Below are 72,089 nucleotides of genomic sequence, written 5' to 3'. Positions count from 1 at the left end.
GGTTGTGTAAATGACTTTATAACAAAGTTTAAAGGGCTGTGAACCTCTCATCAATAAAACTTTCATTGACACTAAATACAATGATCTTATAGGGCACAAACAGATTGGTTTATATTGCAGTTATCTGTTTCATAGTGTGACATCCCAAAATGAACTGTAAAAATTGTCTTTTGATGCTATAGTGCATTGGAAGTTGTGAAAATATGGCAGCATTTAAGGGCAGGAAGGGAAAAATGAATCCTGAAGGTCCTGCAGAGTTTCATTTGAAAAGTGAAAGGAAAGGTACTTTGTCAGTCTCTCTAGTCAAGCAAGAAGATGAAGATTCAGTTGGCTCTAGTGATATAGAAAATCCATTATCAGAGTCTCAAATTAGACATGGAGAAGAGGACTTTGTGGGCTGCAATGATGAAATTGACAATCCACTATCACCCTCTAAAATTAAGCATGAAGATGATGACATGGTTGATCATAGTGAAGCCACTAATGATATGTCTGTGCCTTTTAACCCAATTGTGATATTCAAAACGGAGCCAGAAATATACGAGGACAGTGAAGAACCAGAAATAAATAATGATAGTGATGAAGAAGTAAAATATTCAAGCATCTTGGACTCGGCAGATAGTGACATTCCAAGGAACCATGTGGAAATGCATCCTAATGAGGAGCAGTTAATGAGTGATGTCTGTGGAATATTGAATGATCAAGAAAGTCATCTTAAAAAAGGCATGAAAATTTGTAGTGGAAAGAAGCCTTTTGTGTGTGTGAATTGTGGAAAACAGTTTCGTATGAAGTCCCAACTCAAAATCCACATGCAAAGTCATTCCGGAGAGAAACCATTCAAGTGTAGTGACTGTGGGAAAGCATTTACTTGGAAGAAAGGTTTGATTAGGCATATAAGTAGTCATACAGGCGAGAAGCCTTACGTATGCAAAGAATGTGGGAAAGCGTACGCCAAGAAATGCAGCCTCCTGTCTCATCTGAATCTTCACTCTGGAGAGAAGCCATTTAAATGTAGTGAGTGTGGGAAAGCATATATAAATAAAAGTCATCTGACAAGTCACATGAAGGTTCACACAGGAGAAAACATGTGTCGAGAGTGTGGGAAATCTTTCTCCCACACAAATGAGCTCAAAAGGCACATGAACTGTCACACTGGAGAGAAGCCTTTCACTTGCACAGTCTGCGGGAAGGGATTTTCCGAGAACAGCTCTCTCAAGAAGCACATGAGGATGCATACCGGAGAGAAGCCTTTTCGTTGCATGCAATGTGGGAAGGCTTTTTCTCAGAGTAGTCACCTCTCGGTTCACATGAACAGCCATACAGGGGAGAAGCCATTTAAATGTGGTGAATGTGGGAAAGCATATTCTATTAAAAACAATTATATAAATCACATGATCATTCACACTGGCGAGGAGCCGTTTAGATGTGGTGAGTGTGGGAAAGCCTTTTTCCCCAGGAGCAAACTCATGAGGCATATGAGAACTCACACTGGAGAGAAACCGTACAAGTGCAATAAGTGTGAAAAAGGTTACGCTGACAAACGTGACCTCGTGAGACACATGGCCAGTCACACTGGAGAGTGATTTTTTAGTAGCATTGATTGAGGAAATGTTTTCTGAGAAAAGTGCTTTTACAATTAATGTCAGTAATGATGTTATGGAAAACCTATTTAGATGCAGTGAATTCAGAATTGACTATTCCCATGAAAAGTCAGTTCATAAGGCACACTGGAGAAAAATTTATTCAGTGAATATGGAGAAACATATTCATTTTAACCCTTTAATGCCGATTGGACGTATTAAACATAGATATAAATTGTCTGTTGGGTGCCGATTGGATGTATGGTATGTCGATATAAAAAGTTTTTTTGAAAATTCGCGGAAAAATAGTTATAGGCCTACTAGGCGAAAACTTTTGAATCACGCGCCTTGGGGGATGCTGGGAGCTCACGGATCAAGCCGTTGTTTTGTTTACAATTGTTATGCAGGTGTGCAAGTGCGAATTTCTTTCTTATCTCACTAAAAAGTATCAGCGACACATCTCAGAAATTATTTTGTCACTTTGACATAATTTTTGCACCATTTTAAATTAGCCGTTACATGGAGTATTATATATGAAAATGTGCGCAATTTCATGTAAAATACAACTAAAACAACTCATGGTTGTAGCTTTTAACAGTTTCGAAATATTTTCATATATATAACGATAAGTGCCAAAATTTCAACCTTCGGTCAACTTTGACTCTACCGAAATGGTCGAAAAACGCAATTATAAGCTAAAATTCTTATATTCTAGTAATATTCAATCATTTACCTTCATTTTGCAACAAATTGGAAGTCTCTAGCACAATATTTCGATTTATGGTGAATTTATGAAATAAACTTTTTCCTTACGTCCGCGCGGTAACTTCAGAAAAAATAGCATTTGTCCGATTGTCGTAATGTTTGCACCATTTTGCACCATTTGTAAAATACAAATAAAAACAACCCATGGTTGTAGCTTTTATCAGTTTTGAAATATTTTCATATAAACAACGATAAGTGCCAAAATATCAACCTTTGGTCAACTTTGACTCGACCAAAATGGTAAAAAAACGCAATTGTAAGCTAAAACTCTTACATTCTAGTAATATTCAATCATTTAATTTTATTTTGCAACAAATTGGAAGCCTCTAGCACAATATTTCGATTTATGGTGAATTTATGAAAAAAAAAATCATTTTCCTTATGTCCGCGCGGTAACTCTTCCGAAAAAAATCAGAAATTTTTTCGTCCGATTATCGTAATGTTTGCACCATTTTAAATTAGCCGTTACATAAAGTTTTATATATGAAAATGTGCGCAATTTCATTTAAAATACAACAATAAACAACCCATGGCTGTAGCTTTTATTAGTTTTGAAATATTTTCATATAAATAACGATAAGTGCCAAAATTTCAACCTTCGGTCAACTTTGACTCGACCGAAATGGTCGAAAAACGCAATTGTAAGCTAAAACTATTACATTCTAGTAATATTCAATCATTTACCTTTACTTTTCAACAAATTGGAAATCTCTAACACAATATTTTGATTTATGGTGAATTTATGAAATAAACTTTTTCCTAACGTCCGTGCGGTAACTCTTCCAAAAAAATCATAAATTTTTTCGTCCGATTTTCGTAATGTTTGCACCATTTTAAATTAGCCGTTACATAAAGTTTTATATATGAAAATGTGCGCAATTTCATGTAGAATACAACAATAAAAAATTGAAGGGTGTAGCTTTTCTCATTTTTGAAATATTTGCATATAAATCTTGATAAATAAAAAAAAACCACGTTTGGTCAACTTTGACTCTACCGAAATGGTCAAAAAACGTAATTGTAAACTAAAACTCTCACAGTCTAGTAATACTCAGTCATTTATCTTCATTTTGAAACAAATCCAAAGTCTCTAACACTATTTAGATTTATGGTGAATTTTTGAAAAAAACTTTTTCCTTCCCTCTGCTCGCGGATTCTCCGCCGCAAATCTCCGAAATGCGTACGTCGCATTCTCGTAATATTTGCTCCATTTCATATTAGGCGTTTCATAGAGTTTTATATATGAAAATATGCGTAATTTCATGTAGAATACAACAAAAAATAATTGAAGGTTGTAGCTTTTCTCATTTTTGAAATATTTGTATATAAAGAATATATATAAAAAAATTCGACATTCGGTCAACTTTTTAACTCGTCCAAAATAGTCGAAAACTGCAATTGTAAGCTAAAACTCTTATAGTAATATTCAATCATTTATCTTAATTTTGAAACAAATTGGAAGTCTCTAGAACAATATTTAGATTATGGTGAATTTTTGAAAAAACTTTTTTTTACGTCCGCACGTTACGAATTCATGCATCATTTTGTGATAATATTTTTTCTGTGTTGCTTTTATCGTTTTACAATGTATTATATACCAAAATGATCGCAATCTAGTGTACAATACAACGAAAAAAATTAACTCTTCAGCTTTGACCGTTTTGCTCACAGCGTGATTTGAATACAATTACGTATATATGAAATTTTGTTTTCGCGCTATCATATATCGCATTATTTATATATGATAATGATATTTTTTTTTCATTTCTGATGGTTGCATACTAAACTTCACGCAATAACAAAAAAAGGAGCCAAAAATGAACTCTTAATCTTAAAAACTAAGTGTGCTGTGATTTTTAGAAAAAAAAAAAATTTTCGCTTCGGCGCTCACTCCCAGACCCTGCCGGCATACGGGAGACAATTTTTATTATACCCCTTCAGCGTTAAAGGTAAATCTAACAAGGCCCAATAACCACACTGCATTGGAGGCACAGAAAATGAAGGAAAGTTTATGTGCAGGAAAATGAATTGTAAAGCAGATGAGATTAGAAACACTTTTATCTGCCCTTTCTAAATAAATTTTGTTTTTTGCAGTCTGTACCAAAATTTACACAAAATATAAACCATGCACGTATATGAAATTGTTTTCTTTAACAAGATAACCGATGGAGCTGATAGGGAATTATGTACAACCTTGGTTTGGACATTTCTGCAAATCATTTTGAAGGTGATAAATATAAAGGAATTGTGAATTAGCAAGAATAAGGCTAAATTCGGTAGCATTTTTTAAAAGAATGATTCTTAAAAAAGTTGGAACTCACTCAGAACAGAATTTGTCTTTGTAAGAAACACTTGAAAAGCCAGTATTACCTATGAAAATAATTTGATTGAATAGCTATGAATCAAGTTGAAGTGTTAAACATAAGCACCTCAAAGGACAAGACTTGAGAACAGAAGCCAGTGAAACCTGTTTTGTGCTCATTGTAGAAGAAAAAAATATTTTGTGAAAAGACAGGATCACAGGAAAGTGTTTTATTTCTAGATGAAAATTCAGTATTGCATACCAAAACCTAATTAAGAATTGTTTCTATGCGTTATACAAACCCTTGGTCTTATACATTAGGAATGACTTTAAGCAAAGGCTGGAAATCGGCTGTTGAACTTTCAAAACAAGGTGGTTAGACAGTTAACTACTGTCCAGAGGTCGGGATTCCCACCACAACTGGACATAACATTCTAGTTTTGCTTTTGGCTGCCTTTGATTGAGGACATGTCTCCACCTTTCTGCCCAACTACTGTTGAACTTTTTTCACTGATACCTGTGGGATTGGTCCTGTATTGTTGTGATTTATGCTTGATTGTGTATTTGTGATATACAGTACAATTGGAAATCATGCAAACACACGAATCTGTTAAGCCAATTAAGCCCTCCTCCTCCCAGCATGTATATCGTGAGTGGGGGCCAAGAAATGTGGTAATTTCTGCTCATTCCCCAATGTGGATCCTCACGCCCTTTGTGCTAGATCCTGGGGAGTGAGTGTACTAGATCCATGACGTACACTACTGAGTGTTGCTCCTGGTCGTCTGAGCAGTGAGAGAATTTTGAGGGGAGGAGGAAGTATTGGGGGAAGGCTACTGGGGCTTCGTCTGGGGGTAACACAGCTCTAATGAAGCCTGTAGTGGCTGACCCTATGTCATCTGTCCTTCCTCCCAGCAATCTTCCTCTTTTTGCTGTTTCTCCTTCAGGGGAAATCTCTCCCTCTGGATCTTCACTGGGTGAAGGAGGAGGACCTCTCTCCAGGGGCTTCTTCTTGCTCTGAGGGGGATATTTTTCCCTTAGATCAAGGAGGGACTCCTCTTACTAACCCAACTTTCATTTCCTCAGGTGTGGCAGGGTCGCAGTCTGGGGACTTGCAGCAGGCTTGGTTGGCACTAGGCCTCTCTGGCACTCCCTCATTGCAAGGCCTTGTGTCACACTTTCCTAGTGCGCCTGTAACTCATGCAGCAGTGGCGGTGACATCCACAACAGTGACCACTCATAGATTTGCATCGGTCCCTACAATGGTGTTTGCTCATCACCCAATGAACGTGACCCTGGCAGTGGTGATGGGCACTCAACCCCATATGCCTAAGACCCAACATTCAGTGCCACCTCCACCTGGGTTTGGTGTGATGACACCCACTGCCATGTGTGTTCCTACTGTACCTCAGGTCCTCCCACCCAGGGTTTCCTTCAGGTGGCTGGGGCTCCTGTAGAGCTTCCTTCTCTAGTGGGAGGAGCTCCTGCACTGGTTCCTGTTCCTGCTCCTGTAGCCCCTTGGATGGGGGATCTCATCACCATCCTGAGGAAACTGGCAAAGAAGAAGCGAGCATGTAAGGTGCCGTCTTCATCACCAACTCCAGCTTCGTCATTGTCTTCTGCTGCGTACTCGTCCTTCTAAGGCTCACCTGCCGAAGAAGAAGGTCGTCTCTCCGCTCCCTAAGAAGTCTCATCATGCGACTTCTGGGACTTCTAAGGGGCTGCCTCCTCCCACTGGGGAGGCAGTTGGGCCTTTCATTGGTTCTCCTGTTCCTTCAGAAAAGGGAACCGTTACGCTGACTATAGGGCCTAGTGTAATGGGAGCCACAGGAGTGCAAACCACAGTTTGCACATGTTGTTATTCCTAAAAGTTCAGCCTCTAAGTCTGACACTGCGTCGGACGCTCGTTCACGAGCTTACGCTAATGGTCACAAATCTTTAGATTCGGGTGCAGTCAGAGTTGTTGTCATTGAGTATTCTCACCATCACGATTCAGGCACAGGACAGAAGAAAGGGGTGAGCCATGCAGGTGTCTCGCCCCTTCTTGGCGATGCTTCTTCTAGCAATCGCTCATGTTCCGAGAGTGACATGACAGTCTTGTCAGTGTCTCTGGAGGAACGTGCCCTGGATAGACATGAGGGTCCTTTGTCTCATGATGCAGACACCCCAAAGATACAGAGGACTTTTGCAGACGTCATTGCGCTGATTCGTCAGCACAGTACCTCAGGGAAGGGACCATGGCTTCATATAATCAAGAAGCAATGACAGCAGCCGCCAATCATGATGTTCATCACTTGTATGAAAGACCCTTCAAAGCCTTCCAAGTCCCCAGAAGTAGTGCCTCTGGAATTGCCTGAGAAATGCCTCTTGAATTGCCTGAGTTAGCGCCTCCTGAAGAGCCACTTGAAGAAGGTGAAGAGGCACTCTCAGAGATGTAACTCCTTTACTTTACTGTGCTGTCATATCCTCATCATCATTCACTGGACTGCACAGCAAATTCATCATCATCTTTAATCAACATTCATCACTGATGAGTACCCTATTTACATATGTTGTACTATTATGTATAAAATCTTGTTTAATGTTCATACTTATTTCTGGTACGCATCCCCATGAATACAGGTGTTCACTATATATATATATATATAGATATATATATATATATATATATATATATATATATATATATAATATATATATACACACAGTAATCCCTCACCTATCGCTATTAATGGGGACCAGAACCGACCGCGATAAGTGAAAAACAGCGAAGTAGGGTCCCCCCTATTTTTTAAATGCATAGTACGTCTACGTAAATTTTTTTTTGTACATGTATACATGTATATGTAAATAATAACTGTATATTCTTATAACAAGATACATAACTCACCTCTATCAATGATGATGATCTTGATAAATGACGATGAAACACCTGTGCAGTATGATGGAGGTGAAGATGAAGATGATTTATACTGCACAGGTTAATGAGAGCTTTACTGCTCCTCAGGTGACGCCTCATTGTCAGTTGTTAGAGGCGGGGGATTGACGGCAGCTTCCGATAGAGCTGGAGAAACAGTAGGAGGCAACGTAGTGTCTCGGTAGGAAGCCGGAGAGGCAGCAGGAGGAGTAGTATCCGACACTTCTGCAGGAGGTTTTCGGCACACCAGGAACATTGTGATGGGAAGTTGTTGACATTTTTTCATCTGAGCAAAGATGCCCTTGTACAACGCCATAACACCGTCAATACGGTTACTGAATTCAATGGCTCTGACCATGTTGTCATCGATTTCTTGCGCCCTTTGTTGCATAGCCTGTGCCATGTTGCAGAGCTCTTGCAGATTTTCCAATGTAAGGCCACGTTGCTCAGGTTCGTCGTCGTCGTCGGCTGCCTCTTCTTCTTCCTCACTTGCCGATCTTGTCATTTCGACGAGGTCCTCGTCGGTTAGGGGCTCTGAGTGGCAGTCGATCAGTGAGTTGACGTCTTCTGCTGTCATGTCGGAGAAACCTTCTCTGGCTACCAACCGCGCCAGCCTCACAGCCTTATCTACGGCGGAGTGATGAACTTCCTCTGGCGTAAATCCTTCATAGTCATGAACGACGTCTGGCCACAATTTTCTCCAACTTGCATTCAGTGTTTGCTGTTTCATCTCCTTAAGAGCGTTCTGAATGTTGGCCAGGCACGTCGCAATGTTGTACTCCCGCCAACATTTCTTGAGGCTGAAGTCATCGTCGCCTTCGTCGATGGAGGAGATGAGGCCCTCCATCGTGGACCTCGTGTAGAGGGCCTTGAAGGCCCGAATAACCCCCTGATCCATTGGTTGGATGAGGGAAGTGGTGTTGGGGGGCAGGAACTCCACTTGAACCCTGTCATAATGCAGGTCCGTTGCATGTCCTCCTGCACAGTCCATCAAGAGGAGGACCTTAAAGGGCAGCCCATTTTCCGCGAGGTATAACTTCACCTGCGGGATAAAGCAGTTCACGAACCAGTCGAGTGTGAAGGCTTTAGTTATCCATGCCTTCTTATTACTCATCCAGTAGACGGGCAGCAAGGCTTTGTTTTTGTTTTTCAAAGCACGAGGATTCAGTGACTTTTAAATTAAGCCGGGCTTGAGCATGAAGCCCGTAGCATTCCCGCACATGAGCAGAGTGACTATCTTTGTGGACCTTGAACCCTGGCTTCTTCACTTCGTCCTTGTAAAGGAACGTCCGGGACGGCATTCTCTTCCAAAAGAGGCCAGTTTCATCCATATTAAACACCTGCTCCGGGATATAGCCGCCCTCTTTAATTAATTTCGGGAACTTGTCCTCGACGTAATGAAGAGTTGCCTCTTGGTCTGCCGAGGCGGCCTCCCCATACAACGGAACGCTGCGAATTTCTCGAACCAGCCCTTGCTGGCAACAAAACCACGTTTTTCTCGTGGGGCAGGATCATCTTCATCGTCGTCATCACCATCATCGTCATCTTCGTTTGATCCCCCTTCAGGAACGAGGCTATCATAAAGGGTTTTGGCTTTTGTGCGAATCATGTTGGTATCGAGACTAACCTTCTTTTCCTGACGGTCCGTTATCCACACTGATAATGCATTCTCCATTTGCACAATCTTCTTATTACGAGGAGTCACAACACGCTTAGTGTCCTTGGAGAACATTATTGAGGCAGTTTTATGGATTTTTAATTCGTCTTTTTTCATGTAGCAAACCGTTGACTCATTCAGTCCGTACGTGCGGGCAACAGACGCATAGCTACTGCCTGCCTTAAGCATGTCCAATAATTTCACTTTCTCGTTCACCGTCATCATTTTTCTCTTCTTCTTGGGTTCACCAAGGGATGTAGAGGGTGTAGGACGTTTAGGAGCCATTTTCAAGGGCGTCACAAGCACTAATTTGCACAAAAAAACAGCTAAAACTTTCACGCGGCAAGAGTAGCGACACAAGCATGAGAGAACAATGAATGTGGTCTTCCTTCGCTGGGCGCTCAGCAGGGTGGGATGCTGGATGCTGGCTAATGCGTCTCGGCCAATCAGCTTGCGAGATTCAGGAGCCGAGATGGCCAGTGAATCAGAGAGGTGGATTTTGAGTTACGCACCATTTCCGTGTTGATACCTGATGTTCTAATGTACTCTCTCTGCCTTCTGCTAGCGCCCGCGCCATTTTTTCCTCAATTTTGAATTTTTGATATTTTTGAAAAATGCGCAATGCACTGAGGGCGCGAAGTAGCGAGGGATTGCTGTCTATAAAATCCCCTTGTAGCCTTAAGTAAAGTGTCCAGAATACTGGACACTTAATAAACAATCCTCTCAGCTGAAAAATTCAGTATTTATGGCATAGAAATATCCCATCTTCTATGAGAGATGATGCACTCCACACCATAGAAGATTTAAGACATTCACCTCTGAAAACATGGCGTCAGCAAGCCGCCGAGTGACCAGAAGTTCTGTTTCTTGGAAACATCTGAAGTTATGGGTAAATTCCATGACCCATCGCATCCTTTTTATTACAACAGCTGACTAAAAATGTCAGTGAAGATCCCTCACACATTAGTGAGTATGACCAGGCCCATAATGTATTTTTAATAGGTGTTAAAAGGAGACAGCTCTAGTTGGAGTTGGAGTGTCAAGTATTCTTGACAGTGGGCTTCAATTAATTGGAAATTGATTTATATTTAAATGAATTGTAAACTGCTTCATCATACAAGCTTTACTTTGAACTTTGAACCTAATAAATACCTTTAGAAATTCTTCTGCTTTATATTATTAGTGATGAAATGATCATACTATCACATTTAATCTGTGAATTGTAATTTGAAGAAATGCCTTGCTGGGAAGAGTGCAGAATTTTGGACACTGGGCCTCAGTAATACTGCCATTTTCCCTCTTATTGGTTGATGTTGGAAACTCATTGCAATCAAGATTTTACTATTTTTGCTCAACTTAAAATAGTTTAAATGACTCAATTGGAAGTTTTATCAATAATTACATTAACATCATCTACGTAACAAGAGTGGATGTGTTAAATTGTTCTGCTACAGACCTAAAAATTTCATTTATGACTTAGTTTTATTTTACCTAAATGTAAGTGTAAGCCTCAATAGCTGTTGAGTTCCTGAAGTCTTAATGTAAAGACAGTGTTTGGCATTTAACAGAGAGAGAGAGAGAGAGAGAGAGAGAGAGAGAGAGAGAGAGAGAGAGAGAGAGAGAGAGAGAGAGAGACTGTAATAAATGATTCTGATGGTGAATAAGAGAATTAAAGGTAAATTTGAACTTTAACAAAGGAGCTATTTAAATTCTTCCCAATTCTCTCTCTCTCTCTCTCTCTCAGATGTTGAATTATTGAAGTCTTAACGAAAAAACATTATTTGACATTAAACAGAAAGATAGAAAGGTGGGGGTGGGAAGAATATAAATATCTTCAATTCTCTTACTCACCATCAGAATAATTTTTTACATATCTCTCCCTCTCTGTTAAATGCCAAACAATATCTTTACATTAAGGCTTCAGTTACTCAACAGCTCTGAGAGAGAGAGAGAGAGAGAGAATTGAAGAGCTCCTTTGTTAAAGACCAAATTTACCTTTAATTCTCTGATTCACCATCGGAATCCTTGTTACATACGTACATACATACACACATACATACACACACACATATATATACATATATATATCTACAGGTACTATCCGACTTCCAACCTACTCGACATACGACCACTCGTACTTACAACCTTACTTCAGACAGTTGACCATTGAGTTACTTGGCACTGTGCCATCTCATGAGAACTCTCATCACTCAGGCATGAGAACTCTCATCACTCAGGCAGCATCAGTTTGAGTTACCCTGCCCTATCTGCAGCATCATTTGGTATTAACTGTACTGTAGACTGAATTGCAAACCAATTTACGTAAGAATCGACTTCTGACATGCATGCAAGAACCTAACCCCATTTACCTAACTCAATGCCTGATTGTACGTAATATATACTATTACATAAATGATTAAAATGTATTAGTAGAAGTACATTATGGTAAAAAGATTGAAATAATGATTGTACATTACATTACAGTACTAAGTAGGCACTTATATAGCAAAGGTTTGATAGTATACCCTGCCCAGTATGTTGGCCACTTTCTAAGGTTCGACTTACATCCATTCCGACTTACAACCAGTGGGTCGGAACCAAACTTGGTTGTAAGTAGGATAGTACCTGTATCTACAAATGTCCTTTAATATCTAATTCGCTCTACCTCGGAATTAATATATTTTCATATATGTTTAACCGAGGGGCAATTTATTATCTGAGGTAGAGCGAATTAGATATTAAAGGACATTTGTAGTTAGATATATGTATATGAATCACGGTAATGTGATAGACTTATATATATATAATAATATATTATCTAATATATATATATATATATATTATTAATATTATATATAGATATATATATTATATATACATATATGTATGTATGTATCTGTTACATACCGAATAATATCTTTACATCAAGGCTTCAATAACTCTACAGCTATTGAGGCTTACACTTACAATTAATTACAGGCAGCCCCTGGTTAACGGCAGGGGTTCTGTTCCTATGGGGGGGCGGGGGGGCTCGACGCTAAGCGAAATTCTCCTCTAACCGAAATTCAAAAGTCTATGAGCGTCACAATCCCCCTTACCGTGCCCTAGACTTGTTGACTATGCCTTAAGCTGGTATCACACTAGTCATTTCTTGCTCGTGGTTTTGGCCAGCATCCAGCCGATGCTCACGAGCAAAAGTGTTGTATCGTCACACTAGGAACTCGTGGTTTCGAGGAGCCGTAGGAAAAAGTAAACAAAACTGATCAGCTGATATCATCATGGCGCCCAGAAATTGTCGGACTGTTGCAAGATGCGCTGCAGTGGTTTATTTCTCGGAAACTTACGTGAATGCAAGAGTAACAAAAAACGTTTGTGGGTTCAAGAGTGGCTCAGGAGAGTACGTCCTATCAGCAGCAGCCATCTTGTTTGTTTACACTATGCTGTGGCTCGCGGCTCGTGCTGGCTGCTTCCCGTCCTGCTGGGAAGCTAGAATCTCGAGCTAAAAGCTCCCGGTTTTTCATTCTCGGCAGCAACGGCTCGCTGCTCGAGAAAAAAATGCCTAGTGTGAGGCCAGCTTTAGAGTCAAGTGTCACGGCCAGATATAATAAGTAATAACTCTTTAAAGAAAATATGGAATTTCACTTGCCTAATCATTTACAATATGGTCTGCCTGGTAGTTTTAATGTCAGAGTCAGTGAGCTTGTTGATAAATTTGGCCGAGAGAGAGAGAGTGTCTCCTTTTTCAGACTGCTAATATTTCCTCCATCTCTTTATTTATCATATCTTCTAGTTGAATCAGCTAAAAGAGCAAATGAGAATGATTAAAGTATTGCTAGTACTGTTATAGTCGTTGCTTAACGCTGCACCCATATCTAACTGAACGATAACAGTTGGTTTGCTACAACAAACGAACTAAATCCGATAACAACGTTTTTGCTTGCATTCAGCCATCGTACGACAGTAACAAATTACTGCAGTTTAATGATGTTAAGTAGAATAATGATAATAATAATAAAACCTGTTTATGCTAAATAGAAACAAGAAAATCAAGTTAAGTATGGCGAAATAACCCTGCCTCTGCCCTCGGCTGATTTTTCCAAAGCAAAACATGGATCACTTTGTTTGTATTTGTAATATGAGACTACATACACTTTTATTGGATACAGCGAAGTAAAGCGTAACTTTTTAAAAGAGCCATGGAAGAGATGCATATTCGTTGTGTTTGTATTTTAGGAGGGTCCAGGATCCATACAGAGCTCTCTGTATGGATCCTGGGAGGGTCTCTCGGTGCTTCGGCAAGTTCCGAAATACGTATACTGATAACCAGACAACAGTGCCATCTATTAACACAAAATAACCAAGTCTAGATCACATGTTTACATCAATTTTCAACTTAAATCTCTTCATATAAAGGAAAATACCTTTTCAAATACGAATAGAGTTTCTAAAGATTAATTTACGCTAAACAGAGGTAAGAAACTCGCTCTGAATTGAGTTAAATACGGCGAAATAATCTTACTTCCGCCCTCAGCTGATTTTTCCAAACCAAAACATGATCGGTTTGTTTGTATTTTATAACACAAGTGTAAAACCCATTTATGAATATATTTAACAAGCGCCGTAAAAATGAAACTTCCCTAACCGCTGGCTGACTGTAAATCAAAACTTGGTCATAAATAAAATCATTAGGTCTCTAATTGAGGATTTTAGCATTCGCGCTCTTGCTATGCAGCTGTATTATTTTTCATGTGAATGATTTCAGTATAAAAAATTGAACACTCCAAGTTTTATTTACACAAGAATTTGTTTTAGAAAAAACTAGTTTACTTTCTTAGTCAAAATTGAATTATTTGTAATGATTTATTCCACGATCGTAAATCCAGTACATTCATCTTAAACAAATTTACAGTAGATAAACAGCAACATCTCAGTATATGAAATTTTTCCCCTCAAAATTTCAAGGGTTTGAGACGCCACATTTTATTAGTGAAATCTTTCATGATATCTCATGTTAGTGATTTCTCGGTTTCTTTATCATTCAGAGGAATAAACTATGCCATGTATATTTCGATAATCTTGACATTCTGCGCATTGAAGCCTAATGTCAAGAAATCTGGACACGATAAAAGGCTTCATAAACCGGGAACGGGTTACATTTGAAACTTCCAATAAGTTGCATTATTATCATTATTATTGTAAAATTAGTTTAACCAGACCACAGCTGATTTTCAGCTCTCCTATGGCTGGCCCGAAGGATTAGATAAAATGCCAGGTCTAGCTAGCTCTTAGGCCAGAGCTGGGACCAAATTGGTCATTCAGGATAAATAAATAAATTGCACCAAGGCAAATGCTTTCATACTACAACACACACACAATAAATACATTTACTCATGTTCCCTTACATACGTAATAAAACGGTATATTAAAATTCAGAATTAGTTTTAACTTTTTGAAATTTTGTTTTAAAATTCACTAAAAACACTTTTATATTTTATCAATTAAATTGTAGTTCCTCAGAAAAGTAAAAATCGGAACTACCGAAAATGTAAAAGATTCTGACAAAATTTCTTTTATGGTCTAATTTCCAAAAAGTTACAGTCTCTGCTGGTCATACTTTGGACACTCGCACAAGACATGTCTGACTGTTACCAACTTCTTGTGTTATATGGTGGGATGTCTTAATGATACAGCCAATAAAATAACATTATTTTATTGTGTAACACTCTTGTTGAGGTAGGCACGAGTCAGTCCGTGATGTAAACAACATGGGAATACCAACAATGGTTTCGTACATCAAAACAAAGTCATCATATTGAAACACCCCCCTTTTCATAAAAAGAAAATTATGTACAGTACAATTTTCTTGTGTGACACAACTGACTCATTTTGGGAAAACATGCCATCACAATCTGAAACAAACTTGACTGTATAACATACCGCACAGCTGGATATACTGCATCATGAAAAAACATTTATGCGTGAACATTTTATCTGCAGTACTTCTAATTTAACTCAAATGTCTTCTCGGTAGCGTATGGGCTTGACAATGTTTCGTTTGAGTCTTTCACTTGGGACAGAGGCTATGGGGTGCCTAACAGGTAATGATGGCATCACTGGTTGTACTGCAGGTAGATGATGTATAATATTCTTCTGCTCATCAAAACTGACAGATTTAGGACGTGCCTTGTTGTTATCTTGCACAGTTGCATCACTATCAGTGTCTTCAGCTGGAAAAACTCTGAATGTAAATTGTTTTACAGCATTCCTTGAAAGTTCCTTCAAAAACTTTCGGTTTCTTCTTATTTCACTACCATTTGGCGTTATTAACGTATATGACCGGGGATCTGGATTTTTTAACTTTATTGTAGCAGGAAACCAATTCTTGCCATCTTGCACAAGAACCTTCACGCCAGGTAACAACTCACTCAGCTCTGAACGTGAATGAAGATCATAATTGCTTTTGGAATTGTTACTGGTCTCCTGTAGCTTGCAGTGCTGATCCATGAGATCAGGGGTTGGCTCCACTTTAACAGGAAGGCTATTCGATATCTTCCTCCTGAATAAGAGTTCTGCAGGACTCTTCATTCCATTAGAAAGAGGGCATGCTCTGTATGCTAGTAGGGCTTTGTGGGTATTAGAGCCAGACATTTTGGCTTTTCTCAATATATTTTTCACTACACCTACCATCTTCTCAATAAATCCATTTGATTGAGCATACCTTGGGCTACTGGTGATATGGACAATATCCCATTCTTCAACAAATCTCTTGAATTCAGCAGATGAATATTGGGGTCCATTGTCGGAGTACAGGATCTGGCTTGGGCCATGGATACTGAAAAGTTCTTCCAGAAAATTTATGACGGCTTTTGACGTGGTATCTCGGCCTAGCTGCTTAATAAAAGCCATTTTACTGAAATTGTCAGCTACAATTATAAAATTCTGGCTATCCTATTCAAAAAGATTTGTGAAGATAAATTGCCATGGAAGACTGGGGGTTGAATGTTTCAGCATAGGTTCATTTGGGTATTTTCTGGGGATTTAACAGGCATTCCCAGCAATCACCTATGTGTTCAGCAATATCCTTAAACATGCCATTCCAATACAGGCATTCCTTGCTCTGGCCTGGCTTGTAGAGATTCCTTAATGTCCTTCGTGTATTCTCTTCAAATATTCAGTCTTCATTGATGGAGGGACTAATAGATGTTCTTCAAAGAATATAACACCATCTTCAACAGACAAGAAATCCTTCGCCGAAAAATATTGGCGAATCGCCTTTGGCAGACTATTGGCTGACTCAGGCCAACCGCTTGTCACTTGCCCTCGGAGTATGGAGAGCTCATAGTCTTGGTCTGTAGCTTGTTTGACTTTTTCAAACTGTCTTTGCGAGATCTGTATGAGATGAAAAGCTTGTTCCAGCTGGACTTCTGCTCCAGGCGATGGCTGGACTCTTGATAAATAATCTGCAAAAAGAGTCTTTTCCTGGTTTGTACTTAATAGTGACATCATATGACTGAATGCGGAGTAACATGCGTTGGAGTCTTGGGGGAGCCTGGCTGAGTTGCTTGAGATGAATGCTTTCCAGCGGTTTGTGATCACTAATCACAGTAACAGCTTTACCATATACAAAACAATGAAAATGTTCAAATGCAAAAACAACACTAAGCATCTCCCTCTCAATATTAGCATAATGTGATTCCGCTGGTGTGAGGGACTTTGAGGCAAAAGCAACTGGCCTCCCATCTTGCATCAGAGCAGCTCCCAGCCCATGCTGTGAGACATCTACTTCAAGAGTAACAGGACTTGTATCAAAATAATGTAGTCTCATATCTGAATGAATTGCTTTCTTGAGATGATCAAATGATCTCTGATGGTCAATGGTCCACTCATATGGGACTTCCTTCTTGAGTAATTGCCTTAAAACCTTAGTTTTCTCTGCCATCATGGGTACAAAAGGGCCAATTACTCCCACTCCTACTTTTCCAAGAATCTTATCCATCCGACACTGGAAAATATCTTGTGAAACACTAAGTCCAAAAGGCAGGCGGAGGAAATGATACTTCCCAGCAGGACTCTGGAAAGTGCAAAGTTTACTGCTCTCTTCATCAATCTTAATTGACCGATAGCCATTTTTGGCATCCAACTTTGAATAAAGGACACTTCCTCACATCTTGTGTGCTATCTCATCTAAAGTGGGTATCTTATGATAAGTCCTCTTTAATGCAACATTCAGGTGCTTAGGATCAAGACATACCCGCAATTCACCCGAAGTCTTCCTCGTAAAGGCTAATGCATGTATCCACTCAGACGTCTCATCCTCTGGGCACTTCTTCACAACACCCATATTTTCCAACTCTTGTATTTTTGCAATTATCTCATCTCTTAACTGAATTGGGTACTTTCTAGGCGGAACAACTACAGGGCAAGAATGGGGTTTTAACTCAATATGGTACGTATTCACCTTTCATCTCCCCAATATCTCCAAAGCATTTTGGGTACAAATTGCACATTGCTTGTACATCAGGTATAGGAGTAGGCCTCGAATTTTCATGTTCCTCCTTGACACTCGATATATTCTTGCTTTCCTTTATAGCAATAATTCCTAGTCTCTCACAGGCATCACATGACAGAATTGCTGGTCCATTGGTATCACAGGCATAAAAAAGTAAATCGACAACTGGGGACTTATCCAGACTTGATGGTATTTCCATAGTTCCATATGTATGAATGTTTGTATCATTCACAGCTGTAAATTTAGCCAAAGTTGGCTTTAGTAACCCCGTAAAATTTCCATTAGCGTTTGGGTACATCTGTCCGAGACATCTTATAGGTAATATGTTACCGTTGGATCCAGTATCGGCCTTGACCTTGAGTGTCACTTTCCTTAAAATGTTATGGGGTTTGATATCCAGTTTAGGCCATAATTACTTGTCGTTGCCCTTTTGAATTAGTAATGGCAGCTACATTTACTTCTGACAAGTCTATAGATCCACAATTCAATGGCGTGTCATCAAAATCGATTTCTTTATCTTCTTCAGTCACTTGGTTGCTGTGGACTTGGGTTTTTCCACATGTCTCTCTGGTCTTTTCCTTGGACCTGGCCCTTGACATGCTTCGTCGTCGGGACAGTGAAAAACTTTTTATATTTTGACAGACACCCTCAAGTGATTCATTCAACTGCATTTCCGGCACTTCTTCCCATAGGCAGGGTGATGGAATCCACAATACCTGCAGCTCTTCTGGTGCACTGGATGGCTTCGTTCTCTTTTGACAGCATTCACGGAAGTGCTTTTCTCAAATGAGGAAGTATTTGAAAGTGTTGCTTGGAAATTCTGTGCTGTCTCAATAGCATCATTAAGGGTTAAGGCATTCCCCTTAGAGATCATCTTTCTTCGTGCTTCTGACCACTTGATTCCCTTTATCAGTTGGAAAGTTATCTGTTCATCCTTAGTACTTACATGAAAACTACAGCTACGTATTGGCCTTTGCCTTTAACCTGCAAACATAATCTTCAACTGATTCTGACTCGCCTTGAGACATCAAAGCCAGCTATAACCTCATCACCCATTTATTCTGTGTGCCTACCAGATGATCAGCAAACTTCCTAAAAATAACATCTGGATCTTTCTTTTGAGTATCAGTCAACTGCCAAGAATCCCATAACTGCTTTCCTTGTGACCCAGCAGAAAGCTTTATATAGTGCCATTGGTTTTCAGCTTCAACCTTATTGATAAGGCATTTCCACACTGGTAGTCATAATTGCTAATGCACACTTATTCAGAAAACAATTTCAGCAAATTTTCATAATCTCAACTTATATCCTATTCTCCAGAAGAACCTAAGTTCATTGCTCTACAACTCCTAAAACTCTGAGCAGAGATACATAAACCTTGCTATCATACATACATTAATATATTGACACAATGCGAATTATTTTGTTGTAGGCATCAACACAACTAAGAATAAATCTTCACAGGACAGCAGCAATAAGGGCAATACCAGCTTACATCAATTATCTTCAAGATAAAAAGCAGACTGAGTAACAGCAGACCTCTAAACAGGTTAGGCTAGTTAACTTATGGTACTGTATGTCAGTATCATTCAAGAACCACAAAAAATATACTAAATCACGTAGGTTAGGCTAAGGCACCTATGGCAGTATCATTCAGACCATAAAAAGGATATCAATCACATCTCTTTAATTACTAAACATGGGCATAAATTATTACTCAATAAACACAGTAACTGTTGTCCATTAATTACGAAGGCTACGTAAAAACTTCATCCTGCCCTGGCAGTACAGCAATGCTAGCACACATCGGTAGTCATCGTACATCAGCTTCTTAATAAACGTCTCGGGTAATCATCGTGCATCGGCAACTCAAAACGGCGGCATGTGGCGGCATCTTTGCCGATTGCATAGGCTACTCTTAATGTCTATGATCACTGCACAATATGTTGCAAACTTGAATGATCATACCTAGATCCAAGTTATATGCTCTTGATGATCGCAATCCTTCACATTTATATGTCGAAAATGTTGATCATCAGAAGGTCTCTCACTCTCTACTACTGGCCAAAACAACTTGGAGACGACGCTGTCGGCTTTAATACATCAATTTTAGCCACTTGTCTTCAAAATCTGGTGCCAATTCTTACTGTATACATTCTTGAAGCTTGCCTCTGCTGCCACCATGTTATATGGTGGGATGTCTTAATGATACAGCCAATAAAATAACATTATTTTATTGTGTAACACTCTTGCTGAGAAGGCACGAGTCAGTCAGTGATGTAAACAACATGGGAATACCAACAATGGTTTCGTACATCAAAACAAAGTCATCATATTGAAACACCTTGCACTCTGAACACTCTGGAGCAGAGTCGTGTGGGCTGCTCATTAAGTGTCCATGTGTCAGACGGGTATGGCCTAAACGGAGACGTGTCAGAATTACTTGTTCATGTCTCTCTCGGATATGAACTCCACTTACCAACATCAGGTTTTATTTGCTTTAATTTGTTATTTTCTGACTCTTCATTCCAAACATGTTGCCATTCACACTTGATCTTGTCATTTGACTTGCTTCTTTGGCTGCTTTGTCAGCCTCTTCATTTCCTTTGATCCCTACCCAACATATTTCTACTTTTTTCCAAATAATATCTAATTTATGAAGTGATCATTTAATTTGTTGTACAATATTATTTTTTGGTTTGTAACTCTGGATGGCTTCTATGGCACTTCTTGAGTCACTAAAAATCACAAAATTATTGAGTGATGTATCATTAATTATTTTTATGGCTGAGGCTATTGCGCAAAGCTCTGCTGTGAATATTGAAGCTGTATTAGGAAGAGAGAATTGATTTGATTTGTCCTGGGACACTGCAGCATATCCCACTCCATGTTCCGATTTAGATCCATCTGTGAATATTGCATAATGTGGACCTTTTCGGTTCATATGTTCTATTGTATATTGTCTATGGTGTGATGGCGTATTTAAGTATTTTTTGATAAATATTTTAATTGTGTGCAAGTTTTCATTTTATTCATTGTCCAAGGCGGAGGTAATTTTGCTACTGGAGGAATTTGTATATTCACATTTAGTGACTCAAACAGTTTTCTAGGTCTAATTGGAAAAGGGGGTGGATGATTGTTTATAAATATATCTCCGAGTTCAAATATTTTTTTTGTTGGAGAATCGCTTGTCCTAATTCTCAGAGCACTCTTCATTATTACAAGCTCTCATGGAGAGAGAAGTAGTTCACCATATTCAACCTGTAAGGAAGAGGTCGGTGATGATTTAAAGGCTCCTGAACATATTCTAAGGCCCTCATTATGAAATAGGTCCAACGTTTCAGTGCTGCGTCTGACGCCGAGCCATATACTTCGCTACTGTAATCAATTATAGACAGTCGGCTCCCCAAGTAGTGTTTGATAATTTTCCAATTAGATTTAATGCTTTTTTACATTTTGATTTCAAGTATGTTATGTGGGGTTTCCAGTTTAAGTGAGTATCAAACACTAAACCTAAAAACTTTGCAGTTTGTCTAATTGGTATACGTACTATGATTTCTGATTTTTAAATCTATTACTTCATCGTTCATCCACCTTTTATCTTTATAAAACACTACTGCTTGAGTCTTATGTATGGATAACTTAAATCCTACAGATGAGGTCCATTAATTTATTTTCATCATACTTTTATTAATGATGCGTTCTGCATGTTTAATACGAGATGCTAAATATTATATGGCAAAATCATCCATGTAAAGGTTGCTTTTAATTCCAGCAGGTAGATTTTTATTAATATCATTAATTGCCAGGGTAAACAGTGTGCCACTAAGGACGCTTCCCTGTGGAACACCATTTTCAAGTGGAAATGTTCTCGACAATACATCATCGATTCTCACTTGAAAACTACGATTTGTTAAAAAGTTTTGGATGTGCCTAGGTAAATGTCCACGGATGTTGTTATTTTGTAAAGTTTTTAATATAGGGTACCTCCAGGCAGTATCATAAGCCTTTTCGATGTCAAAAAAAGACTGCTACAGTTATTTGCTTTCGCTCAAATCCTCTTCGTATATGGTCTTCGAGGTTAGAGAGAGAATCTAACGTAGATCTGTTGCACTGTGACCCGAATTGAGTGGGAATCAAGATTTTATTTTCTCAAATGTGCCATGTTAATCGAGCATTTACCATTTTTTCTAGTAATATGCATAAGCAACTTGTTAGAGAAATTGGTCTGTAGTTATTTGCATCACTTGGATCTCCTCCAGGTTTGGGGATAGGAATTATTATTGCTTTACGCCAGAGCTGCTAAGTGGCAGATCATCTCAAAACAAATATTGTCACCTCCAGGAGCAGATTTATTGCTGTTAGTGAGAGGATATTCGAACTCTTCCATAGTAAACTTTCTATTATAATATGTCTTCTATTGTTTCGAAATTTATTGTTATTAGTTCTATATTATTTTTCTTTGTGCGAAAGTGATCATCTAAATTTCTGTCACTACTTACATTACCTAAGTTTTCTTCTATTACGTTACTTATTTCTTTTGGATCGAGTGTTCTTTTTCAGTCTTTTAATATGGCATGCCTGGGTGGTTTCACATGGGCACCATTTATTTTTCTAAATTTGTCCCATATTTTTTGTATGGGAGTATTATTAGAGAGATCTGATACATATTTCCTCCATGAAATTATTCTTCCTTGAATTACTTCCTTTCGAAATTTTGCAGATATTTTGTTGTATATAGGCTTTAATGCCTCAATTTCTAGTAACAATATAGTCATTTTTTGTAAAGTACCTTCTAATATTGGTAATGTTTTATTTATTTTACTGAACTTTCTTTTCAAATTATCCAATCGTCTCCCTATTGAGTGTTTTATATTTATTAAATCTGTTAGCTTTTCGGACCACCATGGAACTTTGTGTTTTGTTGGATGGGGTTTTGAGTTTGGTATTGCTTTATCAGCAACATTTTTGATGAAATTAACAAGAAACTTATTAGTTTCATTATGGTCTTTTAGATATTCAAATGGTGGTATACTTCTAGTATGCACTTCATATTGCTCCCAGTCTGCTTTATAATTGTTATAGTGAGGAACGTGTTTTGCTGGATAATTTTTAAAAAGGAAATTAATATTGGGAAATGATCACTGGTGTACAAGGCATCAATTCTATTCCAATCTAATTTGTCAACTATACTTGTTGAACATAGAGTTAAGTCTACTGAGGAAAATGTTCTATGTGTTTTTGAATAATATGTGCTAACTTCATCATCATTTATACAACACATGTCATATGAATCTATAAGTTCTTCTACTTTACTTCCTGCTCTATTTGAGTTTGAACAGTTACAGTCCCATATTGGGTTGTGAGCATTAAAATCCCCTACTATTAATACAGGTTCTTTGGCATTTTTAAGTAATTCTCCAAGTTTATCAATATTGTAATTTTTATTTGGTTGGTTGTATAAATTATAAATGATATTTGGAGGTCAGCAATGTTCACAGGTACTTTGTCATAACATACTTTGTTATGTACATATATGGCTGTACCTAAATTTCCTTCTTCTTCCTGTGATGTTGATAATAAGGTATATTTACCTATTGTTGATATTGTATTATTGACATGTTGTACATGTAATATCATTGGTTCACATTCCTTTAATAACCTTTGTACTTCTCCCAGGTGTAATCTGGTCTGTAGACCATTTACATTCCATTGTATAATATAACTATTGAAAATATTATGTTGTATCGGTCGTGTTTTGTTTTCTTTTTTTATATTATTATCTACTTGAATTTTTCTAAAATTCTATTTACCACATTCAGTTGTTTATCTTTATAATTTTCATGGGTGTTTAAATCGGTGGACTCTTTCTTTCTATATTTCATAAAATTTCTTATAATGTTTGTTAAGCAATCTTTTGTTATATTTTTGTTATTATTGCACAATGCAATGAAGCAATCATTGCAGCCACATGTATTGTCATGTATATCTACTGCTTTATTTGCTCTTATTGTACCGATTTTTGGTGATGGAGTAATCTCATCACCCTTGGCATAGTCACCATCTTCTATGGTATGATTCTCCTCCACTTCTTTGGTGTTTTGCATCTCTGCATCTATAGGTCTTATTATTATTTTAGGAGATAAAGGTATGTTCTTATTTTGTTTTTGTTCTTTCTTCATATCTTTGGTTTGACTGATGTTTCTCTAATTATAGTTGGTTTCTTTGTTTTTGGTAGTGTTCTCTCTAAAGGTCTTTTTTTTTCTTTAATTTTCGGTACATCACAACTTCCTTCTTCCACCTCTGTGGTAGTATCTTCTTGCGCTTCTATATGCATTAACACTTCAAATGAATTCGATAGATTATCATCCAATTCATTTGCACCTGTTTCCCGATTCTTTATTATCTTAGTTTTTCCCTGTATATTACTAACTTCTTCAGACCTACTTTACTGCATCTTGTTACTTCTATCTGTATGTTTTTTTGTTTCATTACTGGTTCCTGTTATAGAAGAATATGTACGTTTCTTGGCAGGATCCTGAATTCCTCTCACTTTCAATTCTAATTTAGCCTCATTTATAGACATGCCTGTTCTTTCTTTCAACATTTTCAATTCAGTGTTGTATATGTAATACATGCATTCTTTGGATCTTGCATGATGATTCTGCTCACAGTACAAACTTAGGTTCACCGCACTTCCATTTGGCGGTGTGTTCTGTAGATCCGCAGTAAGCGCACACCGGACCTTTCCTACAATTTCTCTTTGTGTGTCCATACTTACTGCAATTTTGACACTGAAGTGGTTTTGCAATACTGCAATTTTGACACTGAAGTGGCTTTGGAATATAGGGTCTTAACTCTCTATTTTGGCCTAGAATTTATATTTTTTGAGGTAGATCTGAACCCTCAAATTTTATTTTTGCTACTTTTACTACTTGTTTACTGCCCCTCTTACTTGTCATGTCATACACCACGCAATCCTCAACCTTGGGGTATCTCTTTTTGAGAGAGTCTAAGAGTATTTTCTCATTAATTGGTTCGTTGTTGTTATCAGGAAGTACAATGGTACCCTGAATGCTGTTCATATTATCATGCTTCTCCATTTTAACATTAATGGAATCTATAATTTTTAAAGACAAATAGTCTTCTGACTGGCTTTTTGTTGTGGCTTCTATAAGCCAAGTCTTCTCTCTTATTTTTCTGAACGACATCTCTACTGTTGGATGTCTATTTAGTATAAAATTTTATAATTTCAAGACTGAAATATTTTGTTCTGCTTCCATAGTTAGAAACCTTGACCAACTTCCACTCCCAAAGAGGGAGTCAAAGTGAGTCAAGGTTGGGTCATGACGGTACTGAGGTTTCCTAGGTTTAGTATATGGTATTAATGTTTTAATACCACCCTGGTCTTTGTGATCTGAGCTTCCGTTAGAATGGTCCAAATCCTTGCCAGAAGTCGTGGGGATATTTTTAAAATTTTCCATATACTAAAATTGTATATGTATGTATGAATAAACAGTGGTACCTCGAGATACAAAATTAATCTGTTCCAAGGCGGCCTTCGTATCATGAGTTTTTCGTATCTTGAACCACATTTTTCATGTAAAATGGCTAATCCGTTCCAAGCCCTCCAAAAACACCACAGTAAATTTCATAATAAAGCTAAATTGACCTATAAACAATGAAACCCTACAACAATTTGGACCATTCAATACCTAACTTAATACATGCTGCTAATATGTACTACATAGTACAGTGGTACCTCGAGATAAGAGTTTAATTCGTTCCAGAACCGAGCTCGTAAGTCAATCAGCTCGTATCTCAAACTAATTTCTCCCATTTAAAATAACGGAATTCAATTTAATCCGTTATGGATCTATGAAAAATCCCCAAACCATTGTAAATTATGAATAAAGATATGTTTTTAAATAACAAATAAACATGTATAATTAACAAATACATAACAAAATATGAAATAAAGAAATAAAAGTTATTTAGCATAATAGTCTTACTTTGGAGACAGACGAGTGCGGCTAACGAAGGTGAACGGCGAGGAGGAGGGAGGGGAGAAGGGATGTAGGCACTCTAGACACGTACGTAAACGGCACTTCTTTTAGAACTCAAAACTATTTTCGTAACTTTAAAACTAAAACTACACTTTCCTTATTTAAAATGAAAGAAAAAACTTAAAACAATGCACTTAACTTTAAACTTAAACTAAGCTTAACATTTACGTAAATTTAATTATCACTTGTTTTTGCCTTCTTGGCTGCACTTTCTGTACTTTCACTCGCAGCTCTTTTCAATAAAAATGTATCCAAAGAACTTTGCTTTTGCCTGCCTTTCAAAATGCTTCGAAAATGTGACAAACAAGTGTCATTAAAAAGCGCTGAAGCACGACCAGTTGCCACTTTTTCTGGGTGTTTCTTTTCAATGAAATTTGACAGCTTTTCCCACATTGCCAGCATGTCTTTAATTTCACCTGTAGAAATCACTTCCTCCAGCTCTTCCTCTTCCTCACTCGTGTTAATCTCTTCCAGAACCTTCGTTTGTTGCATCATCTGCAGCTCCTTCAACTCCTCAGTTGAGAGTTCCTCCTTCGACGAGTTCGTTGACGTCACCCTCATCTACCTCCAGACCCATCGACTTCCGAGAGATACAATCTCCTCCAACTCTTCTTGCTCGGTCTCGGGCTCAAACCCTTTGAAATCTCTTTCTGCAACAGCATCAGGCCATAACTTTTTCCATGCAGAGTTCAACGTTCGTCTTGTTACCCCTTGCCATGCCAAGTCAATGATACGTAGACAGATCACGATGTAGTAGTGATCTTTCCAAAACTCTCGAAGGGTTAGATTTGTGTTTTCCGTCACTTCAAAGCAGCGGCGGAACAAGTGCTTCGTGTACAGCTTTTTGAAGTTGGAAATGACCTGCTGATCCATCGGCTGTAGGATTGAAGTCGTATTGGGTGGGAGGTAGAGAACTTTGATAAACTGGAACTCCTCCAGAATATCATCTTCAAGACCAGGTGGGTGGGCTGGAGCATTATCAAGGATGAGCAATGCTTTCATCGTGAGTTTATTTTCTTGCAGATACGTCTTAACTGCAGGGCCAAAGACGAGATTTACCCAGTCAGTAAAAAACTGCCGCGTAACCCATGCCCTAGCATTGGCGCGCCACATAACGTGCAATTTTTCTTTCAGTATCTTGTGCGTCTTGAAAGCTCGAGGATTTTCCGAATGATAAACTAGCAGTGGCTTCACTTTACAATCACCGCTAGCATTTGCACATAATGCAAGGGTCAGACGGTCCTTCATGGGTTTATGGCCAGGCATCATCATCTCCTCAGCTGTGATGTAAGTCCTCCGTGGCATTTTCTTCCAAAATAGGCCCGTTTCATCGCAGTTGAACACCTGTTGCGGGATGTAGCCTTCCCTCGCAACAAGCGCAGCAAACTTTTGGATGTACGTATCGGCTGCTTTCATGTCTGCACTCGCAGCTTCGCCATGCCTCACCACTGAATGAATGCCAGTTCTCTTCTTAAAGTTATCAAACCAGCCATGGCTTGCCTTAAATGCTTCTTCTGATGCCTCTTTAGAAGTTGATGCTTCTTTCTTCACTAAGTCGGCATAAATACTCCGTGCCTTCTCGCATATTACCGTCTCCGTCACTGTATCTCCTGCCAAATCCTTCTCTTTCACCCACACGAGCAGAAGCTTCTCCATTTCCTCGTGGATATTTGTCCTTAACCCTTAAACGCCAACTGGACGTATTTTATGTCGACATTTTTTGTCTCTCGGGTGCCGACTGGACGTATTTTACGTCGACATACAAAAGTTTTTTTAAAAATTTGCGGAAAAATACTTTTAGGCCTACCAGCCAAAAACTCTTGAATCACGCGCCTTGGGGGATGCTGGGAGTTCACGGATCAAGGTGTTGTTTTGTTTACAATCGTTACGCAGGCGCGCAAGCGCGAATTTCTTTCTTGCTGCACTAAAAAGTTTCTGTGACACATCTCGGAAATTATTTCGTCGCTGACATAATTTTTGTACCATTTTAAATTAGCCGTTACATGGAGTATTATATATGAAAATGTGCGCATTTTTATGTAGAATACAACAATAAAATACTCATGGTTGTAGCTTTTATCAGTTTTGAGATATTTTCATATAAATAACGATAAGTGCCAAAATTTCAACCTTAGGTCAAGACTTTGACTCTACGAAATTGGTCGAAAAACCAGCAATTTGTCTATAGCTAAAACTCTTATATTCTAGTAATATTCAATCATTTACCTTAATTTTGCACCTAATTGGAAGTCTCTAGCACTATTTCGATTTATGGTGAATTTATGAAAAATCTTTTTCCTTACATCCACGCGGTAACTCTTCTGAAAAAAATCATACATGCGATTGTGGTAATGTTTGCACCATTTTAAAATTAGCCGTTATATAAAGTTTTATATATGGAAATGTGTGCAATTTCATGCACAATACAACTAAAAACAACCCATGGTTGTAGCTTTTATCAATTTTGAAATATTTTCATATAAAAAATGATAAGTGACAAATTTTCAACCTTCGGTCAACTTTGACTCTACCGAAATGGTCGAAAAACGCAATTGTAAGCTAAAACTCTTACAGTCTAGTAATATTCAGTCATTTATCTTCATCTTGAAACAAATTCGAAGTCTGTAGCACAATATTTAGATTTATGGTGAATTTTAAAAAAAACTTTCCATCCCTCCGTGTGCGGATTCTCCGCCACAAATCTCCGAAATGTGTACATCCCTTTCTCGGAATATTTACTCCATTTCGTATTAGGCATTTCATAGAATTTTATATATGAAAATGTGCGCAATTTCATGTAGAATAAAACTAAAAATATTTGAAGGTTGTAGCATTTCTTATTTCCGAAATAATTGCATATAAAAAAATATATATATATAAAAATTCGACATTCGGTCAACTTTAACTCGTCAGATATGGTCAAAAACTGCAATTGTAAGCTAACACTCTTACAGTATAGTAATATTCAATCATTTGTCTTCATTTTGAAAGAAATTGGAAGTCTCTAGGACAATATTTAGATTTATGGTGAATTTTTGAAAGAAATATTTGTTTACGTCCACGCGTTACAAATTCATGCATTATTTTGTGATAATATTTTCTCTGTGTTGCTTTTATCGTTTTACAATGTGTTATATACCAAACTGATCGCAACTTAGTGTACATTACAACGAAGAAAAAAAATAACTTGTTACCTTTAACAGTTTTGCGCACAGCGCGATTTGAATACAATTATATATGAAATTTCGTTTTTGCGCTATCATATATCGCATTATTTATATATGATAATGATAATTTTTGTCATTTCTGAAGGTTGCATACTAAACTTCAGCCAATGACAAAAAAAGGAGCCAAAAATGAACTCTTATTCTTGAAAAATAAGCGCACTGTGATTTTTTGAAAAAATATTTTTTTCCGCTTCTGCTCTCACTCTGAAACACCTCCGGCACACGGGAGACAATTTTTTTTTACCGCTTCGGCGTTTAAGGGTTAATTGGGTAAGAATTGTGGTTCCTTTTGCTGGTTTAGCTTTCTTGATAGCATCCTTCTGCTTCAATATCGTACAAATTGTCGATGTACTACGGTCATAGATCTTTGCGAGTTCAATCACTTGTGCGCCACGCTCATGTTTTTCTATTATTTCTTGCTTTAGTTCTATCGACATCATCCTCTTCTTCCTGTCACCATTGTCCTTAGCACTCACTTTCTTCGGCCCCATGATAACACACAAAAAAGTTCAGTAATCATGCAAAAATCAAGCAAAGAAGAGTACAGCGCACAAGATACACTTTGATTCAAGCGGGTAACACATGCGAGTGAGCGAGAGATGCTCTCGGATGATGCTCGACCCTGCGCGCCAACTAGCGGGACGCTCCGGAAACACGGCTCGTATCTCGGATTTGGGCTCGTATCTTGAACGAAAATGTGGCCCGAGCTCCGGCTCGTATCTCAAAAAACTCGTATGTTAGGCTGCTCGTATCTCGAGGTACCACTGTACCTGTAAATAAAGTATTAGTGTACATGGTATACAAGAAATACTGTACGTACGTAGGTACGTATGTAGTAAAATGTGGAAGCTTACCTTTCGAGTGAGGCTATCTCTGAAAGTGGCGACAGAGGAGTAGGACAAACAGCATTAACAAAACTGTAACACTTACCTTTACAAAAAAACTTAAATTTAATTTTTTTTTTCTTTTCTTTAATTTTGACATTTTTTTTTTTTTACTATTTTATACTTTTTTTAAACAAAATTTTAACTTCTTCACCACTTTCAACTTTCCGTTTTTTCGTAGTATCACTTGGTTCTTCAGTTTTGCTTACTCCTACTAAAGTCCTCTTTAAAAAATAACTATCCAAGGAAGATTGCTTATATCTGCTTTTGACAATGTTCCTCAAACGACTCAAGCAAACGTCATCGAACTGTGCAAGCATACGACCTGTGTAAGCCTTTTCGGGGTGTCTCTTCTCTACAAATGATTGTACCTTATGAAAAGCAGCTAGAGCATCCTTAATTTCTGCCGTTGTCATAGAGTCGTTGTCCTCCTCCTCACCGCTGCTAGAGAACTCCTCTTGAACGACATTGTGTTGCATGGCCTCCAACTCCTTCAGGTCATCCGTCGTAAGCTCCTCTTGGTGCTCCTCGAGAAGGTTATTGATGTCGTCCTCGTCGACGACCAGCCCCATGGACTTGCCGAGTGCAATGATCTTGTCAAGATCTGGTTGCGAAACAGTTTCAGGATCGTCAACTGTTGCTGAATCTGCAGCACCAGCTTTGCCCACGTTGAATCCATCGAAGTCTCGGGTGGAAACGGCATCAGGCCAGAATTTCCTCCACAAGGAATTCAAGGTTCGCCTCGAAACCTCCTGCCAAGCTTGGTCGATGAGTCGGATGCACATCACAACGTCAAAACGCTCCTTCTAAAATTCACGCAAGGTGAGGTTTGTGGCATCGATGATGTCAAAACATCTCTTGAAAAGATGTTTAGTATACAGCTTCTTGAAGTTCGATATGACTTGTTGGTCCATGGGCTGGAGGAGAGGGGTGGTGTTAGGTGGAAGATAAAGAACCTTGATAAACGAATACTCCACTAGGATATCTTCCTCGAGGCCAGGAGGGTGAGCAGGGGCATTGTCCAACACCAGCAGACATTTCAGAGGGAGGTGCTTCTCTTCCAAGAATTTCTTCACTGTCGGGCCGAAACACAGATTTACCCACTCAGTGAACAAAAGTCTCGTTACTCAGGCTTTCGCATTAGCCCTCCACATCACTGGAAGCTTCTCCTTCAACACTTGTGGGCCTTGAAGGCTCGAGGAGTCTCTGAATGATACACAAGTAGGGGGTTCACCTTGCAATCCCCACTGGCGTTGGAACAAAGTGCGAGCATAAGCCTGTCTTTCATAGGCTTATACCCGGGTAGCTTCTTCTCTTCCTGCGTGATGTACGTCCGACGAGGCATTTTTTTCCAAAAAAGGCCAGTCTCATCAGTTGAAAACCTGCTGAGAACTGTAGCCTTCCTTGGTCATCATAGCCCTCCACATCACTGGAAGCTTCTCCTTCAGCACTTTGTGGGCCTTGAAGGCTCGAGGAGTCTCGGAATGATACACCAGTAGGGGCTTCACCTTGCAATCCCCACTGGCGTTGGAACAAAGTGCGAGCATAAGCCTGTCTTTCATAGGCTTATGCCCGGGTAGCTTCTTCATAGTTGAAAACCTGCTGAGAACTGTAGCCTTCCTTGGTCATCATCTCGTCGAAAGTTTTCTTAAATGCTTCGGCCACTTTCGTGTCCGAGCTGGCAGCCTCCCCATGACGCACTACCGAATGGATGCCAGTCCGTTTACGGAATTTCTCGAACCAGCCATGCAAAGCCTTGAACTCTGGGGTTGGCGTTGAAGTCCCTTCCCCTCCGTCGTCTTCCACCTGCGCAATCAAATTGCCAAAAATGGCGCTGGCCTTGTGGGCGATTGCTGTCTCCATTACCGTATCGCCAGCGATTTCTTTGTCTTTTATCCAGACGAGGAGCAGCCGTTCCATCTCGTCGTGCACGTGGGTCCTCTTGCTGGACAAAATAGTGATGCCCTTCGACAGTGTAGCTGCTTTGATGGCATCCTTCTGTTTAAGGATGGTGCCTATTGTCGACGGATTATGGCCATATTCCTTTGCGATCACACTCAATCGCATACCAGCTTTGTACTTCTTGATGATCTCCATCTTTGTCTCCAAAGAGAGCATGCGCTTCTTTCCGTGAATTTCAACTTTCTTGGGACCCATGACTACTATATACTGTACGTAATTTACGTGTAAGTTACACAATAAAGTTTTCGCACAACACGATAATAGTACTGCAACGAAATCACTAACGAATTTACGTTGCTAAACGAAATCGTTGGACCAAACGAATGCCGCGTGCGTACGATAAAGATGTTGGTACGAAGAGGCCGAGATAGGTATGCCACCACGTACGTATAAGATGCATGATGAGAGGGATGCTGTCCAATAGGAAAGAAGGATCTCATGGTGGTGACTAGCATCAGGAACCAATGGTAGAGCAGGAGGATGGTGGCGAGTCTACTAGTACTAAGATGGCGGCGTGCGGCGCGAGTTTCAAAATTGTTATCCGGGCGAATCTCGGACTTTCAGAAACCTTTTGTATCTTGAAAACTTTTCATATGTAGAGCCGTTAAATTTTTCGCATTGGCTTTCGTATCTCGAGGTACCACTGTATATGTGTGTGTGTGTGTGTGTGTGTGTGTGTGTGTGTGTGTGTGTGTGTGTGTGTGTATGTGATATATATATATATATATATATATATATATATCTATATATATCATATTTATATATTATATATTATAATATATAATTATTATAATATAATTATATATAGAGGGAGAGGAGATAGAGAGAGTAGAGAGCGAGAGAGAGAGAGAGAGAGGAGAGAGATGCAAACAAAGCTGAACACAGTTACTGATTTGTCAAAAACAAAATTACATTTTTTAAAAGTTTTTTACGATAATAGGCAATGTAGTAAACTAAATGCTCGAAGTATGGTACAATGGTCCCCTGTATTTGCAAAGGATGCATATCAGACCCCCACGAATTGTTAGAACCCGTGAATGGTTGAAACTCCTATAAAACCCTTGATACAGCCTATTTTGTTGCTTAAAACTCAAGAAAAACCCACTAAAAATGCTTAAACCTGTTTTTTTAATAACTTTATCACAAAAATTGCAATTTATGGTGAAATTGATATAAAAAAAGGGAATTTGTGGATATTTCTCATAAAAAAAATACCACGGATAAGCGATTTTCCCATGAATAATAAGGGGAAATGATCCAAAGAAAAATCTGCGAATATGTGAGTCCGCGAATCCAGAGAACCCGAATACAGGGGATTCACTGTATGCCATAATTTAATGATCTGCTTAGACAAGGCATAATCCACTTGCATTCAGTTTATATGGACTCAGTCCCTCTATCTTGTAAAGTTGGTAGGCAATAATTTAAGTGGCAACAAACCTTCAACCCTGTCTCAAAGCTCCTTTCCCACCTCCATTTACCTCTCTCGTCAGGGCTACCAACACATCCTGCCACAAACTCTTCTTGCTCGGGAAACTGGACCCGGTGGAACTGTCTGGAACTGTAGCTACCATCAATTTGTTAAAGTGTAATGACTTTTTTTTTTATTTAATTTGCTATAAAAAATAGGGGTGCCTTTCAGGTCCGAGTGTCTTCTACAGTGAAAAATATGGTAGTCTCTCTAGTCTTGAAACCTGATGAATATTTGGTCATCTAGTCTGATGATAAAAAAGCATTAAAAAATACGTCTAAATATTAAAAAGTTGTGAAACATAGCAAGAAAAAAAAAATTCAAAAACATTTATGTATTAATGACCTCAACTCCTTTATTTTTCTTTATTCTGACATCTGGTGCCTCTATATAAACTTCATTATGATAAACCTAACTAAAGGGTGTTATTCATACAATCCTTGCTCTTTCTATTTATCAGGCTAGAGCTGATACCTATGTAATTTTCATATACAATATACAATTTTGCAGTGGACTGGATTACTAATGAATGTTCCATTACAGTTGACCCCCATTCGCACACTCTGGATTCGCGACTCCAGATTCGTGGACTCACGTATCTGCAGATTTCTCTATGGACCTTATATATATCCATTATTTGTAAGAAATTTGCGTATTTGCAGTATTTTTCTATGATAAATATCCACAAATTGCCGAATGTTCATATCAATTTAATGATTATATGCACTTTTGGGATAAAACTATTAAAAAACCATGTATAAGCATTTATAGTGGGTTTTTATTGAGTTTGAACAATAAAGGTGTTTTAAGAGTTTTTATAGGGCTTTTAAGTATTTGCAGGGGGTTCTGGTACGCATCTCCGCGAATAATAGAGTACTTACCTCAACCCATGCATATGGTCAATGCTTCCTTGCTCATTATTTGTCCAATTTTCTTTAATGATGAGAAATATCTAAAATTTGTAATTTATTGTCTCTTCCAATCTGTTTACTGAGAAGCACTGTAAATCTTTAGCAACAAAAACATAACCTGATACATTTTAAAGGAACAATGATATAAATAAACAAGGAACAATTATAAAAGCAATTTACTTGAACGTCTGAATTACAATATCTAAACATGATGTATTCAATGAACAAATATCTGTCTTATTTAAAAGTACATAATATGCAAAACATTTAATGTTCCAAAATCAAAACAAGATGGCTTAAAACTATGTACACCAGAATCTGGACACAACTTTGTGAGAGAAAGTCTTGAATCTCAAAACACTTCAGTTTCATTTGTTCACTGTCACCCTACCCAAGTATGTACAGTACTATAACCTTTTTACACCTAGTTTCACATTTCATAAATGAAAACATTAACTTCTTAGTGCCATTTATGAATACCCAAAGGGAATAGTGATCTTGCTTCCTGGCAAAAACTTGCCATAACCTTTATGACTCTTAAGCTTTCCTCTTACACTGACCTGATAGAAAGTGAGGGTTTGGCCGACACAGGACAAATTCAAAATCATAATTCATACTAAGCACAAACTAAGTTTACTTGAGCTGTACACTTACTAGTAAAGGAAGACACCTGAAGTTGAAAGAGCTTCCCAACTGCTATAACACCAAGTTGAAAACGTACACTATCTATACAATTTAGAATAATTCCAAAATGACATTTTTATAACAAAATAAGATTTTATGTATATGTACTTACCAAGTACTTAGTAGCTATGGCTTCTATCTGCAGGTAGCTGGAATTTTTGAAATTCGCAGTAGCGCTATATTTGTTTTGGCTAGTTGACACCCCGCCTACTACCGGGGGAGAGAGGATCCAACTTGGCACGAACTTCAGTTGTTTATGTATGGAACTTACCAAGTAGTTACATAGCTGAATCCCACACTGTAGGAGGTGGGATCCATGGATGAAAGTATGGTTTTAACGTTATACTCGTTGCGTCAACGTGTACAGCCATGAACAACCAAACGAGAAACAACTTTTTTTTTCTAAGTACAACTGAACTGGATAACATCTGTTTGGCTTGTATGTCAATCATTGTACTATAGTACACATTACCGTAGTTATAAATGACGTTATGCAGAATAGGGCTGAGATATCTTGATGTAATAACTTTGAAAAGATGTACATAGTGCTAGCATTCCTGAAAATGCTTGTTGGTTCCTTACCTTTTAAGAGAGCTGCACAGATGATTACAGAATCCCCTACCCCTTTTTACAGGTTTCACATTTCTTTGGTCCACTTTGTCACAGATTTTTGTGCAACACATTATTCTCTTTTCCACGCGGAACTTCTAATTTGCAGATTTTTCTTTGGGCGATATCTCTAAAATTATCATAAATTCACTTTTTCCCATAGAGCAACAATGTGTATTCACTAATTACTGTATTTTTTTCATTAAAACATATGAGAGAGAGAGAGAGAGAGAGAGAGAGAGAGAGAGAGAGAGAGAGAGAGAGAGAGAGAGCACTGTGGTTTTTACATCTAAGTCTAAGTACAGTATAAATGGATTCTGTCTGTGAAATAAGGTTTCATTGATATTTTGCTGTTGTTTCTTTTATTGAAGGATATGTACAGGCAGTGCCCCGGTTATTGATGGGTGTTCTGTCCTTGGTGGGGTGCTAATAAGCGAAAACCACCATTAACCGAAACTCTGGGATTTAGTGCCGAGTTTCGGTTAATGTTATGGCGCTATAACACAATTATTGACAAATTATGGTGCTGACAACCAAAACTCGTCCAGTTATGGCGTTATACATAACTAAGTTTATTGTGCTAGACAAGCGCCAAAAACCAGATCATAATTAACTGAGCCCGCCGTTATCCCGGGACTGCCTGTACAGGTGGCCCTCGGTTAGCGGCAGGGATTCAGTTCCTGGCCGCTGAACAATTTTCGACGCTAAGCGATTCTAAAGTCTACGGGCGCTGCACGCCTTCTTTCGGAACACTAGACCAGTTAACAGCGCCCTAAGACCAGTCATACGGCTCCGTAATCCCGCAATAAGTAAAATTATATTTATGCAGTATAGTACTATAGATTTTACAGTACAGCAGTACTGGACAGTACATTACAGTATTATAAATACATACTGTAAAGTGAAAAAAGCCAAGCTTTAATCCTTTGGGTGTCTATAGTATGTAAAGATATAATAAGGTTTTATACAGTGTACAGGTAGCTGTAGTGTTCTAGTTACAATAATTCATCTTCTGATAATCCCATTTTATGAGAGACCAAATTACAATAGGCTAACTTTAACCCATCTTCTAGTTACATAAGTTTTAAAACAGCGAAAAAGAATGATGAAAGTATGGTTTTAACGTTATACTCGTTGCGTCAACGTGTACAGCCATGAACAACCAAACGAGAAACAACTTTTTTTTTCTAAGTACAACTGAACTGGATAACATCTGTTTGGCTTGTATGTCAATCATTGTACTATAGTACACTATTACCGTAGTTATAAATGACGTTATGCAGAATAGGGCTGAGATATCTTGATGTAATAACTTTATTCGCTATAGATCAAAGATCAATAGGGAAATATGCTGTTAAATTTAAACCTAGTTATAGCTGAAGCTGAGAAAACTGTTCAAGCTGCTAATGACCATTATCATGCATCGGCAACAAAGATAAAACTCCAGTAAACGTATGGTATCAAACACAACTGTAGATAAAATTGAGATCAAATAATTTTAATCAAAACTACTATGCTTGAAAGAACACATTTTACTGTTGGTTTCACGCCAATAAAAGATAAATAACATAAAGTTCGTATTACGATGATATAAAGGAAAATTGCGAACGGAATCACATATTGTTTTACTCAATAAACATAACGCCAAGTAATATTTCCTCCTAAAACACATCGTATAAGGAAAAATAACTTGTCTTATATAAGTCAAGTATCTAGATATTCTTTTAAGCTAACTAAAAGCAAGAAAATTTGCTCAGAATTGCATTAAATATGGCAATAACAAACTCCTATTTGCCATCAGCTGATTCCAAACCAAAACACTGGCCGGTCCACGGAATAATGGCTTAGATTTACCGTAGTATCTTATAATACAATATGAGAATACATACAATATTATTGGATACAATGAAGTAATATATAACTTTTTAAAGATTTGTGGAAAAGATGCATATTTACTTTTTCTTTTGTGCTTGTCTTAATTTTTGTCACTATACCATCTACGTAGCAGCGGCATCTCGAGCTCACATGGTCGTACCTCAGTTTTTTGCTTGAGTAACAAAGCAAAAATTCTACCGAGTTGCAGTTATATTTTGTACTTCTATCACTTGGAAAAACAAACAAATTGCAGTGTTGCAAAATCGAATGTATACGTAAGTTTTGTCTTTTAAAATCAATTTATGCAAAAACTGTAAATATAATTTGTTATAAAATCGTGATTCAAAGATATAAATTAAAATATTATTATTCGGGAGCAACTGAACAACCTTATTCTCTTCATCATGTGAAGGGCTGTTACAAATACTTCAAATGGACATGCATACTGCCACTGTATCATATTTATGTATAATAATAAAAACAAATACCCTGTAATACATTTTTCATACCCTGTATGAAATTTTTCATACACATTTTAAACATAAAAGCATGAAAACTTATAACAAAACGAAGTTTCATTAACAAAATGAGTTATTAGCTCCCAAATTAATAAAATATAATCATGTGAAGTCTTTGTAATGCATTTTTCGGAACATGAAAAAATTTCCTCTGATATACGAGGAGGGCAGTTACAAAAGCTGCTGTAATTTGTATCATATTTATGTAAAAAATAAAAATACCATATAAGTAATACAATTTCCTACACATTTTAAACATAAAAGCATGAACATTCATAAATCGACACATCGATCGCTAAATTTGCACTTTTTTTACCTGGATATTTTTGGAAGAGCTGCAGGCAGCGGCTCACAAGAACAAATATGAAAAAACATCCTCTTTGATAACTGGAGGGCAGTTTCAAAAGCTGTCTTTGTATCATATTTATGTGCAGAAATAAAAATATCCTATATGTAATAAATTTTCATACACATTTTAAACATAAAAGCATGAACATTTATAAATCGACACATCCATACCTAAATTTGCACTTATTTAACTCAACATTTTTGGCATAGAACAGTGTCAGGGGCATATAGTTTACCCTAATACCTATGTAATAACTCTCAATAATATTTTTTAATATCATTTGCATAACCTTTATGGTCTGAACGGTATTTCTACAAATGTATGTACTCGTTAGACATAGCGGTGCTGTTAACCAAAAATTGTGCTGTAAAAATACCTTAAAATACCTAATTTTTTAATGAATATTTTTGACAACAGCTGTAAAACCGATTCGCTGCTAAGTGATTGCTCCATTAACCACGGGCCGCCTGTATTGCATTTGATTGTTTTCATATTTTACCATTGTTAAATTTACTGTGAAATAACATTTTATTATTTATGTGAATTGGTGCTGCTTTTACGTACTTACTATAGTAAATATTTTACTGCCTCTTCTCTCCTCAACAATACCAAAATGTACGATAACTTATTTCATTCATTCAATATTCCTAAAATATACAAAAACTCCCTCCCTCTACCTCAAGTTAGCTGTGTATGGCTGCACTGAAAAATGATTTTGTTAATCATTTGTGCTAAATTTTATTGTGAAAATCTTTGTTATTTCATTTATTATTTTGTTAAAATTCTTCAACTAGACAGTCTCACTCGGCGCACTGAACACTAGCTCAATTACGACATTTTTTTTCCTTTTATTATGTATTGCATTTGATTGTTTTCATATTTTATCATTACATTAAATTTATTGGGAAAGTCCCTTTTTTTATGTGAATTGTTATTGCTTTTACATACATGCAGTAATATTTTAACTCTCCTCTCCTTCTCTCCTCAACATATCAATGCTCTCTCGTTCAGTCTCAAGTCAGCTGGACGTGACGTCACTGCAGTTACATATGATTTTATACATCTTTTATGTTTAATGTTATATTGAAAGCTACATCTTATATTAACCCTTTACTGCCGACTGGACGTATTTTACGTCGACATACAAAAGCTTTTTTAAAAATTCGCGGAACAACACTTTTAGGCCTACCAGCCGAAAACTCTTGAATCACGCGCTTTGGGGGATGCTGGGAGTTCACGGATCAAGCTGCTGTTTTGTTTACAATCGTTACGCAGGCGCGCAAGCACGAATTTCTTTCGTACCGCACTAAAAAGTATATGTGACACATCTCGGAAATTATTTCATCACTTTGACATAATTTTTGTACCATTTTAAATTAGCCGTTACATGGAGTATTATATATGAAAATGTGCACATTTTTATGTAGAATACAACAAAAAAATACTCATGATTGTAGCTTTTATCAGTTTTGAGATATTTTCATATAAATAACGATAAGTGCCAAAATTTCAACCTTTGGTCAAATTTGACTACCGAAATGGTCGAAAAACGCAATTGTAAGCTAAAACTCTTATATTTTAGTAATATTCAATAATTTACCTTCATTTTGCAACTAATTGAAAGTCTCTAGCACAATATTTCGATTTATGGTGAATTTATGAAAAAACTTTTTCCTTACGTCCGCGCGGTAACTCTTCCGAAAAAAATCATACATGCGATTGTGGTAATGTTTGCACCATTTTAAAATTAGCTGTTACATAAAGTTTTATATATGGAAATGTGTGCAATTTCATGCACAATACAACTAAAAACAACCCATGGTTGTAGCTTTTATCAATTTTGAAATATTTTCATATAAAAAATGATGTGACAAATTTTCAACCTTCGGTCAACTTTGACTCTACCGAAATGGTCGAAAAACGCAATTGTAAGCTAATACGCTTATATTCTAATAATATTCAATCATTTACCTTCATTTTGCAACAAATTGGAAGTCTCTAGCACAATATTTCGATTTATGGTGAATTTATGAAAAAAATAACATTTTCTTTACGTCCGCGAGGTAACTCTTCCGAAAAAATCATACGTGCGATTGTGGTAATGTTTGCACCATTTTAAATACACTGTTACATAAAGTTTTATATATGAAAATGTGCGCAATTTCACGTAGAATACAACACAAAATAATTGAAGGTTGTGGCTTTTCTCATTTTTGAAATATTTGCATATAAATCACGATAAATAGAAACAAAACCACGTTCGGTCAACTTTGACTCTACCGAAATGGTCAAAAAACGCAATTGTAAGCTAAAACTCTTACAGTCTAGTAATATTCAGTCATTTATCTTCATATTGAAACAAATTCGAAGTCTCTAGCACAATATTTAGATTTATGGTGAATTTATAAAAAAAAAAAAACTCCTTCCCTCCGTGTGCGGATTCTCCGCCACATATCTCCGAAATGCGTACGTCCCATTCTCGGAATATTTGCTCCGTTTCATATTAGGCATTTCATAGAGTTTTATATATGAAAATGTGCGCAATTTCATGTAGAATAAAACGAAAAATATTTGAAGGTTGTAGCTTTTCTTATTTCCGAAATAATTGCATATAAAATATATATATATAAAAATTCGACATTTGGTCAACTTTAACTCGTCAGATATGGTCGAAAACTGCAATTGTAAGCTAATACTCTTACAGTATAGTAATATTCAATCATTTGTCTTCATTTTGAAAGAAATTGGAAGTCTCTAGGACAATATTTAGATTTATGGTGAATTTTTGAAAAAAATATTTGTTTACGTCGGCGCGTTACGAATTCATGCATTATTTTGTGATAATATTTTCTCTGTGTTGCTTTTATCGTTTTACAATGTGTTATATACCAAAATGATCGCAATTTAGTGTACATTACAACGAAAAAAAAGTAACTTGTTACCTTTAACCGTTTTGCGCACAGCGCGATTTGAATACAATTATATATGAAATTTCGTTTTTGTGCTATCATATATCGCATTATTTATATATGATAATGATAATTTTTTCATTTCTGATGGTTGCATACTAAACTTCAGCCAATGACAAAAAAGGAGCCAAAAATGAACTCTTAATCTTGAAAACTAAGCGCGCTGTGATTTTTTTAAAAAAAATATTTTTTCCGCTTCCGCGCTCACTCCAAAACACCTCCGGCACACGGGAGACAATTTTTATTTTACCGCTTCTGCGTTTAAGGGTTAAATGCTTTACACTTTTATCTATTTTGTCGAATGTGGTTATCATTAAGCTATATATTGTAAATTCAAAAATAAATGAATATAGTTTAACTTGTAAGATCCAGTAGGCCATCAAATACAAGTATAAACTAGATAATCAGTCAGTTTGAAGTACAAGCATTTGTTCGATAAATGATACAAAATTTTCTCGAAAATTTTGTTTGAAAAACGGAAAGTTTGACATAAACGTTCAACAAACGAGGTACCACTGTGTATATATATATATATATATATATATATATATATATATATATATATATATTATATATATATATATAAATATAGTATATATGATATGATATCTGGGAGAGAGAGGGATAAATTGAAGTGACATTCAGGAGAATGCACTATATCCAGGATGAGATGTTAATAGTTGTCATGTACAAGAAATTTAGATTTTAAATATTTTTTAAGGTCATTTGGGTAACATCAACAATTACAAAATATTCTCGTGTACTGTTATAACTTTTGAGATAATCATAGTCAACTAAACTTGTAATGAAATAGTACGGTACAATAAACCAGGTAAAGCAAAATTAGGGCAACCATCCTCCATGATCTGGTGTGAACTTGCTGGATTTGTTTATGTTTGTCTTTATTTATGTCTATGGTACAATAATTGATATCATTTTCATTAAAAGGATATGTACAGTATAGTACTGACATACAAGAGAGAGAGGATTATACGTTATCACAGAAAATTTCCTTCAATGCTGAAACCTGGAGGTTTTAAGATTCCTACATAAGAAATTCGGATAGATTTTAAATATTCTTATGATGATTACATCAATGCAATACATAAGTAAATGGATTCTTTAAGTAAAATAATTTTATAGGTATTTTGCTGTGTTTTCTCTTTAAAATACTATATGTATACTGAGAGAGAGAGAGAGAGAGAGAGAGAGAGAGAGAGAGAGAGAGAGAGAGAGAGAGAGAGAGAGAGAGAGATGAGAGAGAGAGAGAGAGAGAGAGAGAGAGAGAGAGAGAGAGAGAGAGAGAGAGAGAGAGAGAGAGAGCAGAAGAATCTTTAGTAAATTTAAGGGAGATGGCAAGGACTAACCACAATATGACGTAAACCAAGAACTTAATATGGTAAAACATTTTTTAAGTTGACTGTATTTGTATGTAATCACAAAAAGTAAGAACAGAGTTACTTAGGACAAAGAAAATGTGCGTCTGAATGGAAGGGGATACCTAAAAATAACAGTTGCTGGCTGGTACACACTTTTGTAACATGACTTAGAAATTATATTAGGGTGTTCTGGGATGATATTTTGAGGTAAATTTTTGTTTAAACTGTCAAGTTTGGCAATAAACTGTTAAAATAGGCAGTTATATGTATTTTAGGGGTGTATATTGCCTACTTAGTAACAATAGTAGGAGAGTACAGTCATGTAAGGTTACTTTGGGTGCTTTGAGACGATGGTTTGGGGTGTACGTATTTTTATTTGAAATATTAAATTGTTTTAGTATGATAATTTAAGGTATATTTTTGTTTTATCTATCATATTAGGCAGTGAAATGTTAAAATAGTTATGAGCATTTTAGCTTAAGGGGTTACTGGGTATTTGGCAGTTATAAAAATTTTTAAAATGATATTTTCATAATAAAATAAATTTTTGATCATACTCACCTGGTAGTTATATACATATATAGCTGACGTCAGGGACGTAAGCTATATATATAACTACCAGGTGAGGTAGATGTTTAAAAACAGGATTTTTCAATTTCCGTGGCAGGTTCTGGAACCTATTCCCACATAAAAGTACTGACTCTGGATGATGCTCATCTTAACTTGTAGAGTGGCGGTATAGCCAAAGGTCATCCTCTACTTTAGTGGGATCCATGCAGCTAAGGAATAGTCTGTGGCTAGCATGATCAACAGACAGATGCCCCTGCCCGGTGTGCAGTACTATTATCAACATAATCACATCAGAGTACGTAAATATACCACCTCTAAAAAAATTAAAAACCATACTCAACTAATAAAAAGACGGAAGGGTACTCTTAGTACATCTATAGTACCCCCAGGCTCCCCTTAAAACTCAACAACCTTATTCAAGGCGAAGAGACTAGATTAGGAAGGAATTACTTCCTATGCACCCTTACCCAATACCGTGGCAGTAGCTAAATACAGACCCAAGGTGCTGCAGTTGTCATAAACTGTTTCGATTTACACAAGTAATGAGAGGCAAACACTGATTTGCACTTCCAATATGTCGCTTGGATAATGGCATCTAAAACGAGGTTATGTTTAAAGGAAAGCGATGTAGCCACTGCTCTTACTTCATGAGCTTTCACTTTCATTGCATTGAAATTTGATTCTTTCACTTGAGAATGAGCCTCCACAATAATATTCCTCAAGAATGCCAAGGCATTCTTAAACATAGGGTAAGATGGGTTCCTCAAGGAACAACACAAGAGATCGGATAAGCAACGAATCTTCTCTGTCCTCTGCAGATAGCATTTTAGTGCTCTGACTGGACACAGAGACTTCTCTTCCTAGTCCTACTAAGTCCGTAAGGTTTTTAGTAATGAAAGAATGAGGCCAAGGCTTAGATGGGGTCTCGTTTTTTGCTAAAATGCACCTACAGCATTACCTTGAGCAAAGCCTACTCTCTTGTCCTTCAAGGTAAGTTCACACACTCTCTCTGCTGTAGACGAGGCTACCAGGAATAGGGTCTTTCTCATAAAGTCTCTCAGAGATGAAGTATTCAGTGGCTCATAACATGGTTTTGAGAGTCATTTAAGAACATCTAGATTCCAAGCCAAGGTCTTAGAGCCTCTAAGTTTGACTGTATCAAAAGATCTGATGAGAAAAGAAAGATTTTTATTGGTCGACAAATCTATCCCTCTGTGCTTAAAGGTGAGTCCAGCAATGCCTTATATCCTCTGATGGTCAAAGTTGACAGGTTCCTTGATGTCTTCAAGTGTAAAGGAAAATCAATGATTTCCACTATAGGTGTTTGAGATGATATGTAATGCTTTTTGCACCAGGATCGAAAAATCGTCCACTTCGCCTGGTAGACATCACTTGAGGATTTTCTTCTGCACTAAGCAATAGCCCTTGCAGCTTGGTTTGAAAAATCTTTTGCTCATAAGAGTTGTCGGACAATCTGTAAGCGGTCAGGGCCAGAGTGAACAGTCCTTGATGGAACCTCCTGAAGTGGGGCTGTCTAAGTAGACTGGTTGTCTGTGGTAGCAATTTTGGAAAGTCTACCAGGAGCTCTAGCAGATCTGGAAACTATTCTTGCGCTAGCCAGAATGGAGCAATGAGGGATAGAGATGTTGTGGTTAGACCTGAATTTGTTGATGACTTCTATCACCAGAATGGAGCAATGAGGGTTAGAGAGATGTGGTGAGACCTGAATTTGTTGATGACTTCTATCACCAGAATGGGGCAATGAGGGTTAGAGAGATGTGGTGAGACCCAAATTTGTTGAGGACTTCTCTCACCATCTTAAATGGAGGAAAGACTTATAAGTCTTTGTCTGACCAGTTTAAAAGCATGTGTCCGTCGCTGCCCATGCTTGCGGGTATGGAGCTGGTGAGCAGCAAAGAGGAAGATGGTGGTTTTTTGTGGTAAATACAGTGGTACCTCGAGATACAAAATTAATCCGTTCCGAGACGGCCTTCGTATTATGAGTTTTTCGTAACTTGGAACACATTTTACATGTAAAATGGCTAATCCGTTCCAAGCCCTCCAAAAACACCCCAGTAAATTATATTTCCAGGCCTAAAACACATGTTCTAGGGTTACGACGGAAGAAATATGACTCCAAAAAGGCAAAATACTGTACATACTTGAGTAATATTCAACTGCATGTAATGTTCAACCCCATTTTTACTGCATATATTAGGACTTTAGCATATGTCCCTTAGCAATAAGCCTAGCCTATGTTAGCGGTTGCTACTGTAGCCTAGTCTATGATTCTGACATCTAAACCTAAGAGCTAAAAGCTTAGAATATGCCAATAAAATGCATAAATAATCAGTATGTACTCATTTCAAATAATTATTAATTAATCATTAACTATAATACACAAACAAACAAAAAACAAACCTTCCGATCGATTGTTTACATCCAGCTCTTACCCGTCTTAGAGTATCGAACGAGCACCAAGCAATCATTTTTCCTAGCACACAGTAAGCCATAAATTGTCATTAGTATCTCTCTTCAACTAATGAAACCACCAAACAGTATAATAACCATTCATTTCTATTCTTTATTCTATCTTTACCTAATGAAGATACCGAGTTACCGACAGCTAAAATAAAACATGCGTATACGTAACGTAATAATAAAACAGAAGAAGAATTCTAAAAAATACGTATTTGTTGGCAGTCTGATTTATTTTATATTTTATGATATCTAATTCACAATTTTTTTTATTAAATGTATTGCATGTACTCATTTCAAATAATTATTAAGTAACCATTAACTATAATAAACAAACAAAAAAAAGCTTCCAAACGTCTGTTTACATCCAGCACTTACGAGTATCGAACGATCGCCAAGCAATCACTTTACACAGTAAGCCATAAATTTTCATTCTCTCTCTTCAACTACTGAAACTACCAAACAGTATAATAACCATTCATTTCTATTCTTTATTCTATCTTTACCTAATGTTTTCTTTATTAAATGTATTGCATGAATAAGTTTTTCAATTTACAGCAACCTTTTACCAATAGAATACTTAAGCACAAAGGGTAGATGCTGACCAATAGGAGAGCAGGACCTTATGGGGTGACTAGCATCAGGAACCAATGGGAGAGCGGGAGGATGGTGGCGAGTTTACTCAGTTGGCGGCGCGGGAGTTTTAAAATTGTTCTCGGTGGTCCGGGCGAATCTCGGGACTTTACAGCAACAACCTTTCGTATCTTGAAAACTTTTCGTATGTAGAGCAGTAAAATTTTTCGCATTGGCTTTTGTAACTTGGCTTTTGTAACTTGGATTTTTCGTAAGTTGAGCCTTTCGTATCTCGAGGTACTACTGTAGGTCTAAAATTGGTTTGCTCCACAGTTTCCAGTCTGTAAAAGTCTCGTTGAATGGAGGTAGATACACCCAAAGAGAGAGCTTCTCTGGTCTCATAACCTAACATGAATGTCTTCTAGTGGAAAGACGAGATGAAGGAACATTGAAGTTAACTTTTCCTTGCTCCCTCTTCTCCTAAAGCCAAAGGTTAATTTCCTCCAATGCCTAATGTGCCAAAAAAGAGAATACTAACTTAGGCAATTTGGATGAATCCACTTGGTTGTCTCTCAAGTAAGAAGACTCTGGTGAAGCTAGGGTTACTGGCAAGAAAGAGTTACGAGAAATTCGCAACAAAGTAGCAACTTGTAGGCCATCAGAGAAGAATCCCTACTCTCCTCTTCTTCTTCTGCCACTGACAAAACGGGAGACCAGGTTGCTTGAGGTTGAACAGAAGGTACCGAAGTCATAAATCCCAAAACACGAACTTATTTTGAATGGCTACACTAGAAGGATCTGTGATAGCCATTACTTGCAACAATGCTGGTAAAACAGAAGTAGAGTGGCCCCCCCTTATTCACGTCCTCTGGATTAGTGGACTCACACATTTGCGGATTTCTCTCTGGAACATATCCCCCAATAATTTGAGGGAAATTCGCCTATTTGCGGTATTTTTCTATGAGAAATATCCGCAGATTCCTGGTTTTTTTATCTTCATCATAAAATGTGCTTTTTGAGATAAATCTATTAAAAAATCAGGTATAATAATTTTTAGTGGGTTTATCTCGAGTCTTAACTAACAAAATATAACTAACAAAATAGGCCATTTTAAGCATTTTTATAGGGGTTCCAACTGTTTGCGGGGGGTCTGGTACGCATCCCCTGCAAATACAGGGGAGGGGGACCACTGTAGTAACTGTCGTAGTAGGTTGTTGAAAGACTTCAGACTGTTCAAGAGGAGCCAATGGGCATTTGGTCGCTTGTGGGAGCTCGGGCACCAATGGAAGCTTGGGTGCACATGGGAGCTGTAGAGTCAGTGAGCTTCTGGGTGGTTGTGGGAGCTGTGGTGCCGATGGGCACTCAGGCGTTCATGGGCACTTGGGAGCCAACATGTTCTCTTGTATTACCTGGGTCTCTTGTATTACCTGGGGCTCCAGAACAAGAGGGAGATTTTGTGTTAATGGGTGCTCATACACCGACAGACGCTCCTGCACCAGCGCGTGCTCTTCAAGCATGGATACATCCTGCCACAAGCGCCACTCGGCACTCTTGAATTACAGGTGAACAGGGGTTAAGACAACCTGTCCTTCTGTGTAAGAAGGATGAACAGGCACCAACAGCCTCACAGGGGTCTTATGTTTCTTAGCACTAGTGGAATGAACTGGAGAGAAAGGCAGAAGAGGATAAAGCTCTGGCGCCAACAGACGCTCTGAACCATTCCTGCATGTGACCTCATCAGTTGTTGTCCAGAAGAAGACTTCCTCGACAAAGAACGAGATTTAGAGAAGGAATATTCTCACTACAGTGTCCCCCTAAACCTTCATAATCTTGAGAAAATTGCTCTGGGGAGTCCCATAAGGTGCAAGGACATTGATCACCTTCAAGCATACTAGCCTTCTTAATGGGGACAGGAGAAGGTGACATCTTACAAGCCCTCCTTTTCAGTGGAAGGGACTCGTCTACAAAAGGCCACTGGTGCCTGGGAGACAACTCCCCAGAGCTGGATGCACTCAAGGAAAAAGACACATCCTTAGATACACCTTTCCAATGGTGTTCTGTTGCAATCTGGGAATTCTCAACAAATTGCCTGAGGGGGCAACTGCTTGGGGCAGAACCCACTGACCTCCCTTGGGCTACCAGTATGCCTCCTCCCAGGTGCTGGGGAGTTTAACAGGGACCTTTGCCTAGGAAGATCAGTGGGTCAAACAGCCACCTCCTCCACAACACTAGCAAAGACACTCACTTCACCACTTACCTTGCCCATCAAGGTTTTCACAGACATTCTCCACTGCCTGTACAGACATTCCTAACTTCTCCATCGCCTGTAACATGATAAGAAATTTTTTTATCTACCCGAGCTTCGAGGTTGGCTACGGCATCAGGTTTGGGTTGAACAGATGAGAGGGAAGCTTCAGGAGACAAAGATATATTTCCAGTAGATAAATCCTGACTAACTACACACTTCTTAGAGCTAGCTCTAGAAGCAGCTTTCCTCTTCTTATCTCTCTTTAACTTATTAATGTGGCTAGTTAAAGTTCTCTAAGCTTTACTGTCCCAACTAACACTGAATGCGGATTGTAACAAGCTTTTAAGACTCTCGTATTGCAGTCTTTGCTGTGCAATACCTAGTACCTTGAGAGCTAGTATCAGACATGCCTGCTAATTAACTCAATCCTAAGGCAAAGACTAATCCAAAAGCAAAATTTAACTATTTTGAATAAATTTCTATTAACAGCTAAATGTTGCCAAAATGGCTACCAAAGTATAGAGTACTTCATCAAAACTTCCAAGACATCAAGTAAAAGCAAACAATCCCAAAAATTCCGCTGCTGCTGTACAGCTGTTGACAGCACCAGCCAGCACAAAACAACTGACGTTTGTGCCGAGTTGGTTCTTCTCTCCCCAGGTAGTGGGTGGGGGTATCACCTAGCCAAAACAAATATATAGTGCTACCACAAATTGAAAAATCCTAGCTGCTGACAGATAGAAACTATAGCTATGTAACTACTTGGTAAGTTGCACACATAAAATGTTGTATTCATGGACTGGCCAAGGTTGGATGAAGAGTGAGCGACAGTCAGTACATGTAGCAACGAGTTGATTAATATTAAGGCACGACTTAGCACATGCAATAGGTTAAACTCATTGCTAGCCATTGCACAGCTTCATCAAAAATAAATCAACATACTTCCTGCCTCCAACAGCAATGGGGTGGTTGCCATTGCTTTCCAGACAAAGCTGCTCATCATAAAAATTGTTGTTCATATTGGGAGCCACCTCTTGGCCCTTATTTAGTTTATCCAGCCAGCACATTTCATGATTCAGTCAGTTTCAGTATCCAGTTACCATTTCAGTATTCTTGATAAACTGGTTCTTCTGTAAACTAGTACAATATAGTGCAGTCATATTACTAATATCACAAATTTTATCACTATCTATATACTTCAAGTAGTCAATAATCATAGATCATAATACCTGTTTTGTTTATGTGGAGTAAATTGTTTGGGAGTGATTTTTTTCTATAACTAATTTATCCCTTGATAAGATAAAGCTTCTTTCAAGATGTGCATCAAGCTGCTGACTCGTTACTGCTTCAATTATTTTTTATAAAAAAAATGCACGATTGATTCAGTCACCAATACATAATTTCTAAAGTCTTGAAGATGGGAGAAAAATAACTGCCAAAAAAGCATTCAGGGACTGACTGTATGCATTTGCACACCTCTGACAAAGCAGAGGGAACTACTAGTCTCAATCTCTAGCCTAAAGCACTCTATCATGACTGATAAGCTTGCATGAATTTAGTTATTGAACCCTCATTTATTTCATGACAAAACCCATCAAACATAATTACTCCACAGTGCTACTTTGGTGGAAGGATGAGAAGATGTAGAAGGGTGAGAAGGTGAGATTCCCAGCCATAACAAAGTTTCAATGGGTCCTGGGATAGTTTGGTCAAAAACTATAAATAATTCAACAGACTATAAACCCAAGAGGGTTACAAAGGGAAATTAGCCTGCAGTGAGATAGAATTATAGGAAAAGGTGATAAAATATGTAAATATGAGGGAATAGACATCAAAATAATGGTTGGGTGATAAATAAATAAATATGAGAGAATAGACAGCAAAACAATGGTTGGGTGATAACTAAATAAATATACGGGAAGAGCAAAATAATCGTTTGATGATAACTGGATAAATATGAGGGAATAGATAACAAAATAATGGTTAATAGTAAATAAAGATTAACTAACCACTGAGGGGAACACAAAACCTCATAAACCTGATAAGTAGCTAGAGTTGTTAACCTTGTCAGATATCACTGGTGCATTTTTGTTAAGTGTTAATTACTCTCTTCCATTTTGTTTATATACTATAATGTAGTGAAGAGTAAGTATACTGTGCTTACTTCTTGGCTTCTATTTTCAGATATACAGTACATATTAATATAATTAGGCAGACTTGGCACTAGGTTTTGTATTACCTGTATCTTACTGACTCTGGATTTCATAGGCTCACCTTCCAAGTGTTAAGATTCTGTTTTGGTATCCCATGTAAGAAAAATGAATTAGTTTTAATTATGTATCAATTACTTCTCTTGCTATCTTAAATTCTGCTCCCATGTAAGAAAAATTAATTAGTTATAATTAGTGTATCAATTACTTCTCTTGCTATCTTAAATTCTGCATAAATTATCTTTATAAAATTAACAATGTTGGTAGTATAGTCAATATGTGTACTAATGGCCCTTCTACAACTGACTGTTGTTTGCTGGTGGCATAATTATTTCATGATTAATTTGAATCTTTATGCATTGAGACTAAATTATAACATTGTTAATCTGCTTCCAGTGTACTGTAATAGGGGTATATCACAATAACTTATGCTGTTAGGTATTTGTGGTTTGCCTGCACTTTATTACTGTGCACTATTCTTACACTCCTTGATAGGTATCTTCACCTTTTCAGAAGCTGCTACAGCCAGCTATATTTCTTGCCCCTAATCTGTCAAACATGCTGAAAGTGACAGCTTAGTGACAGCTTAACCAGTGGTCATGTTACATGCAGTAGAGGCTGTACATAACACAGACACCTCAAGAGTCCTCATGTATTTTCTGCATTCTGGGCAATTTTGTCTCCTGGTTGGCTACACACTCATTTTCTTGCTTGGTCGTCCATCAGACAATGAAATGGACATTTTCTTCCTCTAAACACCCATTTACTACTTACCTTGCAACAACTACCATGTCCTTCTGGAAGTGCCCACCTAAAATATTTCCAACTACAAGACTACCTTGACAGCTGATCAGCTAGTTCAATCACTGCTGCCTGCTGCATACCTGCATGAATAATTGCCACTCAAATCATGGACTCTCCTCTCTGGTAGTCTTCTGTTGTAATCACAGTCCATTTAAGCAATATGCATGTGACCATTGATAACACATATAAGGCAAGACTTAACAACTGACTGAGGTGACTGTTTCTGCCTTGCCCTCTCTCTCCTTTCTTGGCTACTGTTCCAGCTACACTAATGCTAGAAGAACATCAAATGTGACTGCTCCTCAGGAATTCATGTATGAGCTCCTGTGCTGCTGATACAGCTAGAGGATATTCTGCTGTCTAACGCACAAATGTAAACTGGTTGACTTCTATATTTTTCTCACTGTTTAAGCTGAAATTCATCATCAGCCTGGTCAAGATATTTTCAAAGATTAAAGTACTTCTCTTGGATCTTGATCTTGGGAGGTTGCTTCCTAAAGCAAGGAATTCAGCAATGCTTTCCCCAAAAACTGACACCATCCACTGATCCTCCAAGCCTTAGTCTATCCATCTCCACAACTGCAACAGTGACTACTCCAACAGATGAAAGTTATCAAAATCATGGAGACAGTGATCATGGGAAGAGCTTCTCCATATGAAGGGTTGTAGTACTCTAAAGACGTGAAAAGAAAATTGATTGCTATATTTCACATGTTAATGTGTTTATTCCCATGGTATTCACTCAAGAGGAGTAATATAAATCAAATGCTATTATGTGGCCACTACAGGGTCAGAAATTGGGATCAATTACTGGTGAAAAAGGTTCACCCTGATGCCTGTTAACTCTTAAAATTAAGATTAAGTACAATAGTTCCAACTTTTCTTATGACCTTTCTATCCATGTTGTAGCACCCTCATCTTTCATACAAGAAGCCCTGAGTTTGAACCTGATATGCAGAAGATATTTATATAATTTCCCATAATTACTGTGTTTGTTTCAATGACAATCATGCAGTGGAGTAAACACAAGGTTATCACTTGATCATTGGTAGGTTGAGAAGCTGGGTAAAAATCACTGGTGCAAGATGTTCTACCTGCCCAGATGACGCCTCAGATATTGGTTAAGTACTACAAGGACAATTCTTTGGAGACTTTTGTGATCTGGATGATAATATCCATAAATCTCAACAGAGGTCCTTAGTTCCAATTCCAATTAGCGGTAGAAATTTATTTCTAGATTTTGCACATAATTGTATGTACTTTATTTCAAAGTGTTTTCATAACACAAAAGAAGTTTTTACATATGAATCCATTTCACACGAGTAAGCCCATCACAGCCTGACAAGCCTCACATGCAGTCCATACGAAAAGTGAGGTAGTTAGCAGACATACCTGAGGTTCCACATGGTACATGAGAGGTGAGACCACCTTTTTTGTTCCTTCAACAAATAACTGGTGAACTTGGGAACATAGCATGAGTGATGTCTAAATAAATGATTAATGGATTTCTATGGAAAAACTTATTTGAAAAATGTGGCACTGATAGTTGAGAGTACTTTCTGAGTAAATGATTTTACACAATCACTGTAGGTGAGTCGCTACTCTCCAGTATGACTAATCATATGTCTCAAGAGGTCACGTTTCTCAGAATAAGCTCTGCCACATTCACTACATTTATATGGTTTCTCTCCGGTGTGAGTTCTCATATGCTTCAGCAATTTACTTCTTGGGAAAAATGCTTTCCCACACTCACCACATTTGAATCTCTCCTCACCGGTGTGAATGACCATATGACCTAAGTAATTACTTTTATGAGTGTATGCTTTCCCACATTCGTTGCATTTAAAAGGCTTCTCTCCGGTATGACTGTTCATATGAGCGGTCAGATGGCCTTTCTGAGAAAAAGACTTCCCACATTCCAAGCAAAGAAAGGGCTTTTCGCCTGTATGTACCCTCATATGCTTATTAAGGGAACTGTTATCGGAGAACCCCTTCCCACAAATAGCACAGCTGAGTGGTTTTTCTCCAGGGTGACAGTTCATGTGTCTCTTAAGGTCATGCAAGTGAGAAAATGACCTACCACATTCATTGCAAGTGATTTCACCCGTATGGATCCTCATATGACCTGTGAGATTACTTTTGTTCATAAATGCTTTTCCACATTCACTACAAACAAACTTTTTCTGTCCAGTGTGAGTATTCATATGGGCCATGAGGTAAGATCTCTCACTATACGCTCTACCACACTCACTACATACGAACGGCTTTTCGCCGGTATGAATTTTCATGTGCCTGACTAAACCCTTTTTCCAGGTGAAATCTCTCCCACATTCTGTGCATTTAAAAGGTTTCTCTCCCGTGTGAACCAACATATGATATTTAAGATCACACTTTGCACGAAACTGTTTCCCACAAACTAAACACTTAAATCGCCTTTCAGTGCCAATGTTCTTATCAGTTCTGGGATGACTTTCCTGATGAAGTGATTCTTCAAATCTCTTGCTCATTAACTGCTCCCTCATTTGGAGTTCCACTTGATCCCCTGGAATGTCGCTGTCTGCCGAGTAGATGATGCCTGAATAATTCACTGGCCCTTCATTATCCTCATTTATTTCTGATTCTTCACCACCTTCAAGGATATCTGGCTCTGTCTTGATGATCACAATCGGATTGAAAGGCACAGATGAATCATCACTGTCTTCAAAACAGCCATCCAAGTCCTCTTCAAGTTTAATCTGACACACTGCTGATGGATTTTCTATTTCAGTGCTCGAGTCAACCAACTCTCCTTCCTCTTCTTCATGCTTGACTGGAGAGATGGACAAAGGATCTTTCAATTCACTTTCCAAATGATTCAATTTTAAAGGGAGTTCAGGATTCATTTTTTGCTTTCTGACCTTTGATGCTATAGTCTTTTAACGGCCTTCAAAAATACAGCTCAACCAAAGTCAATCTTTGCAGCTCATATCCAGAGATGTAACACTTTCAAGTTAGATAAAATACACCATAGACCAATGTGTTGGTTTTCTACTATAAATAATCCTGACTTTCTTACAAATGAAGGTCTTACTTATACATTTTCTTCATATGAGCTTCTGTTAAATAAACATAAGATAACAAACAAGTAGTTCTCAACACCTACTAATATTTTTACAACATTCATTCACACAAATTAAATTACACTGCAACAATTTAAATGTTTCAATTTTTGTCACCTGGTATAAATTTACCTGTAAAAGCATACACCCATCCATACCATGATGATCCAAATTAAAAATGCACAACCTTCAGTCATTCCCATGCTCTTGATGGGTGAGGTTGGTGGAGACTTTTCTTGGGAGGAAAGGTCTGGAATAAGAAAATTAACACCAAATTGGAAAACGGTTTGACCAAGTGGATCAAATACAACAATAATTAATGAAATAAGAAATGTTCGTAGTCATGTCTTCTGGGTGCCTTTCCAGTTTGTTACACAGATTCCAAGGAAGTAATTGTTTAACATGGGGTGTATATTGCAAAAAGCTAGTAGCAGCACCTAAACTTGAGTCACTTTGGGGTCTGGCTTTCCGAGATATAACAATAACTTAATGAGTCACTTTAGGGGTCTAGGTCTCTGAGAAACAAGAATAACTTGAATCACTTTGGGTTCTGGCTCTCTCAGATATAACAAATAACTTGAGTTACTTTAAACTCTAGTTCTCTGAGATATAGCAACAACTTGAGTCACTTTAGGAGTCTAGCTTTCTGAGATATAACAATAACTTGAGTCACTTTAGGAGTCTAGCTTTCTGAGATATAACAATAACTTGAGTCACTTTAGGAGTCTAGCTTTCTGAGATGTAACAATAACTTGAGTCACTTTAGGAGTCTAGCTTTCTGAGATGTAACAATAACTTGAGTCACTTTAGGGGTCTAGCTCTCTGAGATATAAAATCTGTTAAGTAACAAAGACCCTGTATTACAGCTAGCACTTAAAAATGATATTGTTAAACTACAATAAAGTTTTGTACATACTTACCTGGCAGATATATACTTAGCTATAGTCTCCGACGTTCCCGACAGAATTTCAAATCTCGCGGCACACGCGACAGGTAGGTCAGGTGGTCTACCTTACCGCCGCTGGGTGGCGGATGTACGAACCACTCCCGTAAGCTTGTCAGATTTTTCTCTTCCACCTGTCTCCTGAGGGAGGCTGGGTGGGCCATTAATCGTATATATCTGCCAGGTAAGTATGTACAAAACTATTTGTAGTTTACACTTAGCATTCAGTTTAAGAGATTTATCTAAAAATGTGCCACATTTATGATGGTAGCACAGCAAAAACTAAATTCCTTTGTAAGTACAGAAGTCTGCAAAATAACTAAATCCTACATTATACCTTCTAGGAATTTCTGTAACTGCATTGGTGATATTACCACTTGGATACTTTTATATGAAAAGACTTGGAGCCTGTGGTTTTCATTTCACTTAATATACCAAATTTTCAAGTAATTCATATTTTTCAAAAGAATACAAACCAAAGCCTTGTATGTAGGAGTCCCCTTCAGTACAAGCTGTACTGTCACTAAACTTGGTAGCAAGTGGTTAACTGGTATGTATGGAGGGGTGAGTAGGGGCAACATCACCTCACACACCTACTGTCACCAGGCACTTTTTCTTTTGGCTACAGGAACAAAGTAGGATGGTTGAGATGGGAATAATTTATGAATGAATCAATCAATGCAAGTTAGGCTGTCAAGCCAAGCACGGGGGCACTTTCAGCCATTCAGCACTTAAGTGAAAAGAGGGAGTCAAGAATGGATGTGCAGCAAGATCAGGAGATCCAGAAAATACGAAATGAAGCACAAGGAGCTGACGGAGGAACAGGGGAAAACCCCACAGATGCAGTAAGAGGTAAGAGTTTGAGATGCTGGACTGCAAGACTGAAGAAAAGAATTGGTAATGGGGGTAATGCAAAAGGTTAAAATAATAGGTGCACCTAGTGACCTAAAAACCACTGCAAAACACCCTTGATTTACGACTACAGTGCTCCATGTGAGGTGCACTGATGGCACTCATCCCCTATAGGGAGGTGGATTATGATTTGTATACCTGAAAAAAAAAAAAAATAACTTTGAAAAAATTGCTTTTTTAAAAACAAAAATTACAATTTTAAAAAATATTGTATTTTTTCTGAGGTACTTAACAATAGCAGTCGCTTACGGTGAAGCTAGAACATGGCCGTGAAACTCTTGAACGTGGTGGTCAGGCATAACTACCGTCTGGTAGGTGGGGAGACCCGCCCTTTGCTTTACGGCCCAGGTTTCAGATTGAGGGGTGGCATGAGGTGGGCATTAGTGTAAAGGACCTCAAGTTTGTATAGTTAGGAAAAAAGCAACTTACAGTACTTTTAAAAATTGTGATTTGTTCCTACACAATATACAAACTCTCAGTCCTTTACAATAGGAAGACTCACTTATTGGCGGGAGGAGTCTGAGTGATTCTCTTGAAGTGATTGGAGTTCACCACACCTGGACTACTACTCCTGGTCAAAAGAGTGAGGGGAAGTGCCCTGCCTCTGACAATTGGATCAGAGTATAGAAACTGCACGATCAAAAGTTAGACTTCTGGGCCTTTTTGAATGAGTGAGGAATCATAACTCATCCAAAAACAAGCTGGGAAGAATATTAAGCATCAGAGGCATTAAGGCAAAGACCCAAGAAGGGTTTGCCTTATTGCCAAGAATCTCCTTCAGCCCCCTTGCTAGAGGAAGGAGCAGGATTGTTTCTATGATTCTTACAAAAAAAAAAAAATAAAGAAAAATCGAAAGGAAGCTCGATGTGTAGACTTACCACATCAAATGCCAGTCCAGCAAGTGTAGATTCGAGTCCTATTCTCAACCCAAAAGAAGAGAGATAGAAGGAGGAGGAGGAGAGGCCAGTCACTCTCAAATCCTAACCTCTAGAACTGCACACCTTAGAGCGAGATGTAACTTGTCCTCTTACAAGAACTGGGTAAGACAACACAACTTTTTGAGCACCACAGGTCCAAGGAATAAAGGGTTCCAAGGACTTGTGGGCAAAGACCCGAAGGTAGAAAGACATAAATGTGGTCATGATGAGACCACATCTATCTTCCAGTCTGACTTATTCTTCAGAATATGAGGAAAGGTACTGTGCGTTCTCGGGGAAAGCGTACAGGTGACGTTGTCACTAGCTGCAGAGAACTTCCTCCTGATGTTCTTGCAAAACCAGGAGAAAGACATATCTTTAGATACTTCTCACCTTGATGAATCAGTAATAGAGGAAGGTTATTGACATCCAAGTCAAGGATGTCAAATCTTCTGAAGGTACAGCAACACACTCATAGGAAAAGGTAATTAAAGTGGTACCTCGACATACAAAATTAATCCGTTCCGAGACGGCCTTCGTAACCTGAGCTTTTCATATCTTGAACTGCATTTTACATGTAAATTGCCTAATTCGTTCCAAGCCCTACAAAAACACCCCAGTAAATTTTATAATAAAGCTAAATTGACCAGTTTTGTTAAGGTGTTTCGTAAATTTTAGTTTTATAGTTTTCCTTAAATTTTTTATGTGTTTTCGTAAAGTTAAGTGTACGTACGTTATCTGCCGTTTGTCCTCCTCCTCCTCTGCCGCCACTATCGGAGATAGCCTCACTCGAAAGGTGAGCTTCCACATTTTACGTTACAGTAATAATATTTCTTGTACACTAATATACACTTTATTTACAGGTTTTGGATTTTTATTCTTAATTTAGGTATTGAATGGTCCAAATTGTTGTAGTATTTCATTGTTTATAGGTCAATTTAGCTTTATTATGAAATTTAATGGGGTGTTTTTGGAGGGCTTGGAACGGATTAGCCATTTTACATGTAAAATGCGTTCCAAGATACGAAAAACTCATTATACGAAGGCCGCCTCGGAACAGATTAATTTTGTATCTCGAGGTACCACTGAAGTTAATAATCACAGTGCAGCTGTGCAGAAGTTATCCAGTGACAAAACTCCAGGATAACAGCGGCAAATTAATATTATTTTCAGCAGGGGAACAGTACACATACTCGACAGCCAATGTCACAGCATGCTAATGATTCACAGGTAAAATTCTGATGTTAGGATAACCAACACGAAGAGATAATCAACCATCTACTGCTGTAATCTATTATCGCTGACTATTAGCCTGTAAAAAAAGAAAATATGATTAAAAAAGAAGGATACTCTTCTTGTATCCATGAGCACTGGCCTCTGAAATGAGAGGAGATCCCTCAAACATCAAAACCTCATGCCCTAACCCCCTTCACCCAATAAGCTAGCACAAAGAGCGAAGGAGAAGAGGGAATGCTAAAATAAAACAAAACAAAGGGCAAACTTCCAAATTCTCTCTTGGTAATTCCCCAAAGTGTAATGTCAAATACATATACTATCTGAAATAATGGCTTATCACAAGAAGTGGGTTTGTATTTTAATTATTAAAGCTAATTTCAGGCAGCCCTTGATTAACGGCAGGGGTTCTGTTCCCGGCCAATACTGCTAACCGAAAATCGTCGCTAACCAAAAATTGGTGATAACAGCACTAAAATCCTGCTTAACGGCCCTGCTAACTAAATATTGGCCCAGTTAATCAGAGATCATCGCTGCTGTTAACTAGATATCGGCACTGCTAACCGGATATCGGTGCTGCTAATCAAAGATCGGCACAGAAAATCCAGTTAACAGCGTCGCTAGACAAGAGCTGTAAAACCAGATAGCCGTTAACTGATGCCGCTGTTAACCTGTAATTATTAATATCAAACACAGTAAACTAAAAAAATTAAAAACAATAAAAGAAAGATCCCACAGGGAAATTGTGATTAAGGCTAATCAGCAAGAGCTCACAAACATAAGTCTTCAATGGAAGATGTCTGAAAGCAAAGTGGAGTGTTTACATCTGGACAGGTGGGTCTACCTACCTACCAGACGGTAGTTACTGCCTAACCACCTTGTTCAAGAATTTAACGGCAGTGTTCCAGCTTCGCTGTAAAGTAATTCCTAATGTAAAGGACTGAGGGTTTGCATATCATGTAGGAACAAAGGAATATTAATATCACTAGGAGACTTTCTTAGAACCCTGATTTGCTAAAGCCTTGTTATTGGCCCTAGTAGCCACCTTCCTCTTAATGTCTCTTTCCAATTTAGGTAGATGTGAATTTAAATTCCTCCAATTCTTGCTATCCCAGTCTTTATGCTCATTACAGAGCACACTTAACCCCTACAGTCTGTAAAAAGGGTATGCGAGTCCTAAGCCGACTTCATACAACTGGTCTACAGTCATAAGCTGGCAGAAACATATTGAAGCTCTTTGCCGAGTTGTTCCTCTCCTTTCCCAAAAGTGGGCAGGGCTAGTCACCTATACCAAAAACAAAATTAGAGCTACTGCAAATTTCAAAATTTAAGCTGCCGTGCAAGTTGATACTACCACTATGTAATTACTTGTTAATTTACTTATATAAAACTATGACTTTCACTCATAGGTTCCTTGATTGCATATTTAAGAATAATTTTTATAAACATTTGAATAACTGTATAGGTAAAACTGCTCACTACTTCTGTGGCCCTGTAACTTGGCAACTACCAGTTTGCACACAAAATTGGGAGCTGCGTTTAGTACCAGACCCTTAGGGACGAATGTAAAAACATAAATAAATGATGGTATAGACTATATCATACACATGAAGAAGCTAATCATTCACAGAAACATAAACTAAAGGCAGTCAATATCCTATATATAAGCATGACATATACATAAACAAAGGTGGTAAATATTCCAGCCAGTGACTGGCAGGAACCAGATAAACAAAAGGCAGTATATATTCCAGGTCACCCTAAGTTGTAGTCTTCAGCTTTACCATGGATTCCACTACTTGTTGCGACTTACTGATGTGTGCGCATTGGGTTAACCTACCATTTAAGTTGGAAACTGACAAGAAGTCAATCAAAATCTAGGCTACGAGTGGAACCTACGACAGTAAGGTTTGAAAGATGAATAGGGGAAACCTGGCAGTAGCACCACAAAGCAACTGTTAGGTAGTGGGAGTGGAAAGTCATACAGAAGAAAGAATATCAATGGAGGTACAGTAAAATGAATACTAAAAGGGGTTGAAGCAAGCTAGGGACTGAAGGAACCTCAAAGACTCTTGAGTAATGCCTTGTAGTGTAATAGGTGAGGTGCACTGAAAGAACCCACCCCCAAAAAGGGATACTCCTCGGCCACTCGATTTTAATCTCTTTAAGCATCCAAATCTTTAAAAAATGACGCTAACATTTGGGTCTTCCAATCGGCAGTTTTAAATCAACAGTAGGCTAAGTTCCTTGCCTAGGTATTAGCTAAGCCACAGCCTAACCTTTAGGGTACATGAACGTTAATTGGTTAACTTTACTTATAAATTTGCAAATTCTTATAAAACTTTCAAAATTGATGGGAAATCTTACCTAAATTTAAGCTCTACAAAAAATCAGCTTTCATAATTTTTTCCTTCATTGTTAGACTGTCGAGTACCGCCTCTTAGTTAAACTCCCATCTGTTTATCACTGTGGCAAATGGAAAGCTGATCTGGTTGATCTTGAATGAACAGGGCTCTAATGATTTCCAAGTGTCAAGGAGGTATAAAGGTCCAAGAGTAGACAAGGGGATTATGGGGATCAAAGACTCGAAAAGAGTTGACTTGTTGACAGTTGTCTTGTTGTTGATGATGGTGATAAGTTCTTCTTCTTACTTTTTCTTTTCATCTCTCTCTCTCTCTCTTTCCTTTCTTCGTTAAATTTTTATCTTTTCAATTTTTATTCCTCCTTTTTTTCTTTTTCGTCTTGATGGGTTCATTGTCACATCAACAGCTGTGCCAGTGCCGCGACTTCGTGATTTCAGGCTTGAATTAAGTCCTTAAACGTCTCTGTTGGTTAGTTAGAGATCATAGTCCACACCTCCAAGGTCCACACGAAGCCTCACTTACCACAAACTATAATTATGCAGTCAACAAAAAAAGCAAGGGTCATATTTCAAGAGCAAACACCAACCAGCTTCTTGTTCGTCCACCTTGTTTTGTGTCTGGTGATTTATTTTCTTGATTTCTCTTGTATTCAGTTACAAGAACCATCAGTGAATATTCTAAGACACCTTGTGAGTTGTGACGACAGGAAATTTCCAATAATTAATCATACAGGGATGAAAGCTCGCGCACACATTACGAACGGGTTAAATACAAGCCTACAAAAAGTCCTAACCACTTTTTATACAAAATAAATTAAAATAAACGTAAACATCTACCTACACGTTTACAAAAACAGGGTACGACTACCAAATACAGTATACACACACACACACACACACACACACACACATATATATATATATATATATATATATATATATATATATATATATATATATTATATATATATATAATTCCTTAAATCCACAGTAGAAAGGGGAGTGAAAAACTCGGGACTTGGAATAAGTACTTTCGTAGTTTATCTTACAATTTCAAGTTCACACTGAACACAATAGAAGTTGACAGACCTTTATATACAAAAACAGAAAGGATGGAAATTTAAATTCCTTGTTGACGTGACTTCAATAAAAATGGATTCCAACAGATTCCTTTTGCGATGATCTTTGACCCTGCAGATTATTGAGGAACTACTTCAGTTAACAGATGACCTGTCCTAAGCGCATGATTTGCCATGCCTTTATTCATTATGCATCTTAATGGCATATTTGTGCTGAGAGCATCTCACCTTTAGATCTTTTGATGTTTGCCCTCTATGAAATTTATTACATTCTTTACAAGGGATACTGTATAAAATATTGTTTAAATTTGACAGGTTATTCTTAATTAGTTATTTCATAAAATATTATTATATTTAAATATAAGTTAATATCATTAGTTTTTAAAATGGGTACAGTAGGAATGAAATTTGGATGAAAGGGGAGAACACAGCGAATATTCTTAAGTTCTTTGTTAACACTGGTTGGATTGTAATATGTCTTTTTTGCTTAATTTTCACAAAGTTCCAAAAATATGGGGGTTAACATAATGAATCTCCTATTTTATCAATAAACTTAAACTAAACTCGTCTTCCAAAAATTCAGGACTAAAAATTCAGAACTCTAAGATACATACTGGTAAATGTTGACATCTTATTTGTTTAGCATGGCTAGAGTAAAAATGAGATATAATATAGATTATATATATATATATATATATATATATATATATATATAGATATATTATATTAAATATATTTATATTATATATATATACTTTTGTTTTAATTTTAATAAAATTTTTGTAAAAAATACTACTTTCATCCAATCTTCACCCTTTTGTTTGTGGATTTTCCCTCTTAGAGGTTAGGTTGTCTGTCCCATAAAATAACATCTGGGATTAAACCAAACGTTTAAACGTCGCTGAAATTCGCGGCACAGCTAAGAGCCCGTTTTATTGTAAAGAGTCCGTGAAGTGGTCATCTCTAACCCCTTTATATTTTTCCCATCCGAGTCTTGGCTTAGTTGATTTCCCGTTAAAAAGTAGCCTGTTGATTCAAAACTGTAAATTTGGAGGCCTATATCGAGAGCTTTCAAGAGTTTTTTGGTAAGATTTTTCGCATTGTCTTTGTTTGCACTGCTTGGGCCCCGTTGTGGCAAGATGACAAGTTATAGCAACCAAGCAAGGCCTCCTCACATTGACGTTAATCAACCCTGGCTTACAAATTTCACCCAGCCAAACTATCCCCTTTATGTAAATTTAATTACAAACAGGAAACTTGGTTTAGCAAAGCAAAAAACAAAATCTCAAATCCATTTACTCACCTGGAAACTTGACACAATCAGGGCGAGAAGCTGTGCTTTCAACGTGTTGTGACCGTCGAAAAACAAATTCCACCACCACTAGCAACCGCCGAACACCAAACCTACTGTCACCAACAAACTGCTGAATACTAAAACAAAAACACCAAACAAGCACCAAGACTACACACCAATTCACAAACATCAGACACAACAAATCGCTCACTAACTCGACAACCACAGATGGACACAAGCACGACAGAACTCGATTACTGAATACCCAAAAACTTATGTGACAATCACACAGACGACTGTACTGACTGACTACCTCTCACTCCGAATGCCTTCATGACTGACTTCGAATGCTCGGCGACTGAGCCACTCAACGAGCCAAAACGCCCGCCAAACAAGCAGTTCACTCGTCAACCACCCATTCATCATTCTCTCTCTCTCTCTCTCATGCTCTCCCTCTCTAAAAAAAGGCACAACCTTCCCCATACTTTGTTAACAATAATAATAAACATAAAAATACTATATAATATATACGCAAAACATCCAAGACCCTTCCTATCACTTCCGACGAATGCAAACAACCCAATGAGACAACAGACAAAACCACCAGCTGCTCTCTCTCTCTCTCACACACACACACAAGCAACCCTTGGGAATGTTGTCAAATGCAACCAATCCATCAATTCCCCCATATCGTGGGGAATTGTTTCAGAGTTGATTTGCTGATTGTAAAGATCAAATCGCACATCAGAGACTATGCATGTTGTATGGCCAAATTATGATGATGTCCGCTAAGTGATGACAACTACTAGCTGTCGCAAATTGTCAAAAGTCGCCATGAAATGCCAATGTAAGAAAGAGTGCCGTTTTGCCCTCTTGACTGATGTAATGTGATTACGGCAGACATATAGCAATTTCAACATACGGTGCCCATAACAACATACGCATTAGTCACATTGTGACATATGCATCCTCAGCTATAAAAGGCAGCATTACATCCTTTATTTCTATATTTTGCTTAACATGTATATAGTATTTGGCTCAAGATTTTCAGTATTTTTATTTACTCAAATTGTAACTTTTATTCAGGACTTTCACTGAATTTTCTCTTAAAAATATGTGTCAGTGGCTTAATTGCAATCAATACAATTTATCAGAATGTTCTGAAGTATAATAAATGAAAAGGCATTTTCTAAATAAGGTAAAAATTACAGTTTAGCTTCGTCGCACCTCCAGTGACCAGGTAGGGCCTCAGGTGTCAACCGGGTCTTCTTGGTCTGCTCTGCCTCATTCTTGGCATTGGGATATTTTATAAAAACCAAGTTGTGCAACACATGCGGCCAACACACGGACTACATCATGCCGAAGATGTATGGGGGTGTGAAAAACTCTTAAATCTCTGGGAGACCAATGGAAAATATTGTTTTAATATTAGATAGTACACAAAAGGTATTCCATGTTAAATACGTATTATTTCTGTAGAAAAGAAATGGTATACAAAAGGTGTTTCATATTAATTTGCTTTTAAACAAGCAGACCACATAAAGACTATAATATTTGTAAACAATATTTACCCGTTTGCCAGTATGCCGAAGGCATTCTCCATTGCACGCCTTGCCCTGCTCAGTCGGTAATTATAGATGCGCTCATGTGCTGTCAGATTTCTTGTAGGGCATGGTTTAATCATATAATTCTTCAGAGTGAAGGTATCACCTACAATGAAGAAATAGGGGACTGGCCGTTTATCTTCAGTTTCTTGGGCAATCTTCCAGATTGGCTTCATTCCAATCAAGCATTTGGCAGTGCTGTCTTGGCAAAGACGCCACCATCAGACCCAGATCCTATGGTACCTACATCGACGTACAGGAACAACTCCAAGCAGAATTACTGAGTAGAATTTCTTATAGTTGAAGTAATGACTTTCTCCTTGCAGTAAGGTGGCCAGCTTTCTGAGACAAAATCTGGGGACATTTTTGGTTCCAAGGCGTAAAATCCTCAAAAACATGATGTGTTTTTGTAAATGAAAAACAAAAACTGGACACTGCCCTTGATTAACAATGATTTTGTTTTCTCTGATCAAAGTAGGAACACTCATAACATCACCTGACACTTCACCCAAACTAAAGCCTTCTTCCTGGAAAATTATGTTGTGCAAAGCTGTTAATCATTTCCTTACTTATATAGGCTACACTGTTCACTGTACAGTGCGAGTAGTATGGTATGCAACTATGTATATTTTGGTCAACATTTTCGTTTTTTTCCCATATTCCAATTTCGTATCTTTGAGTCACAGTGAAAACCAGGGACAGCAGTAGTCAGGGACAGGTCACTGAAAATGGGGACTATTCCCGGAAACGGGACGTCTGGTCACCCTACCTTGCAATGGTTTCTGGATTCTGACGTGTTTCCCATCTACTGCTCCACGGGTGTGTGGGAAATTCCAATATTCTTCAACCACACGGGCTACTTCCTTCCATTGCTCTGGAATCGTGGGTAATTGCATCACTTCATCTCCATACGCAGTCACTATGGCCCTGCAAGTTTCAGGCACAATACTGCAGATTGTGTTGGGAGCTACTTGGAATTGGAAGGACAGGCTCTTATAGGATTCTCCAGTTGCAAGGAAACGCAGGGTAATTGCAACACACAGGTCTGGCTCAACGGGTCTTCTCTAGAATGTGAGATTTTTCTTGATGTAGGGCAACACTCGTTCAACAATTTCATGGAAAAGCACCTCAGTAATCTTGGTAAAGTTCCAGCACAGTTCTAGAATTTCAATTGTTGATTCTTTCATCAAGATGTCGTAGTATGGATGAGTTATGGGAGTTCCATTTGACAACGTCCTTGAGGAGAGAGAGAGAGAGAGAGAGAGAGAGAGAGGTGAACGTAAGTGGCGTTGGGTTGTTTGCGGTTGTCAGGAATAACTGAGGGTTTTGATTTTCCGTGTGGTTGATGTGTCATGTTTCGTGTTGGGGTTGTGTTTTTCTGGAGAGAGAGAGAGAGAGAGAGAGAGAGAGAGAGAGAGAGAGAGAGAGAGAGAGAGAGAGAGATGATGGGTGGGTAGGTGGTTAGCGAGCGAATTGCTCGTTCGGCAAGTTGTTGTGTCTGTTGGGTAGGTTGCAAGTCTGGTCTGTATTTTGAGGGAGTCTGTAATGAGAAATCGTGAAGGACAGACGTTTGGGCAGCGGTCTTGGCAGTATTGTTGGTCAGTTGTGTTGTGTTTTCAGGGAGTTATTTGAGTTGGTTGTGCTGTGTTTGAAGGTTGTTGTGCGTGTGTGTTTGGAGGTTGTTGAGCTTGTGAGTTTCTATTGAGTTGTGAGTTGTTATAGTTGAGGGTTGTTGTTGTTGAGGTGCTGTTGTGGTTTTTTGGTGTTGCTGTGAGTGGCTGGGTGTGGGCTTTTTGGTTTGGTGCTGTGGAGTGGGGGTGTTGGTGAGCTATTGTGGTTTGTTGTTGTTGTTGTGGAGTGGGGGTGTTGGTGAGCTATTGTGGTTCCTTGGTGTTGTTGTTGTGGCTGTAGTCCTTGGTTGTGGTTGTAGGTCTTGTTTGTTTGTTGTGTTGTTGAGTTGTGGTTGTAGTCCTTGTTTGTTTTTTGTGTTGTTCAGTTGTGGTCCTTGGTTGTTGTGTTGTAGAGTTGTGGGGTTGTGGTCCCTGGTTGCCTGTCATGTTGTTGGTGTGTTGTGTGGTTGTGGTTCTTGGTTGTTCTTGTGTTGTTGAGTTGTGGTTATAGTTCTTTGTTGTTGGTTGTGTGTTGCTTTGCGGCAGATGGCAAATGAGGTTATCTATACATTCTTGCAGTGAGGACGTCGCAACATGGCTGCAACAGGCAGAGATACAATTCCAGATCCACGGCATCACCCGGGACAGCACCAAGGTGAATGCCGGAACCCTCACAGTGAATGCCTTCAAACGCATCCCCCCAAGTTTGTGCAGCCAGCCCGGGGAGCTGCTCTATGAAGGCCTGAAGAGGGAGCTCATCTAGGTCTTCTCCCTCCCAGTTCCCCAGCGAGCTGCCCAAATTTTTGACCTCGTGGTCAACCCCATGACCTCCTCGGATCCCAGACTGGCCTGGCACAAGCTCCAAAGGTGGACCACCCAGGAGACGAAGGCAGGAGGAGAGCATCCTACATCAACTCTTCCTTCGCCAGCTCACGCCCAAAGTTTGAACCCAGATCCCTAATGCTGAGACCATGGAGATGGAAAGTCTGGTGCAGAGGGCTTTTGCACTGTTTACTGCCAACCAAGCTGCAAAGCTCTCCTCTCCTCCGTCAGCCAAATGTCTACAGCAGGAGAACACAGTTGGTGCAGCATACCAGCGATCGCCAAAACCCCTCCCAGATGTTGGGTGGTGCTGCTTTCACTGCCAGTTTGGCAGCAAGGCACGGAAATGCAAGCGCCCTTACTTCTTCCTCCCTTCAAAAAATGACGGAGCCAGTGCCCAAAACAAGCCCCCATGGCAGCGGCAGTAACGAAGTCCCAACCCTGGGGTTTCTACATTCAGGACAGCATCTCTGGCCTCAGGAAGCTGGTTGACACTGGTGCCATGCAGTCGGTGTTCCCTTCATCTGCAGAGGATCGCAGCCGTGCCCCCAACGAACTGACTGCCCTCGTAGCTGCAAACGGGACACCCATCTGTACCTACGGTACCAGGACCCAGACCATCACGTTCCTGGGCTGGACCTACACCTGGCCCTTCATCCTTGCCAACGTATGGACCCCTCTCCTGGGGGCGGACATCCTCACCCACCACGGCCTCTTGGTGGACGTGGCCCGCCAGCGCCTTCTCGATACCGAAACCTGCATCTCCCGCCCACTGGCCAGAGGACCAAGGGTGCCCACAATCTGCTCTATCCTTCCCCACCACAGATACGCCTTCCTTCTCCAGGAGTGTCCGGATGTCTTCTGCCCCGAGCTTCGCCAGGTGGCTGGGGCCGCGCCCAAGCACAGTGTCTTCCACCATAATGACACCAAGGGCTCCCCGACACATGCCAAGTTCCACCACCTCCTGCCAAAGCTCCTCCAGGAACCAAGACCACGTTCAAAGAAATGGAGATGGGCATCTGTAAAAATGCAGAGTCCGTGGGCGTCCCCCCTCCACATGGTGAAGAAGGCAGACGGTACATGGAGGCCCTGCAGTGACTACTGGCACCTGAGCCTCTTCACCACGGCAGACAGCTACTCCCTGCCAAACATGCAGGACCTCACCAGGCCCCTCCACGGTGCCAAGGTCTTCTCCAAGATCTACTTATTAAAGTTGTATTTTCAAGTCCCCATCCATCCCGATGACATTCCAAAGACAGTGATCATCACGCCCTTTGGATCCTTCATGTTTGCCTTCTCCACCTTCGGCCTGCAGAATGCTGGGGGTGACCTTTCAATGCCTCATGGACAGCATCCTCAGTGACTTACCCTTCTGCGTCTGCTAAGTGGACAATATTCTTATCTATTCCAGATCGCTGGAGGAGCACTTGAACCCCATCTGGGCCATCCTCAAGCGCTTACAGGAGAACAGACTTGTCGTCTGTTTTGACAAAAGCACATTCTGCGCCGAGAAGGTGGATTTCCTCGGCCATGAAATTACAGCAGCAGGAGTTTGTCCCTTGGCATCAAGGTGGCTGCAGTGGAGAAGTTCCCGACACAGATGACCGTCAAGGCCCTCCAAGAATGCATCAGGATGGTGAATTATTACCAAAGGTTCGTCCCAGACATTGCCCGCATCATATGTGCCATTTGACCGAGGTCCTGAAGGACAAACCTAAGAAGCTGACATGGGGAGAAGACCAGCGTGTAGCCGACACCCTCTGAAGGGTCGAGATCAACTCCCTTCACCTCAGCATCGACTACAAAGACCTAGAGCATGAACAAACCTCCGACCCCGAAGTACCAGGCTACTGGACCGCCATCCCGGCCCTTCGCTGGGAGGACATCCCCTTCGGCCCCTCCAGGACGATGCTCCTCTGTGATAACAGCACAGGATGCCCTTCTCCCCTGATACCCACCTCCCGCAGGAAACATATGTTCAACGTCATTCATGGCCTCTCACACCCGTCACCCTGCACAACAACCAGGCTCCTGATGGAGAAGTTTGTGTGGCACGGCATCAGGAAGGATGCTTGGGAGTGGGCCAGAAACTGCATCGCGTGCTAGAGTAGCAAGACGGGAAGGCACACCAAATCGGGGGTAGGTTCTTTTCCCCAGCCTAGGCGAAGGTTCGGACACATCCACGTCAACATTGTTGGGCCTCTTCCTCCACCCGACGGTGCCAGATACCTCGTGACAGTGATCGACCGGTCTACCAGGTGGCCCAAGGCCACTCCAATGTCAGAAGCCACTGCAGGCACCTGTGCCAAAGCCCTCCTTACCAGCTGGATCAGCCACTTTGGAGTGCCCGACGTCACGATGGACTGAGGACCTACCTTCACGTTAAGAGCTCTGGTCTTCCCTGCCACACCTGATGGGGACCAAGCACCACACCACGACGTCCTACAATCCCGCAGCCAATGGCATGGTGTTAAGGGTCCACTGCTCCCTCAAGGCTACCTTAATGACACACTGTCAGGGTCCCAATTGGAAAGCACAACTTCCCTGGGTTCTCGGTCTCCGCACTGCCCAAAGAGCCAACGGCAACCCTTCCCCAGCAGTGAAGGTGTACAGGGAGACCCTGACAGTGCCAGGCGAATTCTTCCCCCCTGGCAGCAACGATCCTGATATTCCCATGGCTAGGTGGCGTGCAGCTGCCCAGAAGTTCATTCCCTGCCAAGAGATATACGTCGACAGGAGGAGGCAGTTCCGCCTGTGAGCCCTGGACTCCTGCAGGTTCATCTTCATGAGGAATGATGCCGCCTGCCCACCCTTGACGGAGCCCTACCGGCCGCCGCTCTGAGTCATCTGTTCAGGAGGAGAAGGCATTCCTTGTGTCAATCAGCAGCCACAAGGACTGGGTCTTGATTAATCGCCTCAAGCCCGCCATCATCCCCGATGCCACTGATTCCTAACAATGCTCCTAAACGTCATCGAGGCTGCCCAAGGAAAGCAGTTGAACCCCCCAAAACCCACTAATGGGGGGGTGGCATCCTGCTTTCGAGCCCTCAAGACGAAGAGGACATGCAAGACGCCCCTCAACCAAGTGAATCACAAACCCGAGGACTCCTTCTGTTCCCCGCAAGATTCTGTTAGTCATCGAACGATTCTATGTAACCATTGTCTTTTGGTGGGGGGTGTTATTTGTAAGGACGACATTCAGGCAAATGTTCGGCCTTCCATTGTAAAAATCTGTATACACATATGTCCTCTCTTCTTCCTGGAACTTTTATTGTAGAGTATTTTATGCCCTTTCTTTAGATGTATATATGTTGGGAATCCGTTCCCTCTATGTAATATTATTAATTTATTTTTGTCTGTGAAGAAACACATTCACAGCGGGGGCCCTGTCCCTTTTTGTTTACGTTTGTTTGTGAATGCATGACAGACACTGCGCTTCCGTCCACATACCGCCTTATGTGCGGCCTCATTTGCCAAATAAAGTTAGTTCGCTCACTCCCATCGTCTTTCTCAGTCCTCACACCTTGATATAAATACTTATGATACTTCAATTAGTACCCATCTTCTCCATATAATCAAAATCATCATCATCTTTTATTCTTCAAAGAACAGGTATATAAGCCTTACAAATAAAGTCATTGTCAATAAATTCATTAGTAACAGAGACTAAATCTCAGAAGTCTAGAATATTTTTATATATAAATCATTTTACAACCAGGCAGCTTGAGCACAGCTTAAAACTTCAACATTCCAAGAAATCTTGTTGTAGTTCATATTTCTATTTTGAAAATGTTGTTGTGATGACTGTGGAGCTTGTTAGGTCAACTGTTAAATGGTGCAGAGGTAGTTACGTTGACCAGCCTGAGGAGCGTGTCAAGTGCCCTTTCACTGACAGCACCGCTAACCTTATCATGCCGTAACTAGATACTGATGTTTATTACAGGTAAGCATGGGTTGTAAAGGACGCTGCGGATGGCTATGTAGCATCCGACCTGAAGCAAGAGAAAACTGGGTCTGGGCCAACCGAGTTGTATTTTCTTACAGACATATGTACATAAATAACTACAGATGCAGTCTGTGTTCATATATGTAATTATATCGGCAGAAAGGCCAGAGAATTCTACATAAGATGATGTGCATTAGAATTTAGCATGGGAGTTCCTATAGTTTATTTGGCCACGGGTTTCGTCTGCTAGGTAATCGGCGGACGAATACAAACAAGATGGCGGCTGTTTGTTTTGGCGCCAGTTTTGAAAATGATATTGTCATGTTACAATAAAGTTTTATACATACTTACCTGACAGATATATACGATTAATGGCCCACCCAGCCTCCCCGCAGGAGACAGGTGGAAGAGAAGAATTCTGATTAGAAAACGGGAATGGTTCCTAGTCCTGCCACCCAGGGCAGGGCGGTAGATCACCTGACCTACCGGTAGCGTGTGCCGCGAAATTTGAAATTCTGTCTGAGACGACGGAGTCTATAGCTAAGTATATATCTGTCAGGTAAGTATGTATAAAACTTTATTGTAACATGACAATATCATTTTTATACATTCAACTTCCCTGCCAGATATATACTTAGCTGATTAGCACCCATTGGTGGTGGGTAAGAGACAGCTAACTACTGAAATAGACAGGTAAACAACATATGTTGTAGGTATTAATAAACCTTGGTTCCTACCTTATTAGGCTGAAGACT

At 38.8% G+C, this 72,089-nt stretch overlaps 4 protein-coding genes across 6 annotated transcripts in view; 1 reads left to right on the top strand and 3 right to left on the bottom strand.

The window, feature by feature from the left end:
• Positions 1-4,473, top strand: part of LOC135203040 (zinc finger protein OZF-like) — a 14,180-nt gene extending 9,707 nt beyond the window's left edge. The window contains exon 3 of the mRNA XM_064232622.1: positions 1-4,473. This exon is cut by the window's left edge and continues 445 nt beyond it. Coding sequence (XP_064088692.1) covers positions 204-1,583 — 1,380 coding nt within the window. The 5' untranslated portion in view covers positions 1-203 and the 3' untranslated portion in view covers positions 1,584-4,473.
• A 3,164-nt stretch (positions 4,474-7,637) lies between these two features.
• LOC135202805 (tigger transposable element-derived protein 1-like) lies at positions 7,638-8,552 on the bottom strand. The gene has a single exon (XM_064232264.1). The coding sequence runs from the start codon at positions 8,550-8,552 to the stop codon at positions 7,638-7,640; it is 915 nt and encodes a 304-aa protein (XP_064088334.1).
• Positions 8,553-26,354: 17,802 nt separating this feature from the next.
• Positions 26,355-27,449, bottom strand: LOC135202803 (tigger transposable element-derived protein 1-like). The gene has a single exon (XM_064232263.1). The coding sequence runs from the start codon at positions 27,447-27,449 to the stop codon at positions 26,355-26,357; it is 1,095 nt and encodes a 364-aa protein (XP_064088333.1).
• A 15,064-nt stretch (positions 27,450-42,513) lies between these two features.
• Positions 42,514-63,681, bottom strand: LOC135203038 (zinc finger protein OZF-like). 3 transcript variants are annotated; one of them, XR_010311847.1, is made up of 3 exons: positions 60,985-61,601; positions 54,745-54,862; positions 42,514-49,637 (listed from the first exon to the last, which is right to left on the bottom strand). XR_010311847.1 is itself a non-coding variant. In XM_064232621.1 (2 exons), exon 2 carries the CDS (start codon positions 54,394-54,396, stop codon positions 53,113-53,115), a length of 1,284 nt encoding a protein of 427 aa, XP_064088691.1. In that variant the 5' UTR covers positions 54,397-54,862; positions 63,362-63,681; the 3' UTR covers positions 49,644-53,112. The 3 variants fall into 3 exon arrangements, 2 of the variants coding, with proteins under 2 accessions (XP_064088691.1, XP_064088690.1); XM_064232621.1 differs by lacking the exons at positions 42,514-49,637; positions 60,985-61,601 and adding an exon at positions 63,362-63,681 and having other exon boundaries at positions 49,644-54,862; XM_064232620.1 differs by lacking the exon at positions 42,514-49,637 and having other exon boundaries at positions 49,644-54,862; positions 60,985-61,599.
• Between the last annotated feature and the right edge of the window lie 8,408 nt (positions 63,682-72,089).

The sequence above is a fragment of the Macrobrachium nipponense genome, chromosome 33, assembly GCF_015104395.2.
Source record: "Macrobrachium nipponense isolate FS-2020 chromosome 33, ASM1510439v2, whole genome shotgun sequence".
Lineage (NCBI taxonomy): Eukaryota > Metazoa > Arthropoda > Malacostraca > Decapoda > Palaemonidae > Macrobrachium > Macrobrachium nipponense.
The sequence above is the reverse complement of the archived record's forward strand: the minus strand, read 5'-3'. Positions and strand labels throughout refer to the sequence as shown.

Excerpts from the sequence above, each read along its gene's own strand:
- LOC135202803 (XM_064232263.1), bottom strand. The coding sequence starts at position 27,449 with ATGGAGAAGCTTCTGCTCGTGTGGGTGAAAGAGAAGGATTTGGCAGGA.
- LOC135202805 (XM_064232264.1), bottom strand. The coding sequence starts at position 8,552 with ATGGACTGTGCAGGAGGACATGCAACGGACCTGCATTATGACAGGGTT.
- LOC135203038 (XM_064232621.1), bottom strand. The coding sequence starts at position 54,396 with ATGAATCCTGAACTCCCTTTAAAATTGAATCATTTGGAAAGTGAATTG.